Below are 71,700 nucleotides of genomic sequence, written 5' to 3'. Positions count from 1 at the left end.
AGTCTGAAGTCATGGGGCTGGAGGGGACAGGAAGGCAGGAGGCTGGCAACGCAGGGGTCTGTGCAGGTTCAGGTGTTCGTGGTGGAGAGCACAGACGTAGGAGTCCCACAGGCCAGAACTTAAACTTAGCCCTGCCACATCACACGTAATTCTTCTGCCCTGAACTCGAGTATCCCTGACCTCAACACGGAGTCACAACACCCCTGCTCAGAGAACGCCACGGAGGGTTAAATGAGTTAATACCAGAGAGCCCTTTGCTCAATGCATGGCAGATGGTAAGCTCATACGTCTGCTATAATAGCTCTCTTAGTCGTGAGGACCAGAGGCTATGCTCCTGCTGACTCCCACTTGGGAAGAGGGCAGCCCTACAGGGCTCAGGAAGAGGCAGGGTGAAAAGGGGCCACCCGATGGACTCCCAGTTCTAAGGGGTGGGGCGGAGGAAAGTGCAAAGCAGGGCTCGGTTAGGAGGGGCTGTGCCAGAGCGGCCATGACCTTGAGGAGGATGATCACCACCGTTGCGCCCCAGATGACAGCCCCAGGTCCAGACAGAGGCCAGAAACCAGGTTGGGATTCCCCCACGCCGGGCAGCAGGTCAAGGGCAAACACGTGAGAGACATTGTCAAGAATCTAGCAACAGCACTGAGCTGGGAGAAGATAGGTCCAGAGAAAGGGGCTGGGGGCTTGGCTGTCATATCCGAGCTGTGAGGGGCAAAGGTGAGAGTCCATGGATGGGGGTGGGGACAGGGGTAGGGTGTCCTCCCTGGGGGTAGTGGTGAGCTATGTGGGGTCCCAGCTGCACAACTTGCTAGCTGAATGAGCTTGGGCAAGTTACTCAACCTCTCTGGGCCCTGATGTCACCGTCTGTAAAATGGGGATGAGGACAGTAGCCCTAAGGAAGTTTTAGGGTCACGTGGAGATCCGAGGCGCGGGGAAGCATTTAAGTATCGGGCACATAGTCTGCGATCGGTAAGCGTTAGCTATTGCTAGTATTTGATTAGCTCTGGCTCTAGGATTTTTAAGATAGTATCGAAGGGGGCTCATCCCTGCTCACCAGGGTAGAAAAGCAGAGAGGCTGGGGAAAAGGAGCCCTAGCTGAGAGCCAAGAGCATGCTGGAGGTGGGGGGTTCCCAGAATGGTGGCAAGAAAGGCAGTCAGGAGCTAGGTGAGAAGCCAGGCTGAGCCGAGAAGAGGGGATCCCCACGTGTGCCATGGCCTGAATCTTGGGGACCGCACTGTAGAATTCAGGTGCCCTTCAACACGCACATACACAGTCTCCAGAGTTGTGCACTGATCTTACTTACGTTTGGAAATATTCAGTGTGGGTCTGCAGCGTGTCGGGCACTATGGGCTACGTACTGTCGGCCAAGACAGGCATCGTCCGTACCTCACGGAACTTACGGTCCCTTCGGAGGGGAAGATCTTGGCACTGAGTACAAATTAGCATATACGGAGAAGCCAGCGAGAGGAGGTGTGGGTGAGGAGGTTTGGAGCGTCTGGAGAGCAGAGCACGAAACAGGCAAAGGAAACGTCATGTGCAAAGGGCCTGTGGTGTGAGGAGCAGGGCACATTAACGAGGTGGGGGTACTCGTGCCAGAAAAAAAAGGAACTGGCTGCTGGGCTCCAAGAGCGAAAGTGCCCGTGATGCTTAGTTACTGATGAGGAAACTGAGGCTCAGAGGTTGTATGAATGTCAAGGGGAATCATCAGGGAAATGGCGAGGCTGCCCTTCAAACTCAGGTATTCCGAAATCCCTGTTCTTTTTCCCCTGCTGCCCGGTCCTGCCCAGGTGTACCCAGGGTAGGTAGCGACCGCCAGCCTCCCCAGACCAGCACAAGGCCTGGGTGTCCCCCAGCCGGCCACACGTTCTTCCTCCTGCCGAGGGACGGTGTTTGGGAGGGAGGTGGGCAGCCGTGGGAAACTTCTGCTTGATGGGTCCTTGCCAAAGCCTTTTACCTCCGTCGTGGAAAGAACAATATTGAAAATCAATGGGGAGAACGTGTCTGAAAGGGGAACTCAATCAAATACCCCAATACGGAGGAGTTAATCATCCGAAATTAACCTTATCACGTCTAGTATCAAACTGATCTATAAAGAAAATCAATGAGAGCGAGTCGAACCCCGAAGCCTCGCGCCCCATCCTGGCTGCTGCTGCGACCAGGCTGTGGCAATTGGGCTCTATTACCTGGAAACCGTCCCTCAGCGGTTGATAGATTTAGCCACGGGCTTTCGATGGGTAGTTTTCATATACGTTTCTCCTCCTGCATTTGCTTAACTGCCATTCTTAGAGCCTTAAATAAGATGCACTTAGCTGAAAATTGTCCTTCACCGAGGAGACACGCTGTTCCCACTGAGATGGATAATCCCGCATTGTGTGTGCTCGTGCTCGGAGGAAAACAAGACGTTCCCTCAGAGACACAGCTGCGTCTCCGTTCCCAAGCGGCCCAGAGGGGTGTGCGGGGCCGGGAGGGTGCCCTGACGGAGTGGGTTGGACAGAGGGGGACCCCTAGAGGCCGATCCGGGAAGAGTGTGGCCAAGCCAGACTGAGGGCTGGTGGGGGCCAGGGCCACGAGGTTTGGCCGGATGAGGGAGGCTGTCGGGCGTGGCTGGAATAAGGGGCTGGAATCTCCCCAAACGGAAAAACGGGAGTGATTCTTCTGGACCAAAGCATCGCTGTCGGGCTACTCATTGTCCCTCCTCCGCGCTAGCTCTAAGCCCCGTGAGAGCAGAGGCCTTGTCTGTTGCGCCCGCTATTAAAATTCGAGCGTGCAAAATGACACCTAGCCCAGGGGCGCCCGGGTGGCTCAGTCGGCTACGCGTTTGACTCTTGGTTTGGGCTCAGGTCACGATCTCACGGTGGGTGGGTCTGAGGCCCGCGCCGGGCTCTGCGTGAATGGGAATCGTCGGGGCGAACCTCGACACCTGATATCAAGCAAGATCCCATACGTCGCAATGGGGGGGAGCGGACGCTGAGGAGTGTAAAGTCAACAGGGTGGCTAAGCAGCTGGCCTGAGGTCACACAGCTTGGCACTGTTGGTGTTAGAATCTGAACTCGGGCCCCGGGCTCCCGTCGCGCTCTTAAGCCACTGCCCCAGTCTGCCCTTTTACGGCAAGCTTGATGAGCGCGGGCTGTGATGATGGCAGGGGTGAATAAAAATGTTCAGAGTGAAGAGTGACATCCGCAAGGGAGGGGCCCAGGCAGGACCAAGCCCCCGCCCTCCAGCGCAGACATCAAAAGTGTAGCAGAAGGCGTCAGACTCAGACCCGCCAGAACTCCGATGAACTGTCCGAAGTGGACAGCAACCGGGTGAAAGTCAGCCTCAAGAGGGTAGAAAAGCGTGGGGTGTTTTATTTGCTTGTGCCCCGGCCCCTGAAAATGACGGTGCCTTGGCCCTACGAGGGACTCGTAGCATCTGAACGTACCAACAGCCTCACATTCAAAGTGGGAGCAAAGGAAGGCTCCCTCTGCCTCCCCTCATGGGAGCAGTGGGCGGGCCTTTTCCCTCCAGGTGCTCTTTCTCGAAGACCTTGACCTTCACCTCCGCTCTGCGCCTCCAGGGAGCCTCGTTTCCCTTTTATCATGGCGGTCTCTGCGTGGCCCCTTCTGTGCACAGACCTTTCCCTGCAGAGCGGCTGGGGTCATGCTGAACTACGTCCCGTGGACGCGATGTTGACTTCCATCTGACCCATGGGTAAACTGAGGCGCAGAAGGTTCTGGAACGTTTCTGTGGTCCCACGGCTACTAAGTGTGGGCTCCAGGATACAAACGCAGGCCGATCTGACTCCGGAACCAATGTTCTTGACCACAAAGGTCAGCGGCTCCCTTATAAACATTGAGAAGTGGTGCTTTGTGCCAGTGAATTGTGTCTGAATATAAGTTGAGCATTTTCCAAGAAAATTGAAGCCCGCTTAATGGGAGAACATTTATTTATGGAGCCAGGAGTGAGACAGCAAATGTTTCCAGAGCAGCACTTCTCACTTTCCCTGTGTTCATCCTTTTGTTCTCTCTGGGATGTTAAAAGATGATTAAACTTCTACAGAAAAAAAAAAAAAAAAGTTTTCAAAAACTTTCCACAGAACCTGATTTTGTCAAAACAAGACCCATGTCGGGAATTCTCAGCCTGGTAGACATACAGGGTGGCTGTCTTGAGACCCGTCCAGGGCCGTGCACCAGACAGATCTGGGTTCCAACCCCAGCAGCAATATTTCTTTTTTTAGATATGTTTATAAGATTGAATGTTTATCTATGTATTTTGAAAGGGGAAGGGGCGGAGAGAGAGAGAGAGAGAGAGAGAGAGAGAGAGAGAGAGAATCCCAAGCAGGCTCCGCACCGTCAGCGCAGAGCCCCTCCCGGGGATCCGTTTCACGAATGGCAAGATCACGACCAGAGCCAAAATTAAGAGTTGGAAATCAAGAGTCGGACACTTACCTGACTTGGCCGCCCAGGCGCCCCTGAAGCTTTGGGGCCTGGGCTTTCTCATCTCACCCATTCTGTCACCAAACGCTGACTAGCACCAGCCCACTCTGTTAACTTTGCTGTCGCCTGTAGGGGCCTGGGCTGCAGGTACATTATATATATATATATATATATATATATATATATATATATATAATGTGTCCCCTATTTTATATAGAAGGAAGCTGAATCCTCAAGCAATAAAATCGAGGGCTGCAAGGTAGCGGTAAAGAACTTACCCAAAGCCACAGCACGGGTAAGTGGGGACACCAAGCTTCAGATCCCTGTGTGTCCATGTCTGAAGCCTCAGCCCCTTCCCCCACAGCCCAAAGCTTTGCCAAGAAAGGAATGGGGTGGGTGTTCTAGGATGCTTTACGGGAACCGTTGCTCTCCTTCGGAGGGTTCGCTCCCTGTGGTAACCTCATCCAGGGGCCTGCCCCTGAACCGTGTCAGTTTCCCAGACGGTAGTTTGCAAAATTCACTCCGTTCCCCTTTTGTGTTCATCTCCAGTTGGCTGGTGCCTCACTGAGCCCTCTTGAGACAAGTAGTGGCCGTGACTATGTGTTGGAATAGCCGTAATAGCAACCGAGGCCTCGAAGTCTCTTTCAACTCTCCCTCCTCCTCCCGCCTCTGTGTCCTGAGTGTCTTATCTCTCAAATATCTCCTTCTATCGCCCCCTCTCCCTTCCAAGCCCTTAGCAACCCTCGCCTACGGGTCAACAGCGGTCCTGACTGGTCTACCCCCTGCTTAATACCCGTCTCTGCCTTGCCATCACCTCTGACTATCTGATTCCTTCAAGTTCTGTCCTATAAGCCATGCCTGGGAATCTGACCTTTGCCCCTCTATCCAAGAATATCTCTTCCCATACCTACCCAGGGGCCCAACACACTGTTTGGCATCTCTGATTCTTAGACTTAATGGACAACTCCTTCCGCCCTGAACAGACAGTTCACTCCTATACCTTCACCCCGTTTGCTTCCTAGAATTTTAAGTGCTCAGCTGATGGTTCACCTCCTCCAGGATGTCTTCCCTGATTACACTGGTCTAGGTCCTCTGCCTTTGCTCCCCATAATGCTCTGTGCTACCTCTGTCCATCTGCTTCTCCCTCCCGTGATGGTCTGAAACATTTTCCAGCAAACATTCCCTCTCTTCTCTTCCTACTGTGTGCGTGGCGGGGCATAGATGCCTGCCCCACAGATGCTCACGTACTTTGGACAACGGGATACAGTAGGCATGTTGGAGGCAGAGGCTTGCATGGTGTGGCCTGCACCCTTGTGTTCCTGTGATCCATCGGGGGAAGAGAATGCCTTGAATTGCTGTGGACCCTTTGGTCTGGCTCTGAAAAGAGTACATGGGGAATAGCCCGGACCCAAGCACAGCTGACGGGCAGCCCACAGCATGGATGACCAACTGAGCCCAGCCCCAAGCAGCCGGCAAACACGAGAATAAATACTTGCGGTAAGCCAGTGGTTTATTTAACAACGTTTTGTGGCAGTAGATGATTTATTTTTTACTTGCTTTCTCCCTCTTCGAAGATTCCCTCTTCGAATCTGCAGGCAACTGAAGGGTAGAGACTGTCTCTTACATATAAATCTATATCCCCTGCACCCAATATAAGGTTTGGCACATTAAAGAATGCCCGCTATCAGAGAAATACAGATACCATATGTTTTCACTCATGTGTGGATCCTGAGAAACTTAACAGAAGACCATGGGGGAGGGGAAAGGAAAAAAAAAAGTGAGAGAGGGAGGGAGCCAAAGCATAAGAGACTCTTAAAAACTGAGAACAAACTGAGGGTGGATGGGGGGGTGGGGGAGATGGGAAAGTGGGTGATGGGCATTGAGGAGGTCACCTGTTGGGCTGAGCACTGGGTGTTGTATGGAAACCAATCTGACAATAAATTTCATATAAAAAAATATGAGGCTCGAATACAGACTTGTCTAAATAAATTACATTTCCCCTAAAATCTAAAAGAAAGAAAGAAAGAAAGAAAGAAAGAAAGAAAGAAAGAAAGCCCAATATATGTTTGAAGGGAAAAAGAAGAAAGACGGAAAGGAAAGCAAAGGAAGAAGGCAAAGGAAGAAATAAAGAAGGAAAAAAGGAAGGAATGTTGACATTCTCAGTAAAGCACAAAAATCTTTGTTAAAACTGCTTTTTGTTGGCACCTGAATTTAATGATTAAGCCCCATGCCAACGAAACCATCAGGAAAGATCTAGAAAGGAAGAAATGAAACGAAAACTTATCAAAATGGCCATCTATCAACCTGAATCCATCTCGGAAAGAATGGAAGGAGGATATTTCACCAGCTTTCAGGTTGCCCAACTTCCGGAGAGACAGCATTACTCCTGGCAATGACATTGATCTGTATAATAACATTTCCTTCTGAAGGAGGTGAAGGGGGTGCCAGAGAAGACCAGCCAAGAGCCACGGAGCTCACGGTAGCGACCACGGACGTGGCCTCCTGCTTCCCTCTTACCGTACCTGCTCATCTGGGACGGTAAGGACATTGAGTGCCATATGCAAACTTAAGAGGACGTCGGTGAAAGGAAATTGATGGCGGATAGGTCTCTGTGCTGCAAGTCAGGATTTCACTTACTGATGATTTGGCATGAACTATCTTCCCTAAGCCTTCCCATTTGTAGAAATAATTTTTACTTTTTATTTTCATCTTTTCTGGCACCTCAGAGAGCACCGGGGGAAGTTCAGATTTCAGATCCAAATGGTGTTCTGTTCCCAGAGCTATACTTTCTCTAGGCGGGGAAGATGAAAATTTTTTTAGCCTCCCTTAGAGGTTCCCTCACTACCACCAAGATTCCAATGATAATTACCCTGCCTTGAGCACATAGGTCAAGCACTTTACATCAGTTATCTCCTGTAGTTCCTCACGACAACACGGGGGAGTTGGGGAGGTGTGATGAGAGGAGGGAGAGGTACCCGTGTTTCACAGATGAGGAAACCGAGGCTCAGGGAGGTAAGTAACTTGCCTTGGATCCTCTGGTTGGGAACAGACAGAACCGACGTTCGAACGCGGGACTCGTGGAAGGCAGCAGTCGAGTCAAGTTCATTGCCTCCCATAACAAACACGGCCTCTCATCTCTGGCCTCCGTCCCTCCTTAGCAGGAGGAGATGCTCTTGCCAGTCTGAGATGCCACTCACTGACGGGGAAGGCTGTAGCAAACAGCGTGGGGAAATTTAGAATGTTCACTGTCTCACAAAAATTAGCATGTCAAAAAATCTTTCCTTGCCTGCGATAACTCTAGTCTCCAGGGAAACGGGGTTATAATACAATGCCAGTGGCGGGAGACAAAACCTTCATGCGGGTGGATTGCTAAATTCTCAAGCTGCGTTACAGGAGCAAACACAGCCCTGGGGAGGAGAATGGGAGGTTTTTAACCCCAGCGCCGCTGCATAACCCGAGCACCCGAGCAAGTCGCTTGCCCCTTCCCAGCCTCATTCTGGTTCCTCGTTTGGAAGATGGAAATGGGGGTTTTTGCTTTGCATCGTCTATAGTAGTAAAAAAAAAAAAAAAAAATTGGAAATAGCCTAAGTTCCCGAGAGTAGGGATTGGGCTACATTTTGACATACGCATATCGTGTCACGGCCATTAAGGAGTGATTGGGTGAAATGCGGTCTATTTCATGTTTCACGATGTTGCGGGCGCTGTGACGTAGACGCATCGGCCCTTTCATTTTCCCTCAAATCTACCAGGCTTTTGTCAAGTCCGTTTTGGAGATGAGGTGAAGTACTTTGCCCAAAGTCACAGTTGAGAAGAGAAATCAGAATTAAAACCAAGGCGATCTGATGCACAACTCACTGTACCCACAACATCATTACGTAGAAATATGGTCTCATTTTAAACTTCGAAATGCGAGTTATCAGATAGAATGGTGATCCGTTACTTAATTGCTATTGTAATAAGCCACCAGCCCCAAAACGTAATGGCTTCCAGTAACGACCAGTTTTTACCGCGGGTCGTAGCATTCTCGCGATAACCGAGGTTACCTTTGTTTTCAAGAATAAGAAAATAATTGCTTGTCTGTATGGTCCAACCAGAGTCACTGCTTAGGCAGCACTTACTACGTGCATACACATGTTAAGTCTTTTTCTTCTCCCAGAAACTATGAGGTGAGATAATAAGCGTATTATCCCCATTTTACAGATGCACAAACTGAGGCATGGTAGCCGCCAGAGCTGTGAATCAAGGCCCAGCAGTCGAGTTCCGGAGCAAAGCTCAGTGCTTGCGTTCCTTCGGGTCCTTTGGGTGCAAATACTGATACCTGGAGCTTCTTGTCCTGCGATGTTCCCTCTTCTTTTTGGGTACAGCACGGCTCACTGATCTATTCCAGGAAATTAAAACCCGGAAGTCCCCCCATCACCCTAGGACGTCACCCTAGGGGAACGGCCTGCCAGAGCAGACCTCAAGGTAGAAATCTCTGGACACTTCCTGATGGTCTTCCCCCATCTACTATGAACCACAGTAGCCAACACACAAACTGAGGACTCCCCTCCCTATGCCAACACACCCACAAAGGTGCACACGTGCATGTGTGGGCAAACACACGTGGAGAGGTATTCATGTATCCACATTCATACGTGTCTGCCTGGCGTGATCGGCACATCCAAGCACACGCAGATGCACAAACACCAAAAGTAAACTCACCACGCATCCGCATACAGCTGTTCGCAGGGCAAACGGATATGTGTGCGTATGCCTACGTTCCCACTCTGCATTTATACAAATCGTGCATTTACTTGCTGTGGGCTCCCACATGTGTGCAGCTATGGGCATCTAGACCCCCACACACAGCTATGCAAATTCCTACCCTTGCTCGTCTTTCAGATTGCTTAACTCCCAGAGAATCTCAAAAAGAGACGGGCTCCGAAATATTCCTTACCTTCACCGGGGAAAAAAAGCAGAACTTTGCATCTGTACCTCCAGAGATGGTTTTTATAGGTTGACTCATTCGTTCGTTCGTTCGTTCATTCATTCATTCATTCATTCATTCATTCAGCAAATATTTATTGAATGCTGGCTATGTGCCAGGCACAGTTCTGGGTGTTGGGAACTCAATATTGAATAAAACATACCCAGAATTCCTTCAGTCGTGGAGATTACGGCCTGGGTTCCCAGACAGAGAGGCGTCTGGAGCCCCAGAGACTCCCCTGAGTTTTCAGAACACAGTCCCGTGGGTATTACCAAAGGAAATTCTATTCTTTCGAGAGTGAGAGCGGCTGGCCAGGCTGTGTCAGTGCTGGATAAAGGCATCAGAAACCATGCAAACATGTCCCGCTTGGAATGCTCTCCCATAGCCCTGGTGTCATTGGTGGACATGTCCCTATCTGCGGGAGACATGTCCATCGGGCCACAGGATATAGCCTTAGGGAAGGTGAGAGTGGTGGGTAGAGCGGGGTTGAGACAGAGACCCAGGCTGACGGTGGAGGGCAGGTGGATAGAGGAAGAAAGTGAGGATCAATGTGGAAACTGCAGAGATCAGTAGCAGTGGGAACCATCATCTGTGACCAATTAATGGAACCAAGAAAGAGGCTCTGTTCCCTTCTTCCTCCTTCTAGTGTATGCTATGCACCAGGAAGGTGCCCCGTGAGTTCAGCGGCAGAATCTGAGAAACTCAGAGAGTCTAGTGGGTGCCAGGCATTGGCAAAGACAGTTGAATGAATGCATGAATGAAGGAAAGAATGAAGTGAATGGAACAGTTTAATGGCCCTAAACCCTTGTTTTGTACCAGGCGCTGTTGTATTATTTCATGTAATTTTCACGATTGCCCTTTGAAGGTAAAGAAAGGAAGGCACGGAAAGGTTAAGTAACTTTCCTAAGTTTCTACTAAATAGATGGATGGATAGATGAAGGGATCGTGCGTAAAAAATGATGGAGCTGAAAACTCTAAGGAGTTTTATCTGGTTGAGATTGCACATTCCTGCCCGCTCCAGAAATACTGCGCACCCGAGTTCTGAAATGCCATTTATTTTAAGATGTGCCACGGATTTATTAATAGCTTTTCAGGGGAAAACAAACAACGGATCAGCGCAGGTACACAAATCTAATCACATCAAATACATACATCAAGTGTTAGATAGGTCCCAACGCAGAAGTCTTAACTTGTGGGAAAACAAGTGCCTCTGAATCAAGGAGTCGGGGTGTTATATTAGCCATCGGACGCCTAATAATCAAGCAGCATTGGCAGGTTCCCAGCTGACCCTCCACTTCTCCGTTCCTGGTTCCTGCCTCAGCTCTCAGCCTGGGACCTGACTTGTGCGGTCTCTGCTCGCTTTTGCTGTCCCTTTTGCTGTCTCTGTTTCCAGCTCATTGCCCTAGAATGCCCTGCTGCTAGCTGGGGGCCTCTGTGACTTGGGGCAGACCAGGGCACGCACTTGGAAAGGGGGAGCAAGATCGCTTCCTTCATCCACTGAATAAACCCACCCCAGTTGGGATTTCTAAGGAGCAGCCTGGGTCTTCAGGCACCCCACCCCCACCCCCGGGGGTCCCAGCCCATTCATTTGTGATGCTAATCCAGGAGCATCGAAAAGAGGAGCACTTCTTCACACCTGACGCCCAAAGAATTGTCAGAAGCTTCTCCCAGCCTTTTTGTGCAGAAATGGGAGAGGGGAGGGTGTGTTCTAATTCCGGGATTTATAAAATCTTTGTGAGTCACTCTTGCATTGCAAAGTAGTCTTCTTTTCTTTACGTGGCACAGCCTTAGGGTTGAAGGAAACCGTTCCCCACCCCCACCCCCCCACCCCCCACCCCCCACCCCGCGTGTCTGAGAATCCGTCCGAATTGATTTACTCCCAAGGGCCCCAAAGGATGACGGTACTTGAAAATGAGGTATCAGCAGTGGAGACGCACTTGACAAAGATTCTCTCCCTGAGCGAGTTCTCTCCTCAACCAGTCCCTGGGCTTTGGGCTTGCTCCTCGTCTCTGCATTAATGCTGGCAAGACTCCTGCTAAGTCAAGTGCACCAGAATCCAGCCCCACCCCGTCCTGGATGCCTGAGGAGGCTGAGTCCCAGCCCCCTCCTCCCCACAGGGTGACCTCTGACCAGCCCGGGCTGCCTTCAGCAAGAACGTGTTACACCATTTAACCCCTGACCCTGGACGCATTCTGTTGGTAATTTGCCATCCACTGACCCCACCCCGCTCCGCTCCGCTCCTTGGCTCTCAATCTCGACTGTCCTTGTATTTGGGGTTGAGCCGGATCTCTGCCCCCACTGCAAAATCCCACGCAGCGGCCCCTGCGCCTATCGCGGTGGTACTGAATAAGGCCTTCTTTCACAAGCATCAAGAATAATTGAATAGTGGGTGATGGGTATAGAGGAGGGCACCTTTTGGGATGAGCACTGGGTGTTGTACGGAAACCAATTGGACAATAAATTTCATATATTGAAAAAAAAAAAGAATAATTGAATAGTTTTTTCTTTAATGCACGTGGCACATTCTAAAATTTTTTTTAATGCTTATTTTTGAGACAGAGAGAGAGAAAGAGAGAGAGAACAAGCAAGGGAGGGGCAGAGAGAGGGAGACACAGAATCGGAAGCAGGCTCCAGGCTCCGAGCCGTCAGCACAGAGCCCGACGCGGGGCTCGAACTCATGGACCGCGAGATCATGACATTGACACCAAGAGTCGGGAGCTTAACTGCCTGAGCTGCCCAGGCGCCCCGAGATATATGAATTTTTATTGAAAAGACTAAGAAGCTAATCACTTTGACATTCCTGCTCTTTTTACCCCCAAGCAACATCGTGTGATGAAGTGATTCCTAGTCCGTGTCAAACACTTGCTTGCACCCCTGGGAACTGTCCCAGGGTCACCCCGGATCCGCCCAGCACTGCGACAGAGGGTCGCACAGGTGTATATATGAGCAAGGTTCTGGTCGATGTCACAGCCTTGGTTCGTAGCAAGTGGGTCAGGTTGGGGGAAAGGGTTACAAGTGTCAGACAGAAAGGAGGACCAATCACTTACAGGATTGGCCAGGAAGGACAGTCCAGCAATGAAAAGGCAGGCAGGAACCTGGGACCCACAAATGTCCACAGGGCCACAGACTCCTTCCAACCACTCCCAAGAAGTTCTTTCCTATACCTGTCGAAGTAAGGTGTCCTTGTTTGGCTAGCAGCGAGGCAAGCTGGGGGCTGTGCCCCACTTTTTTGGGGAACCCGCCTTCAAGCACCCTGTATCCAGCGGTATAGGTGGGACTGACCAGACCCATTCTTCCTGAGGTCCTGGGAGAGCCGCGCAACTCAGAACGTGCCCAAGCAGCCGGTGTCACCCTCCACCCCACCCCTGGATGGAGTCCATCCAAGAGGAGGCAGCCTCTTGTGGGAACAGGGAGAGACACTCCATGGGAATGGCTAAAGCAGGTTGTCCCGTGAAAGCCTGAAGCTACCAGGGGCCAGTGCATGACGATAAACTAAGAGTGAAGCCAGTCGGAGGAAAACACAGTAGAAAATGGAGATACAGAAGGACCACGTCCACCCTGGATCCAAACTTGCGTGCAGCTGACCTTCATGATGGGTGTGCTCAACTGGGTGCTTGTTTGTGTGATGTTTCTCTGCTCTAGCAGACTAGGAAGCCCCTGCTGTCGGGGCTCTGATCATCGTGGTATCTCCAAGGCCAGTCATGTACAAGTTGACCGAAATAACCAATCGACAAATGAACGAAGGACCTGCCTGAGACTGTCCTGGAGAATCTGGGTGAAAACACCGCAGATCAGTGTCCCTTCCACGCCTTAGACGACACGTGTGAATGTTCAGGTGGGTGCAGAGTGTCGGTGGGGGGGATGTGTATTCAGCTTCTGCTCCGAAGTCAGGGAACCTTTTAATGGTCCGCGTCCCTGGGTGATCATTCTTTCCTCCCCCAAACAATGGAAGGCTGGGGCTCTCTGCACCCCCTTTAATCCATGTAGCTCATCCCCTAGGAGCTATTATGTCATCCCTCTGGGGGGACATAATGCCTTAATCCTGAGAAAATGCACCTGCCTATAAAAGCAATTAACTAGAAGTGCTCACGGTAGATTTCCAAGCAACGCAGCTCAAGGGGGCTTTCAGGAGCCCAGAGAGGACTCCACGAAAGAAGCTATTGAAACTGCTACAGCATAAAGCATTCCTGCTGTCCATGTGTGAGTATCTCGTCCCCCAAACCCCTCTCCCAGGTCTGCAGGGAATCACCACCTTCCCCCAGGCGGAGGCAGATGGAGGTTCCGCTCTACCCTTCCAGGCCAGCGCTCGTAGATTTCCAAGGGCGGGCGGAGGCTCCCTGTGACCCCAAGGATCAGCCCCTTCCAGTGCTGGGTCACCAAGCCAGGACCACCCATTCTTGCTAGCTCAGCCAGAACTTGGTAAAGATGGGTCAGTGGTTGGAGCCTGTTCGCTGGGAATACCTCCCCACCCCCCGCCCCCGCCTTCACTGCTGGTTCAGCCTCTAGTGAATGTTTCCATTAGAACTCGCCCTACAGGGTCGTAGCGATGCGGTAATCCTTTGGATGGGAGTAACGCGCACTTACCGACCCTTTGCCTTCTTCTGGGAACTCTTCTGAGCACCTTATGGCATGAATTCGTTTCCTCCTTACACCTGCCCCGTGAGACGGGGACAGTTATTAGCATTCTCACCCGCCCATCCAACGTGCCCAAGATAAAACGGAGACACAGAGAGGTTGAGCGGCTTGCATGAGATCACACAGCAAGGGGCTGGAGGAAGCGGGAGGTCGAATTGGCTTCAGGACTTGCCCTTCTAGCCGCGGGGCTGGCCTGCCTCCGGGAGATGATGGCCTTTGCTGTCAGCATGTGCCTCGAGGTAGTCCGTTTCTTACCTGCAATACTTTTGACGGTGCTCTCTCCACCCCATGTTGGCCCCTGCCTAGAACCCAGCCATTTTCCCTTCGCAAGTAGCTAATGAAGTTCACACTTTAGCACTTCCCTTATAAAGATGGTCACACTAGACCCCCCGTCCTGACTGCCCTGGGGCCAGGCATCAGACAGCTGGGGTTGCCCCTACCTCCCAGAGCCCACCGAAGGCATCAGCCAACCCACAAGGGAGCCCAGAAGTCTAGTTCGCCCCCCCCCTCCACCTGCCATACGTAAGCTGCCCCCTAAAGCTCCAGCTTGCTGCTACCCTGCCTCTGTGTGGCCCCGCAGCCTCGTGTCGAGACAGAGGAGGGAAAGAGAAGGGGGACGGGGCGGGGGGGGGGGGGGGGGAGAAAGAGAGAATGGCCGGCGCGGGGAGGGGGGCAGGAGTTGGGAAAGCAAACGATGTGGCTCCAGAAGACACAGCGGGCGACAGGCCGCGTGACTGTCGCCTGGCCACACCTTCCGAGACCGGGGTGCACAGAAGGGAACATTTAATACCGTCAAGGACACAAGGCGCTGAGTGGCACCAGCAGCAGCCGCTGGAACGTGCTCCCCTGTGGATCTTTCCGGAACAACAGAGAGGGAAGCGCTCCTGTTCCAGGCTCACACCCAGGAAGAGAGCAGAAGTGCTTTCAGGCTCTGTGTGCCCAGCGTGAGCCGGGGGTGGGCACGGATTTTTCCCTCCGTGCTCACCAGGACGTGTGAGTCCTTGACCAACGATCAGAGATGTTGAATGACTCCTTTAAAACAATCAGAAAGCTCTCGGGGCGCCACGGTGGCTCAGTCGGTGAAGCATCCGACTCTTGATCTCAGCTCAGGTCTGGATCTCGGGGTCGCGAGTTCAAGCCCCGGGTTGGGCTCAGAGCTGGGTGTGGAGCCTACTTAAAAAAAAAAAAACCAAAACAAAACCCAGAAAGCTATCATTAAGTGTGGATGCCAGGATTCGAAGCCCAGAGGTACCTCCCTCTGTACCCTTCTGTGAAGGGTGGTACGTCCTACCCACGGCTAAGCCTGTTGTCCCAGGGCCCGTGGGTGTGGTACCCTCGTGTCTCTGGGGTGAGTGGGTGAGAAGCAGAACCAAACGTTCCATCCACCCCTCTCACCAACGTTGTTCTTCGTAATCAGTCTCTCCGGAGGAGTGTTGATAACCCAAGAGACATTTGCCTCCTCGCTGGGCTCCAGCTCTCTGCCCGAGGAAGTCTGGTTCGTCCCCCACCCTGGACCCCCACTTTATTCTCAATCTACGTTCACTGGCCTCCTGAGCTCAATGGCTGCTGCTCATTTTGCGTAGCTGAAGGGACGACTGATGCTTCTTACCCGCCCCCCCCCCCAGGCGTCCCCACTCCTGGACCCCCTGTGGGCATCCTGCCAGGGAAAGGAGTAATAGGCAGGACTTCCGATGTCAATTTTCATCCCCTCTCAGGATGGAATCGAGAACGTCTGCGTCGCCTCTAGGCCCCCACCCCCTGCTACCTTCTGCTACCATTGGCTCTCTGTTGACTCAACCCATGAGAATTGGATTAAACCCCATCTCAATGTATCGTGCAGAGGCAGAATAGCATAGGAATAAAGGAGAATTTGGAACGAGCCAGATAGGTCTGGCCAAGATTCTTCTACCCACGCTAAACTCCTCTCAGCTTTATCGTCCTCTCCTGTAAAATGGTAACTGTAGGACTACCTATCTCAGAAGTTTGTCGTGAGGATCCAATGAGATCATGTATGTCTTTACACGTTGTGTTTATCGGACGCTACGGTGGCCTAACCAAGAGAGGTAGATTTTTCTCGTTAAATACGATACACAGAGGTAGTCGGGACATGACACCAATCACCGCCAAGGCTCAGATTCTTTTGTTTTCCTGGACTGCTATTCTCAGCATGACTGTCTTTTCCTCTTGATCGCAAGATGGCTGCTGCCACCTGACCATTATATCCACGTTCCGGGCAGATAGAGTAGCTTTCCTGGAAACACCGTCAAGCAGACTTCCATCCTGACCTCATTGGTCAGAGCTGTATCGCGTGGCCACCTTTGGCTGATGTCGGCGATATCGGTAGGATGTTAGACGGTTCCTGACACATGGTGATGCCTGATGAGGCTCAGTTAGCTCTTACGAAGGCGATAACAATGTATGATTTTTACACGATCCTGGCTCCTCTTGGAACTGGAACCTAACCCTGAAGCCACAGTCCCATTTATATCCAGGCCTTGTCATCTTCATGAGCTCCCGTCACCCAAGAATGGGGCTCTGAGTCACCTGCCCAAGATCGGCGTGTGCTGTGGGCTGAAGTGTCTACAAGGGCCACTGCACAGCCCCTGGGTCCCATCTCTTGCTGCCGTGCACTGCCCCCTTGTCTGATTGTCCCAGGGTGTCTCTTGGACCATCCAGCCACCAGCCAGGCTTGTGCATTCTCTTGGAAGTTCTAATAAAGCCTGGATGAAAAGCAGGGCCCCTACCAGTGGCTCTCGGCCTTTCTATCTCGGGAATCACACAGAAGCTGGCGTGTTCTCTTTATTCGGGCGCTGTCCAGTCTTGGTTCCAGCCACACTCAGCGAGAGCAATCCCTGTGCAAACATCATTGCAACAAACATCCATATCCCAGCTTCCCTGGGTAGGAGTTTCTTTAAAGTATAAACCTGGGAGCGAAAAGGCGTGGCCACTGGGTACCCCCCTCTTTAACCTCGCTGTATATATCCGAATTGCTTACCAAAGTCGACGTTCACGTTGACAGTTACACCGGCGACAGATAAGGTAATTGGTTTCTCAGCATCCTCGCCAGCACCTAATATTGTTGGACCTTTTATTTATTTTTTATTTGTTTTTGTTGGACTCTTCACTGTTTGGAAACACCAAGTCCTTAAGATGGGGCTCCTTCGACGTGGGACTCTACATCTTCATGATTACCGAGGGGAGGGACATCTTTTTACGTGTTTCCCAGCCACTCATGCCCTGTAAACTCTCCAAGGCGCTGTGCCTGTATAACCATGTTCTCCAGTGCAGAACTGTGGATTTTGATCTGTGGAGGAGAAAATTCCATTTGTCCGTGAGACCCAGCCCTACCTGGGTGCAGTAAAAACATAGTTTGCTAACCAGAGCCTGTGAACCTGCACTGGGGTCCTCTGAGCTAGGACTCAGGAATCGAGGTCCAGGGAAGGAGTGTCAGGGGTGAGCCAGGTACAGAGGCAACGAAGCAACCAGAATTCCAAACCCGGAGCCGTCAGTAGAACAGGACTCAGTTTATAAATACTGGACCGTAGCCAGGGTCCAAACAGCGTTCTAGGAGACCAAAGCTGAACGGGAAATGAAAGGTGAATTATAAATCAGGCTCCAGGCAAAAGAGAAAACTGGAGAGGGAGGGCACGAGGCAGCCGGGAGCCAAAGATTCTGTCTCCGTCCAAACAGGGAAGCACCCCCCTGAACCACGGTGTGATAATTCACAAGGGAAAGGTTGTCGGAGCAGGAGAACGGCACTTACGGGGTAGGGATGGGGGGTGGGGAGAAACCTGCCTGGGGCAGGTCTTGTGGGCCGTACCTGGAGGAGCAGGAGCCTGGAAGGACCAGGATGGCGAGGATCTGCTGGTTTGTCTCCTCTTGCTCACTGTGAGCCCCTACTGCATTTGGGGTGATCATGCACGGGTGAAAATACTCCTTTTCGAACGCTCGCTTTGCATCTAGGCTTGGCCAATGAGTTGCTGGCAGAAATCACCAAGTGGAACTTCTGGGAAATCTGTTTAACAGGGGCTTACTCGGGAGGGATACATGTTTGCCTCTTGCTTTTTCTCTTCTTGCTTGGAACGGGCCACGAAGGCTGGAGCTCTGGCAGCCATGACATGACTTTGAGGATAGCGGACTGAAAAACAGAAGATCCCTAATGACGCTGGAAACCAGCAAACCAACCCCAAACTACTTATGTCTGGAGTTCTTTTGTGTGAAGGAATACGCTCTGGGTTTAAAGCCCTGTAAATGGGTCTCTGTTAGTAGCAAGGGCAGAGATTTGCCGGGACGTCTGCATACTTGACTATTTGGGGGAAGGGGGGGTGTTAATGACAGAGCAGGATAGATACAAAGTTTCATTAAGTAACCAAACAATGCATCAGCAAAGCTTGCAATTCTTTTCCCAGTCTGCAACTTTATTTTTCTTCTTCTTTTATTTGAGAGCGAGAGAATGAGCACAGGAGAAGGGAAGAGAGAGAGGGGGACAGAGAATCCCAGCAGATCCCATGCTCAGCCCAGAGCCCGATGCAGGGCTCGATACCACGACGCTGGGATCACGACCTGAGCCAGTATCCAGAGTCAGACGCTCAACCGACTGAGACACCCAGGCGCCCCAGGCTCTGCACCTTTAAATGTAACGCCACACTGGGTCAGGTCACTAGCAGTCGAGGATTTCTAAGCAGACATGATCACATGGCTTTAGAAATCTCTCCAGCCTTCCGAGTCCAATTCGGGGGTGTTCCCATCTTTTCCTTTCGCAGGTGGAGAAACTGAGTTGTGGGTAGAGGACATTATTTGCACAAAGTTACAGAGCAACGTATCAAAGCTAGGTTTCCAGTGTCCGTGCCGACATCCCGTCCCTTGTGCCATCTCTCCCTACCTCTAAAATAAGAATATTGCAGTGGAGTGCCTTCCAAATACCATTGCTTTATTATCCTAAAGGAACCAGCCTCCAGAGTATCAGGCAAGCCCCGCCTGCGTATTGGGCACTGTTTCCATAGACATAACCCTCCCGTTGCTACAGGAATTCTGGCATCCCTTCAAGTTCATTAAAACGGGATTTTTGCTGCATTTACCTTGTGCCAGAGCAATAACCATTTCACTCTGGGAAAATTTGCTCTCAAGGAATTTCCACGTCTTATTGTTGGTTGGATGTAATGATCTGCCCCAAAATGTGGCGCTAAGAGCTTTCTTACGTTTAAAATGAAAAGCCAGCCAAGCATTTGTCCCGAACATCTTTGGCCAGTACCCATGCTCTCCGGTCCTGGTTGGCTTTGATGTCCCGCCCTGCTCCTGACCCACCCCCATCCTGGGATGGTTCGGGTCACCCTGGAGTACGACCTTCTGTGACCGGCCTCGAAGTGAAATTCCCCGGCCTTGTGGGGGGAGGGAACAGGGGCCGGGTGGTTTGGACTGTGCTAATTTAGGTGGACACTGTGTGGTCTGAGAACCGAGTCCCAAGGGAAAAATCGTCCCTGTGTTTATTTTGAAAGATCTCCTTCCCGAGCCCTCTGGGACTGTGACATGTGCGCCTCGGGAGGAAATCGGATATTCACCCTGGAAGCCACTTTCCACAGTTCTGGGAGGTCGGCTCTTTTGGAAGAATCCGAGACGAGGTCAAGAGTGAAGGAAGAGGAAGAGACCCCTGGATGCCCACCAGCTGGAGGAAAGGTAGAGGAAGGACGGGAGGACAGTGGGACAAAACCGGAAGGGATACGGGGGGCTTGGACTCTGGTCAAACAGCCTGAGATCCACGAGGGTACCAGGGTCAGGCTCCGGGGCCTGGATTCTAGGTAGCTCAGTCTGTTGGGACCTGCTTATAGGCGAGGGGGTCTTGTCCTATCACAGATCCCAGCCCAGATGCCTGGAGCCTGCAGGCGGGAAGCGTAACTGATTGGGGGCGGAGCTCTATGGTGATGGAGATTATTGCAAACCGAAGCATGTGAGCCCAATGACCCGTTTGTTAACACAACAGTCTGGCTGGATACAACACAGTCCCGTGCAGACTGACGAACGGCGACCTCCGATGAAGTGAGGAGTTTGGGGGGAAAGGCAGGGGACCTGGCGACGTGGAGCCCGCCTGGCTCCCCAGGCTTAGTACTTGGGGTCCTAGACCCAGCATCCGATGGGCATCGCGAGGTCAGAAGGGCGAGATTCGGCACCCGTTCAGTCGCGGGTTCATTTAACACTTCCCGATGGGCTACTCTGTGTCAGGTCATGTGCCGGGCGCTGGAGACACCGAGGTGGACAAGGGGACCCAGTGGATGTGGGGTCGGGGAGGGCGGCTTCATCCCAGCACCGCCGGGCAGGGACTGAGGCCACTGACCAAGTCGGCTCGGGGTGGGAAAAACAGGCAAACCCATCGGTGGAGTCGGGCTCCGGGATTTGAGCAAGGCTGATAACAGGAGTCTCTGGTCGGGAATTCTGCTCCCCGGACAAAACCAGGGCGGGGCTGTGCAGCCGGGTTTGGCCAAGTGAGGGAGGCGGGTCCAATTAAAGTAGCCGCCGCAGGAATTTAATAACCACGGGAACGTTTACAGAGACAGCTCCCTATTGGAGAACATGGCCTCGTTTCTGAGCTTTGAAACGTTTGATGTTGTTCTGACTCTGTTCCGAGTTCCCAGCCAGCTCTGCAGAGGGCCCACATCCCAAGGAGCCTCCTTTGAAGGAGCCAGGCTGTCAATGGAGTTATACTAATTAGGCAACCAGAGTGGCCTCAAATGCCTGTCCTCATTTGCAATTCAGTGTGTCTATAATTTGCCAGAAAAAGAAAAAAAAGTCCTCTCTGTAAAATGATTTCCAGGTTGGCGAGGGAGGTTGCGTCGGTCACCATTTATGAAGCGCTTAAAGTACCAGGCTAAAACGTCCTCGTGGGTGATGAAGGGGGGCATTATAGTTTTGATCCCATTTTACAGATGGGGAAACTAGAGTTCAGGAAGGTGAAATATTCACCCCACAGCCACCCAGCTCGTAAGGGACAAAGCCCGGGTTTCCGTCCACCAGTCATTTATAACGGTGGTTCTCAGCCAGGGTGACTGTCCCTCAGGAGGCATGCGACATTTTTCATTGTCACCGCGTGGGGTGGGGGATGTTCTTGGCATCTCGTGAGTAGGGCTTAGAGCTGCTCCTGGACCCCCTGCAGTGCACAGGGCAACCCCCCCCCCCCCCCCGACACCACAGAATTATCTGGCCCCAAAGGTCAATTGTGGTGAGTCAAGATTGAGAAAGCCTGATATCGCCCGAAAGAGCAGGTTTTAAATCTGCTGGCCTGATGGCAATTGCATGGTTTGGGGGAACTTTTCTGAGCCTCATTTAACATCTTTTTTTTTTTTTTTTTTTTTAATTTTTTTTTTTTTTTCAATGTTTTTTTATTTATTTTTGGGACAGAGAGAGACAGAGCATGAACGGGGGAGGGGCAGAGAGAGGGAGACACAGAATCAGAAACAGGCTCCAGGCTCTGAGCCATCAGCCCAGAGCCTGACGCGGGGCTCGAACTCACGGAACGCGAGATCGTGACCTGGCTGAAGTCGGACGCTTAACCGACTGCGCCACCCAGGCGCCCCTCATTTAACATCTTTAAAACGGAAGGTGTGACGAATATAAAAGATAGCATGTGAAAGTAACGCTCTTTGCTCTCTCTCTAGGTGGTTAGATAGATAGATAGATAGATGATGGGTGGATAGATGGATATATAGACAGATGATGGATGGATGGATGGATGGATGGATACATGCATAGATAGAGAGATAGATAGATAGATAGATAGATAGATAGATATACATAGATGATGCATAGATAGACAAATGATGGGTGGATAGATGGATATATAGACAGATAGATGTCGGATGGATGGATAGATGATGGATGGATGGATGGATAGATGATGGATGGATGGATAGATGGATAGATGATGGATGGATGGATAGATAGATAGATAGATAGATAACATATTTCTTTTTGCCTTTCTCTCTGGAACTAATGAAGTGCATGTACATTACAGGAAGTCAAAGATTGGGATAAGTCTGAACTGCATTGCTCGGTTCCATAAACCACAGCCCTGGCAGCCAGTGCCTTGCACCAAGAAAGCCTTCAGCCTCAAGGTGGAAATCATGCAACCTTAGTGTCCGGGGAGGGTCTTAGAGATCAGCATTCAACCCCGTTTGCAGATGGAGGTACCAAGGCTCAGAATGTACGTCCCAGATACCTGTTTGTTTGCCTTTCCAGCTTGCAGCCCCCCTTTTGGGAACAATACCTTCACTTCCCTTGGGGAAACATCCTTCCCTGGTCACAGTGATGTGATTAGGGTGAGAGTGACCCCTGATTCCAGGAATAGACACAATGACACTGGCTTGGCCAATCAGAATGTTCCATCTCCCCGGCCTTAACGATTGGTTCAGGAATGTGCACACGACCCACTCTGGGCCAATGAGAATAGATAATGACTTCTTCTGGACTTGTTGCCTCTGAGCTATGAGAATGGAAAATCCATAGAGAAAGTCCGCTCAGACTCACGACATCCCAGACTGAGCAGTACCAGGAAACAGAAAAAGGGAATACAAGAGCTCTAGCCCTGGGCATCTTGTTTGAGCCTCTGGATCCAGCCACGCCTGAGGCTCCATCTTTCCATTTACGGGAGTGTCCAAGAAATCCTTTTTTGCTTGAGACAGTTGCAACTGAACTTCTGTTTCGTGGTAACACATGACCCGAGGTGAAATCAAGAGTCAGACACTCAACCGATCGAGCCACCCCGGCGTCCCTACCGCTGTCCTCGTTTCTAACATCACAGGGTAGTTTTACCCATGGTTTGTTTGCTTTATTTTATTTTTTCACAAATGTGCATTCTGGGCAGGGTGGGGGCAACTTGTCTCTGCTCTACTGAGTCTCAGTGGGGGCAGCTCAGAGGGGAGGGGGTGCTGGAGTCATCTAGAGACTCATACGCCTGGCGTCGGGCCTGGGAAGCCTCGGACAGCTGGGCCCCCTGACATCTCTTAGGGTGGTTGCCCCAGCCCAGCACCTTCAGGCTCGCCGACTCCTGGCATAGCGGTTCAGGACTCCAGAGGCGTGTGTCCGTCCCATGAGCGAGTGCCAGGCTCAGCGGTCACTGCTCCTCTCGCACCCAAGCCCGCCCCGATTCAGGGAGCCCAGCGGGACCTCACCTGTCAGTGGAGACCTGACAGGTGAATAATGGTGCCAGGAGATGTTTTCTGCTTGATCTTGACATTCATAATAAATGAGATACAGCATATGCCCTCTTCTGCGGCCACCTTCTTTCGCACAACACTTTATTTACGAGATGTACTGTATCTGCGTTTCATCCATCCCTGGATGGATATTTGTTACGGGCTGAAGGTTTGTGTCCCCCACAAATTCATGTGTTGAAATTCTGAGCCCCAAGGCGACGGCATTTAGAAGGAGAGGCTTTGGGAGAGGACTGGGTCATGAGGCTGGAACGCTGCTGAATGGGATTGGCTCCACAATGAAAGGGACCCCAGACACTTCTCCTATCGTCTTTCTTGTCCTGCAAGGACACAGCAGGAACACGGAAGCGAACCAGGAAATGAGCTGTCACCTGATGTTGAATCTGCTGGTGCCCTACCCTTGAACTTCCCAGCCTCCAGAGGTGGGAGAAGTAAACGCTTGCTGTTCAAGCCCTCGGTCGAGGGTGTTTTGTTATCGCAGCCTGAACGGACCGAGACGGCATTGCTATACGGCATCCTACCGTGTGACCGCACCACAGAACCTTATCCCTCGCAGTGTGGTAGACATTTGGAACCTTGTCGGGTGGGGCGGTCACGAGTGGTGCCCCTACGTGTATTCTCGTGTGTGTCTTTTGGTGTTCTTGGGTACACGTTTCTATGAAAACGCCACGTCCTGGGGTATACGTACACTCACCTTAGGGGATTCTGACACGTAGTTTTCTTTGGTGGTGGTTGTGCAAAGGCACACGCTTTCCCAGCAGTGCAGGAGGGTCCCGGCTGCCCCAGGTCCTCGCCGACATTGGTCTTTTCTGTCTTGTTTCAACTGCTCTGGTGGCTGTGACCATCTGGCATGCTTCCAACAGTATCAGTCCTTTCTGACCCGAGGCCATGCCGCACGTTCACGTAGATGTTCAAAAAAGTTTGCAGACGAAAGGATGTTTGCTTGGCTCTGAATTAGCCACCCTGGACTCCTGCAGGAACTGTCAACATGAACTTCTAGAGCCCGACTGTGGAGTCAGATTGATGGATGTCCCCCCGTGGGGTTAGTATGGTGACGCATCTATCAACATCTTTTCTGCCCCTGCTGCTTATTTTTCATCCCGTGGCCTGTCATTCTGTTCAACTCAGACCACGAGACTTTCATAGCCTCAGGGAAGGGTTTTAGAGCAGGAAAAGCAGAGAAAAGTGCTTTTGGAGTTTCAAAAGCCAGAGCCCTGGAGCTTTTGGAAGACTACAAGATCGGAATAATCTTTCCCACCCCGCCCCCTCACACTTCTGGGAGCAGGGGTGTGGTCAGCAAAACCAGAGCCCCCACCAAGATGTCCGTGTTCTAATCCCCGGAGCCTGTGAATGTGTTACCTTCCGTGGCCAAAGGGACTTTGCGGCTGTGATCCAGCTAAGGATCTTGCGATGGGCAATTACTCCAGATGGTCCAGGTGGGCTCAGTGCCATCACAGGGGACCGTGAGGGAGACGGGAGACTCAGACTCTGAGAAGAAGAGGGGACGATGCGAAGAGGCAGAGGTCAGAGCGACGGTTGCCGGCCCGAATGTGGAGGAGAGGCCATGAGCCGAGGAAGGAGACGGCTTCTCCAAGTCAGGAAAGGCCAGGAAACCAATTCTTGCCTGACATCTTCAGGAGGAATACGATCCTGTCACCTTTTGATTTTAGCCCAGTGAGGACCCTTTTGGACGCCTGACCTCCCACCAAACTGTCCGATAATGTGTTTGTGTTCTTCTAAGCCAGGGAATTTGTGCTGATGTGTCGTACAAGGGATAGGACGCTGACCCTGGGGTCGAGGTAAGTAGAGCTCAGGGGAAAACAAGGCAAAACTGGAGGGTTCCTCCTTGAGGGGAAGAGCTGTCGAGGCCCAAGGGCCAAGTAGGGCTGAGTCCGTATCTACAAACCCAATGTCCACCTCACCCAGAGCGAAGGTCAGGGCAGCACTGAACGACCTACCGACTGTCCAGAAAATTGGCATCCATCCATTATTCAATCTACACACCGTTTGGCTCTGTCTGGACAATCGTCTCCCTTTCCCCAACCGAGGGGCCCATCTGCTTCATTTCTGAGGAGATACGAAAGCTAGCCCTGACCCTGACATCTGTGGGGTGCCCCTCTGCCCCCCGCACCGTGTGGGCATAGACAGGCCACGGTCAACGTATTGCCCATTGCAACGGAAAAGCATCGGGACCAAAGGAGGTACAAGTCAGGTGGTCTTGTCTCGCTTTCAGCTGGCCCCATGCGTCATTTCAGCATTCAAGAGAGAAAACCCGGTGGGACCTTCTCAACAACCAAACAAGAATGGAAACAAACCAAAAACACGTCAAGCTGGGGTGGTCTCCAGCCTGAGTCTGGCCCCACACCGTCATCGTGCGTTGACGGGAAGGGGTAGGACCAAGGCTTTGCAGAGACGTGACCCTCAGCACGGAGCAGGGTGGGTACAGGCTGGAATGTGGCCACCTCGTTTCTGGTGGAGACTTTTTTACACTTCACCACACCTGCCCAGAGTCATATTTTAAACTCACACGCTTATTTTTGTTGTTGTTTTTACCGAACTACAAGCAATGAAACATGATTATAAACCTCAGAGGCACGGACTGGCATTTCTTCGAAGCTTTGGTTTTTTTGTTTTTTGGGTTTTTTTCCCCCCATCTAACGGATTTAGCAAGCCCGCAGTGTTTTAATATGTATTGCACCTTTATTTGATTTCATGGACAATTGGTTCTTTCACAGAGCAAAAGAAAATTAAGGAAAGAGCGTTTCCTCCTTCTTCCCAGCATGCAAGTTTCCTGGGGAAAGGAAGTCCGTTAGGGTATAGGAGGCCAGCCTACGGGGCCCAGCTCCCCATGTACTGACATGCTGGTCACATAAGCTAGGGCTCTCAGCGGGGCTCTTGGGGGTGCATCCCTGACGACGAACACTGAAAATCTGGGCACCATAGGGGAGACCAGCAGGTCACTGCTACCTGGCCTCCAGAGGGCAAGAGAAGCCAGGCGTTCCAGCTGGAAGGATATTTCTCGACAACATGGGAGAGTTAAGAGCAAGGGGAAATCAGTTTGTTGAGAAAGGCAGTAATGGGATGGAAGAAGGAGGGCAAATCAGCATCACCATTGTCTCCCGTGACTGGAGATCAGAAATTCATACCGGGTACGGGTACCATTTTTAGGAGAGCGGAGAGGAGTTTCTTCCAGCGTAGCTGCACAGATCGTCCCTCTGAAAACTCGAAAGGAAAGGCCTCCTCCCAGCTGAACAGAACTGAAGCATGAAGAATGATAACAATGCCAAAGCATCCATTAACATCGATCAAACACTTACTGGGTTGCAGATGGTCTGCTAAGAATTCTCATGCATTATTTTACCTACCTTACGAGGTAGGTGCCCTTACCATCCCGACCCTACAGGTCTGAAAAGGGAGGCCTGGAGGGATTAAGACACAGCCAAGGTCACCAGTCTGCAGGTGGATGGCCTGGGATTTAAGTTGAAGCAGTGTGGCCCCAAAGTCCATGACCTTGACCATCATGCTACCCTCCTTCTTTCCACATGGGGTTAGCCCATTCCCATTTTAAAGGCTCAGAAACTGAGGCTCAGAATACTCTAAGTGAAGGTCATTGGAAGTAGGACCCAGCTCACCTCAATCTGGATTATTGCCGGGATTTCTTGGAAAGACACCTCCCTCCTCTCCCCGCTTGGGTTGCTAAGCTGGTTGGTTGTAGGTTGGCCCCAAGGTATTGGACCACCTTACACCGTCTGAAAGTTTAACCATCCCCTAGGAAAGCCGGGTTCTGAGGTGCTTTGGGGTCAGGAATGTAATTCAATGTGAGTTGGCAGGTGCCTGTATTCTGTCTGCCATCTGGATTCCTAGACGTACCCCCTCCAGCGCGGTCCCTGCCCCAAGAGGCTGAGCTGCGTGAACTTCATTGCCAGCTCCCAAGGCTTTCGGCTTCCAGTAGAATCTGGCTGACGGAGCACACCGGCCGGAGGTCGGAGGAAGGGGGAGGCTGAGGCCGGAGGTTCATTCCCTGACTGTGGCTTCACAGAGTGGGCTGGATGGCGTCAACCAAAGGTAGCAGGTGGCCCCTCCTCCCCTCCCCTTCTCTTTCTCTGTCTCTCCCCCGCCTGCCCGGGATCCCGGCACCTGCCCCGGGATCTGATGACAGCTCCTTTCTCTTGCCCCTCCAGGCCCAGCTGCTTTGCACTTTTGTAAATAGTTCCTCTGTTAAACGCTATTCATATCTCCCCAACTGAGCGTCGCATCTGCTTCCAGCTGGGACCATGACCGACACAGATGGCTTTCTGTCACTTACAACCAATAATCTCAATTATTCCAGGAAATAAAATACTTCAAGCACTACTGTCAGGCAAAAGTGGTATTAAGCCCCTCATTTGCCTGACGTCGTTCATGGCTCACGGTAAACCGGCTTGGCTCATCATGCAAGTTGTCCCAAAGTGCCTCAGTTGACCTCCCTGGCCAATGGCTATTACACCTGCCAACACGGAATTACTCTGTGGCCTCTTCCCATGGGTGATTGCTTCCAGGTGCCTTTCCGAGGCACGTTGCCTTTCTTGATGCCTTCCTAGTCCGCAAAAGCCACCTCCTCCTTGAAGCCCTCTTGGCTACATTACTCCCCCAAGCAGTGTATGTCTTTGTTCTCAGTTGAATCACCCTGGCCATCCTCAAGCAGAGAGCTTAGTGAACTGTAAACCGACTTCCTGGTCCTTCCTCTATCCCTGATGCTTAGAACAGTGCCTGACAGGTAGCAAGCAGCTACTTGGTGACAAGCATTTGAGGCAGCCTCACAATCAGGAAGAGGGAAGGGAAGAAGGAAGGGAGGGAGAGATTGAAGTTACTGATCGGAACCCAGCGTTAATCTTCAATTATGGCATCATTTGTATTAGGAAACTCTCAGGGCTTCTGAACACAAAAACTTACCTGTGGGGAGCGGAGCCCATTTCTACCACCTCAATTGAAATGAATTTTCTTTCTTTCTTCTTTTTGAGGGGGAGGGAGGGGCAGAAGGAGAGGGAGAGAGAGAGAGAATCTGAAGCAGGTTCCACACTCAGCATGGAACCCGATCTCACAACCTCGAGGCCATGACCTGAGATGCAATCAAGAGTTGGATGCTTTGGGTGCCCAGGTGGCTCAGTCGGTTGAACGTCTGACCTCGGCTCAGGTCACGGGCTCGCAGTTCAGAGGTTCGAGCCCCGCGTCGGGCTCTGTGCTGGCAGCTTAGATTCTGTGCTTCTCTGTCTCTCTGCCCCTCCTCTGCTCACACTCTGCCTCTCTCAAAAATAAACATTTAAAAAATTAATTAAAAAAAGAGTTGGACCCTTAAGCAACTGAGCCACCAGGTGCCCCCTTGAATTTTTTCTTTCCTTTTCTTTTCTTTTCTTTTCTTGCATGCTAATTCTACATCAAGACGTCATTCCCATAGACTCTGACCAGTGTCCTTGTTGACAATTGTTTCCTCTCCTATCGACACGCAGAGCCTGGCCCCCTCTGGGGGGAGCAGAGGCCCCCCCAAGATCACCAGACCACAGATTCCCCAGTCCTGGCCCAGCCTCCTGGATTCCACCCTGCCCTTTAAGCCAACCAGGAGAAGCAGACGGAAGAAAGACGCCCTCCCCAGCACCCTCCCTGCATCCGTCAGCCCGGCCTCGTGCGGAGGACAACGCCTTCTCTCTGCACCACCAAATGCCAAGCCATTGATTGACTGCAACACTCGATTTCAACCCAGCAGAGGACCTGGCAGGCCTTTGATCAATATTTTCCACAACAGACCACTTCCCTATGATAAATGCACTAGTTGAGAAGAGGAACAGATTAACTTTTCAGTGCGGATGGCAGGCAGCAAGGAGGAAAAAGATGGCTCAATTCTTTCGGGAAAAGAGGATGGGGTCTATTTTCCGAGCTCCCTGCGACCATATTTCAGCCGCGAGAGAACCGTGAATGAGAAAGCTCGTTCCTAAAGGGTCTGGGGAATGTCCACCGTCAAAGCAAACCGGAGGCCGCCACCCCCTACCTGTGTCGGACTCAGAGGAAGCAAGCGAGATGCAAAGGTAACAGAGAGAGAACGGGAAAGATTATATATATTCTCTGGATTCTCGGGGCAGCTGAAGGATGAGGGCCGGGAGGAGCGGTGGCGTGGAAAGTGCACGCAAAGGGAAGATGGAAGTCCGGGGAAGTGTTCTGTCCCCTCCCCGTAAATCCTTCTCCCTGACACACAGCGCGGGGAACGAGGTGATTCTCCACGGCGATGGAACTGCGATCGCATCAGAGATCCTCCAGCCCCACAGATGGCGGGAGGGGCCCTCGAGCAACAGCAGGAAAGGTGCTCAGGGATGAAGCGGTCAGACCAGGAGCCCAGGGAGCCCCGGGGGCCTGGAGTGCACACCCCGCGGCTGAGCTGAGCTGCTCCGCTCCGGTGAGATCCAGCACAGAGAAATCACAGTGGCCACATCCCTCCATCCGTTTAAAAGTATTTGGCCGTGTGCCAAGTATGTGCTTGCTAGGCACTGTGGGTCAGGAGGGAACCAGCAAGACTCAGACTCTGTGGTCAAGTTGCTTAATGAACGACGCTTGTGGTAATGACTGACAAGGAGTAAGCATCCCCTCCCTGTAGGCTGGGTGCTCAGCTCTACGCATTGTATCATTTTGTGCTCCTCATGTCCTTACCCTCCTTGTGCAGATGAGGAAAGCGACACTTAGAGATGCGAGCTGACTTTCCCGAGGGCACACAGCTCGTACGTGACAGGGCTGGAAGTCAGCGCCCGGCATTGTGACTCTGGCACATTACGTAACAGTTGCATAAAGTGGGCGGGTGCAGACTGGTTCCCAGGGGCAGACAGGTCACACCGTCCGAGGAGAGTCAGGAAAGCTTCCCAGAGGAGGTGGCAGCTCCTTTGGTTATTGAAGGACAGGTTGGGTTTGAACAGGTGACGATGGAGATGAGCGTCCAGAGTCCAGCAAGTATGAGACGATCACCTTCCCTCCGACCACCCTCCAAGAACCCGGGCATGATGGTTGATTTCACGTCAGTTTGACTGAGCCAAGGGGTGCCCAGATTAAACGTTATTTCCGAGTGAGCGTGTTTGCGGACGAGATTAACATTTGAATGGTGGGCTCAGTACTTTGTTCTCCCCTCTCCAGCCGGGCACCAGTCCATCGAGGGCCCGAAGTCGCCAAAAGGCAACAAAAGTTCGCTCCTTCTGCCTCCCGCCTGTCAGTTCCAGCTCCATCAGTCGTCTCCTGCCTTTGACTAGGATTTATACCATCGGCTCCCCCGGTTCTCGGGCCTTCAGACTTGGACTGGAATTATGCCACCAGCTTTTTGGGGCCTCCAGCTTACGGACGGCAGAGTTTAGCCTCCAGAATCATGAGCCAATTTCTGTTTCTGGAGAGCACTGACCGGTTCACGGGGCATGGTAAGGGGGGCAGGAGGCTCCCGACGTGACCCCCAGAGGCCTGGCCGGTGCAATCCATTGCCCTGAGTGCAAATGTTCCTAGAGCAACTTCCTTCTAAGGAACAGAATATGGGGAATTCGATGGCATGCCACGCCCAAGACTGGGAAGTCACAACATCCATGACTTCCATCTTGTCTGTTTGTGTTTACTCTCTCGGGTTCTTCCTGGCTTCATTGGATGAACCAAACGGCCAGGTGGTGACCTGTCCCACAGAGACTCCCACATAGCAAGGAAATGAGAGCATCCTATAGGTCACAGGCTGTGAGGAACTGATGTCCTCACTACAGAAGCTACCAAGGACCTGGATCCTGCTGACGACCGTGCTAGTGCGACATTGGGAGAGAATCCTTTCCCAGTGGAGTCTTCCGATGACTGCAGCCCTGTCAGACCTGGGTGACGGCCTCGTAAGGATCCCAGAGCCAGAAGACCCAGCTAAGCCAGACCCATATAAAGTGAAAGATAATTTACATTGTTGTTTTCAAGCCACTAAGTTTTGGAGTAATTTGTTATGCAGCAATAAGAAACTGATACATCGGGTCACAAAAAGTGTTTACCTTCTTACCATCATCCTTACAGATCAATACAGTAGCCTTGTTATCTCTTCGTCTCCCAGCTTTCTCTCCATATTCCACGGTCCCTCAGTATCCAGCCAAACCCAAGTCCACAGGGCTCCCGTGACGTCCGGTATCTTTGTTCACGGGAAGGCATGGAGGACCCGAATGGACAGGTAAGCCAGCACTACCCCAGGCTCTTTGACACTAAGGTGGCTCCTCCATTAGCTGGTGGACCAGGAAAGAGTGAGGCTGTCTTAGGGCTGAGACGAGGGCTCGGCGGAATTAAGATAATATTGAGACCGATGCCTCAACTCCGTCCCAAACTATAAATACCTCGCTGGCGAGATCCCCGAGGCAATTGTAAATACAAAGGTTAAAGGGAATTATGAAATTCCAGCACGATTTCAGTATAATTTGGACGTGAGCCCCAAATGCCAGAGTGGACCATGTGGACATGCCACCTGGAGGGTACAGGTGGAGCCTGTCATCTTCAGGGTCCTCTGTCTCCCCCTCAGCCTAAGCCCAAATGACGCCACCAGCTGGCCATCCATATGGGACAAGGCATCGAAGGAATGAGAGCACATATACGCAGAAGGACAGAGAGACAGAGAGAGAGCTGGGCAGACGTTTTCCCTCGTGGGACTGCATTTTGGACCCTGCCTTCCATGAGAGGTAGAAAGTGGAAGCGAGACTTCAGAGATCTGTACTGATTACCTTCGGTTGCGTCGTGGACACTGTCCTGGTCTAGCACCTGATCGGATTAGAAACATCCCCTTTCAAGAGCCGGGACTGTGTGAAAAGCAAACTCCAATGTGGCGACTCTAGAGCACTGCAGGAAAGAGGTTGCCTCTCTTCGTCTCCTGGGCACAAATTACCAAACACTTGGTGGCTTAAGAAAACCACAGACTTGTTAGTTACAGTTCTGGAAGTCAGAAGTGCCACCGTGGCCTCACCGGGTATCAGCAGGGCTCTGTTCTCTCTGGAGGCCCTGGGAGAGAACCTGTTTCCTTGCCTCTTCCAGCTTCTAGAGGCTTCCACATCCCTCGGCTCGTGGCCCCGTCCCCTATCTTCAGAGCAAAGGCCCTTCTTGTGCTGTCAGCTCTCCGTTCTCGGTCTTCTGCCTCCTTCCTCCGCTTGCAGAACTTGCGTAATTACGCCGGGCCCCCTACAGGATGGAGATCATCTCCCCGTCTCAAGGTCAGCTCACTGGCAATCTTAATTTCATCTTTGACTTGCTCCCCCTTTGCCATGTAAACCTGACCTATTCACAAGAATTAGGAAGCAGGCGTCTTTGGGAGGCCATTATCCTGCCTCTCGCGTTGCCCAACCCACAGAATGGCCATTTTGGCACTTCTGACCCCACCCTTTTCCCTGGGATGACAAAAGGCAAACCAGAGGAACCTTTCCGGGGACCAAGGTCAACGATTTGGATGCACCAAATTAAAGGGACTGACGCCCTGGAAAGCAGGCACCCAAGAGTGGTCTCAAAGCAAACGTCTTAGCATCCCTGATTCAGTATTTATTGCCTCCTGTACGAAGTGGGGTCAGCCACCAACGGACCCCACAGAATGGGTGTGAGGTTTGCCCGATTCAAAAGTCTGTGTGGCTAAGTATGAATGCCGGGGCAAGCTCTCCCTCTGGACCTGCCCTCACCATTGTGTTTCCTGTGTTAGACTCTCCGTACCACATTTCCCAGGCTTTCTGTTTCACAAGCTGCTGGAAGCAAATAATCACTTCTGTCTTCAGTTCCAGAACATTCATCGCCTTGTGTACTCCATGCAATTTTCCAAATCACAAGCTAATTAAATACTCCAGCAAAGGGCTAAGAGTAGATTAAACATTGATGTGGGCATCCATCGATTGGCGCATTTCCTTGACTCCTGGCACAGTGTATCAATAATATTAAATAATCTCTTAATAAAACGTCCTCCTCGTGATACCTCCCCCCCCCTTCGCTCTCTCTGAAAATGCAATTGCATAGGAAATAAACACTCTTTGTAAATGGCCATCAAGAAACGCCAAATAGGGTGGAAGGGATGGGGTAAGCGGAGTTCTGGTACACGCGCTTGATTGTATTACAGTCGAAATAAATCCGGACAAACTACCCCGGACAGCACTAATTCGGGATGCGTGGATGCCTGTGGGTTATATTTTTCCCCTTTATTTCTTAACAGGACCTGCCTGTTCGGTTCAGCAGGGATTCAAAAACATTTACTCGATGCCTCATTGCAAGAGCAAACATTGTACTCAGCAACGTTCTACGTCAGGTGCTGGTGCTAAGCTATGCTGACCCCCGATGTCCCAGGTAGTTCCTTCCAAGCATCTTAGGATCCAGGCCCTAGCGTCATGCTGTCACACCAAAGACATTGGGGCTTGGAGACGCCAGGAAATCTGCTCTTTCTCGGCCATACAGAGAGTAGTCATTGGTAGCAGCAGGATTTTTTTTCCGGGTCTGTCTGATTCAGGAGCTGCATTTCTTTTCTTAATGTTTATTTTTGAGAGAGAGAGACAGAGCGTGAGTGGGGAAGGGACAGAGAGAGAGAGGGAGACACAGAATGTGAAGCCGGCTCCAGGCTCCGAGCTGTCGGCACAGACCCCGACGCGGGGCTCGAACTCACGGACCGCGAGATCACGACCTGAGCCGGGGTAGGACGCTTAACCGACTGAGCCACCCAGGCGCCCCCACGGGAGATGCATTTCTAACCACTGCACAACGTTACCTACTTCATGCCAGACCCTCGCCTGGGAGTCTGAGATGCAGTTGTGAATCGCAGGAGGTCCTTGTCGCGGAAAAAGCTGTAACCCTACTGGGTTGACATCCTATTGGTACTTCAAAAAAAAAAAAAATGTGTTTATTTGAATGAGTTGCATGGTCCCGAATTGCAAAAAAAAAAATATGAAAGGGTACACAGCGAAAAGTGAGTGTCCCTTTCATCCTGTTCTAGAGCCCCTAGCTATTTACCTTCTCATTAAATAGCAGAAAACGGGGCGCCTGGGTGGCGCAGTCGGTTAAGCGTCCGACTTCAGCCAGGTCACGATCTCGCGGTCCGTGAGTTCGAGCCCCGCGTCAGGCTCTGGGCTGATGGCTCAGAGCCTGGAGCCTGTTTCCGATTCTGTGTCTCCCTCTCTCTCTCTGCCCCTCCCCCGTTCATGCTCTGTCTCTCTCTGTCCCAAAAATAAATAAAAAACGTTGAAAAAAAAATTAAATAGCAGAAAACGAGTACTCCCCTCCTCCTTTCGCAACCAGGAAACACTGTTGAAGCGAATGGAACGTGTAAACGAGATTGAAAGGTGACGCCGAGCGTCCCGTGTTCATCACGCGCTACGGACGCTGAGCAGGGCAGGGCCAAGTTGAACCACAAGGTCAGGCCACCAAGACGCGGCGGGAGCCTCAAACCCAGGCTCAAAGGAAAAGAAGGCGAGGCCCACCGGCCGCGGGGGGTCAAACGGTTCTACCATCGCGGTGGCTCAATGGCGGCAGTTTGTTTCCCGGGCGACGAGGGTCTGTGCCCCACATTCAGGGGCTCAGGTTGCTTCCGTCCTGGGGAGGCGTAGCAGGTGGTTTCCCTGGCGGGGTGGATGATTATGCGGGAGGGTGTTATGGGCACGCGGAAGAATGCCACGTATCACTTCTGCCCACATCCCCTGGGGCCGAGTTTAGCTACATGGTGCTCACTGCACAGAGGTCTGGAAATTGGAACCCAGGTGTGCTTCCCGGAGGAAGAGGAAACAGGGGGACCTCAGAACCAGCCCTCTACTTTCTGGATCCTGCTCAAGCCCAGATGCCGTGAGTGCAAATAGGCGATGAAAAGTCTGGATGTGGTCTCTTGGGAGACCGTGGGGGGTGGGGGGGGGCGCAATACAAGTCCCCAGCTGAACAGGGAGTCGGGAGCGGGACCCCTGTGCAGGAAGGGAGATGGAGACAGGTACAGCCTGAGGAATGTCTTTCGGCAGGATAACTCTTATTTCTTTGAGCCCAGAATGCCTCAGTGATGGACATTTCTTGAGAGGACGAAGCTTTCTAATGCTTGGCTTTAGAGCACGTAAGAGATCAAACTGTTCCTAAAAATAATTGGGAAGTGTTTTGTGTACTTAAGATAAGGGAATGCTATAGATGAGAGAGAGAGAGAGAGAGAGAGAGGTTGATAGTGATGTATATTTATACAAAGTTTGTATGTAAGATATTGCGTATATATAAAACTCAGAATACAGCGAAACCTTGGTTTGTGAGCACGATTCGTTCTGGAAACGGGCTTGTAATCCAAAGCGCTTGTGCAGCAAAACCAGCTTCAAGAACCATTGGCTCAGTTGTGATCATGTGACGCTGGGCGTCACGTAGGACTCGCGTTGCAAGACAGGCTCGTTTATCAAGTTAAAATTTATTAGAAATGCTCATTTTGTGGAAAGCTTGCAGAACAGGCTACTCACAGTCCAAGGTTTTATATTCTGATAGGGGTATTGAGATGTCCAGGAGGTGTAAGGGGACGAATCTACACAGTACATGTGATTGGACTCCCAGGACAGACAAGGATAAGGGCGCCTCCTGGTTTCTCTGCTCGCTGCATGTGCCGCCTTGGGCCAGTGTCTCGATGTCTCTGCGTGCTAACCGCCTGTGGAATCGCTTCATCCATCACCTCCCGCGAGCAAATTCCGGAGATGTGCCACTGTCCTCATTCTCTGTCCATCCCCTACCCAGCAGCTGCATTGATATTTTTTAAATTTTATCTTAAAGGGAAGGGGGTGCTGGGACAGGGGCCGAGGGAGGAGAGAGAATCCCCAGCAGGCTCCATGCTCAGCCCTGAGCCTGATGTGGGGCTCGATTGAACCCTGGGATCACGATCTGAGTCGTAATCGAGAGTCAGACGCTCAACCAACCGAGCCACCTCGGCGCCACGCCCCCCCCTTTTTTTTTTTTACTTGCCGTGGTATTTTTAACGGTAAATTTGACCATGTATTTCTCCCAGGCCAGCACTTTGCTCAGTACTCTCTTGTGTTTACCCTCTGCTGGTCCAAGCACTTTGGAAAACAGTTGGCGATTCCTTATAAATTAAACCTACACTGGCCATATGGCCCAACCCCCCCCCCCCCCACTCCTAGGTGTGCGCGTAAACAGAAATGAAAACATATGTTCATTTAAAGACCCGTATGTTGGGGTGCCTGGGTGGCGCAGTCGGTTAAGCGTCCGACTTCAGCCAGGTCACGATCTCGCGGTCTGTGAGTTCGAGCCCCGCGTCAGGCTCTGGGCTGATGGCTCGGAGCCTGGAGCCTGTTTCTGATTCTGTGTCTCCCTCTCTCTCTGCCCCTCCCCCGTTCATGCTCTGTCTCTCTCTGTCCCAAAAATAAATAAAAAATGTTGAAAAAATAAAGACCCGTATGTGAAAGCTTATAGCGGCGTTATTCAAGACAGCGCAAAGCTGGAAACGACCAAAATATGTATCTACCCGCAGATAAATAGAAAAACAAATTATGGTATATCCATATAATGAAATATTCCTTAGTAATGAAACACACACACACACACACACACACGCGCAAAGCAGTGATAGTCACAGCGCGGATGAATCTCAAAAACATCCTGCTGAGCGAAGGTAGCCAGATCCAAAAAATGACACATTGTATCATTCGTTTATCTGAGGATCTAGAAAGCGCAAGCTCATCTAAGGTGACAGAAGGCGGACCCGAGGTTGCCTGGAGCGGAGGGAGGGGGTTGACCACAAAGGCAGCACAAGGGAACCTTCCCGGGGGATGGGAATATTCTGTATCTCAACCGGAGAGACAGTTACGGAGGTGTGGAGAGCTGGCAGAATGTACTGGACTGTGTACTTGAACTGGGAATATTTGATGGTATGGAGATTACACTTCAATAAGTTGACATTAAAGTAACCAGATTGAATCTCCCCGTGTGGTTTTTCCCTCTCATTCGGAATGACTTCCAAAGTCCTTACCACAGCTGCAAGGCTCGGAATTTATTCCTGTCCTGCACAGCATCTCGCCCCCAGTGCCCGGCACGCCGGCCTCCCTGCTGATTCTCAAACACCCACCTCCATGCCCTTGCCTTTCCAGAGCCTTCCACTTGGACAGCACCTTCCCTGGCTGCTGTCATGGCTGCTGTCTTCACCTCTCCAGGCACCTGCTCGCATGTCACGTCCTCAGAGCACCCTCTGATTCCCACTCCCATTTTTTTTTTTAATTTTAGAGTGAGAGCACAAGCTGGGGAAGGGGCAGAGGGAGAGAGAGACAGAGAGAGAGCATCTTAAGCAGGTCCCATATTCAGTCTGGAGCCCGACGCGAGGCTCGATCCTGCAACCCTGGGATGGTCATCTGAGCCGAAATCAAGAGTTGGATGCTCAACCAACTGCACCGCTCAGGTGCCCCTGATTCCCCCTTTCTGTCACTCACAATACCTGGAGTCTATTTTAAGCTGGCCTCATGCAGCTTATCGCAACCTGAAAATATGCCTAATGAATTTGGCGTCTGTTTTCCGGAGCTGGAATGAATGTTTTGTGAGGGCAGGCATGGTTTTTCATCTCCATAATCTCGACACCTGTTATAGTGCCTGGTGCATCATAGGGTCTCAACAAACATGTGCTCGATTTAGTAAAATATGAGTGTGCCCATACACATAAATACACATGCACATAGACACATGTATGTATATGCACGTATACGTATAATGTAAAGCACTAAGGGCTATGAAGAAAGACAGTGTGTGCATACGTGTGTATACGGGGGACATATTGGATGATGTACTCAATGAAAACATCTCTGAGGAGGTGACTTTTAAACAAAAACTCAAACGTAACAGGGGAGTGAATCGTGCAGATAGCTGGATGAGAACATTCCGGGCAGAGGAACCACAAGTGCAAAGGCCCTGAGGTTGGCATTCAGTAACGGTGAGGTCAGTGTATCTGAAACAGAACGAGTGCGCCCCCCACTCCCTGGCCCCCCCCATATGTCCTATCGGCGTGTAAGTTTCCTTTACATTGTTGCTCCTTTGATCATTTGAAGCCGTATATTCATGTAGTCGTCTGTCTCTTCTACCGGACTGTGAGTTCCACAAAGGGAAGACCGTGTCTGTTTTATTCAACAGGATGTATCTGCACCGACGGAGTGCCTGGCACAGGGTGGGGGGACGTTCGAGCACGTGGTGAAAGGTATGAACTGTTTCATGAAGGAGTGAGAGCGGGAGGAGAGGAGAGAGCGTCGCATTGGCCTGGACAAGGGACTCTTGGCTTCATGGCTTCAAATGGGAGCACCGGTGATCAGCTGGAGCGCGGGCCGCCTCGCGGTCCTGTGCAGAGTTGGGGGGGAAGGAATCGAGGAACCTCCTGGCTTTGATTACATGGTTTGGCCAGATGGCAAGCAAGGGCTTTCCCACTCAACTGAGACCCATGGGTGGTGCGGGCACAGCGGATTCTGCCACTCCGCCTGTCTCACTTGGTTACACGGGCACGTCGGGGGAGGCGTTTGAAGTAATGCACGGACCCCTGAGGCATTTTTCAGGGGGAGAAATATCCCACCCTATTCTGTCACCTCTCCTTTCAGCACAAGACCTTTCTTACTTGGAGAGTTATTTTTCCTGATAGCCAAAAAGTAAGAACGTATTACAATTAAACACCTGCGGGCACAGATAGACCCCCCCCCACACACACACGCACACACACACACACACACACACACACACACACCATTCATAAGTTACCACGTAAGAGATAAGCCCTGGTGATATTCTGTTGTACTGAATGCCACTCTTTTGGTGTGTGAGGATGAATCCTTTAAAACATATGAACATCACGGGGCGTCTGGGTGGCTCAGTCAGTTAAGTTACTGACTCTTGATTTTGGCTCAGGTCGTGATCTCGCAGTCGTGGGGTCGAGCCCCGCGTCAGGCTCCTTACTGCCTCACTGACAGCGTGGAGTCTGTTTGGGATTCTCTCTCTCCCTCTCTCCCTGCCCCTTCCCTGCTCCTCCTTTCTCTCTCTCCCTCTCTCTCTCTCTCTCTCAAAATAAACATTTACAAAAGAAATACGAACACCATACAAGAAATGCTATTCTGTAACATTTTTAAATGTTTATTTATTTTTGAGAGAGAGAGAGAGAGAGAGAGAGAGAGAGAGACAGAGTGTGAGCAGGGGAGGGGCAGACAGAGAGAGGGAGACACAGAATCCAAAGGAGGCTCCAGGCTCCGAGCTGTCAGCACAGAGCCCGACGCGGGGCTCGAACTCACGAACCCCGAGATCGTGGCCTGAGCCGAGGTCCGGACGCTCAACCGACTGAGCCACCCAGGCGCCCCTATTTGGTAACAAATTTAAGTAAAGAGCTTATCTTGATGACTTCTCTCACTGTTGAATAGCCTGCTAAACTCAAATTTCAAGGCTACTTCACAGAGGTGCTGTGAGTTTATTTAAGTCAATGCCCTGGTATTGAGTGTTTAGATTTGCTGTCACCGTGTTTATCCACAGCTGCCAGGGAAATCGCTGCCCACATCTTTTCTTCGCCATCTGTGTCCCTCACCTGGGGACAAAGTCGGAGAGGCCTGCTGGTGGGGAGAGGTTACGTCTGCCGTGTCGTTCTCCAGAGATGCCGAACCCTCTGTCCACCAAGCCTGCATTTCTCTTTTCCCCCAGGTCTCCCCAAATGTGTTACCTTTTTATTTTCGAATCACTTCTCCCGGAGCCAGTGATGGAACCATTCGTCCTCTGCTTGCTCACCAATACCGTAATTTTTATCAACAGGATGCATGCATGAGTGAGAAAACAGATCCAAAGAATTAATGATAACGTAGCAAAGAGCTCCCACCCCCTCTCCCCTGCATCTTACGTGTAGCGACCCATGGATTCCCTCCTAAGTTGTTGGGCTTATATTTCTCCTGATGGTTACCTCCTTATCTCATACGATAGAGACACTTACATTTGTTAATATCCCATATTTAGAAAATACTCGTTTCCTTGATATTAACACTTATACAACACTGTCTCCTTCTTCCCCAGCTTCCTGTTTCATCGTTACTTATAATTCCTTATTATTTCATTATTCCTTTTTGTTCTTCTGTTGGTTATTCTTTTTTTAAGGTTGTTGCTTAAAAGCTGAAACCTCTTAAGGTGTAAGGTGTTTTTTTTTTTTTAATTTTTTTTTTTAACGTTTATTTTTGAGACAGAGAGAGACAGAGCATGAACAGGGGAGGGGCAGAGAGAGAGAGGGAGATACAGAATCGGAAGCAGGCTCCAGGCTCCGAGCCGTCAGCACAGAGCCCGACGCGGGGCTCGAACTCACGGACCGCGAGATCGCGACCTGAGCTGAAGTCGGACGCTTAACCGACTGAGCCACCCAGGCACCCCTTAAGGTGTAAGGTTTTTTAAGCAATATAAACTGAATACAAATTGAGTTCAATTCATATGAATTGAATATATCCGTTTCATACGACAATATGAAATTCTGTCATAATTTCAAATGACAGAAAAGTTGTAAAAGTTTTGAAAAGATTCTCTGCATACCTTTCACCCAGATTCCACAAATAATATTCTTATTGGCTCTAAATATACTGACATCACCATACACATATGTAGATAAGCATACATATTACTGTTATTTAGTAGAAGCTTCTGAGCTGTTTGAAAGTTGCAAATGTGTTATACTTTTTGTTTCAATTATTTTTTTTTAGTTTTTATTTTTGAGAGAGAGAGAGAGAGAGCATGCACGAGGGCAGGGCAGAGACAGAGAGAGAGGGAGAGAATCCCAAGCAGGCTCCTCACTGTCAGTGCAGAGCCTGATGTGGGGGTCGATCCCATGAACCATGAGATCATGACCTGAGCCAAAACCAAGAGTCGGACACTTAACCGACTGAGCCACCCAGGTGCCCCTTCACTTCCACTTTAGATCGAATGTTTGTGTTCCCTCCAGCAGGCGAGGACACAAGAGTTTCCAGGTCACCACAACCTGACCACGCTGGCCCCCTGACTGTGGACTTCCAGCCTCCAGAACCGTGAGCTAGAAATTTCTGCCCTTCACAATCCCCCCCGTCTGTGATGTCGTGTTATGGCGGCCTCAACAGACAGCTTCTGAATACTTCAGTGTGAATTTCCCGAAAACCAGGCCATTCTCTTCCATAACCACGGTGCGGTGATCAAAATCAGGAAATGACACTGAATCATCACTATTATCTCATCTACAGATCTTACTCAAATTTCACCAATTGCCTGCTAATGTCCTTTATAGCACAACCAAGGAAAATTGGCTGCCTTTTTAACTGCAAATAATAAATACAGATCTCTGTTTCTTGTTTCATTTGCTTTATTCATCCTGTGCAACCTTTAATGAATGCCGTGGTTTCCTTCTGGTAGGACCCGGGCAACGCGAGTTAAGTCTATTCCTAGGTATTTTCTTGTCTTTTTTTATTCCTCGGTATTTCCATTTGTTTTGGCTGGTATTATTGTGAATGGGATCTATTAATCTTTTATATCGTACCTTGCTGAACCCTTGCATTAGTTCGAAGCGTGTGTTACCCAATTTTCTAAGGAGACAGCATATTACCTGCAGATAACGATAATTGCATCTCATCCCCACCGCCCTGAAATTTTAACTCGTTTCTTCGTCTCGTTCCTTTGGCATCGGCCACGAAATTAAGACACGCGTCATTCCAGGGGCGCCTGGGTGGCTTGGTCGGTTAAGCGTCCGACTTCAGCTCAGGTCACGATCTCACGGTCCGTGAGTTCGAGCCCTGCGTCGGGCTCTGTGCTGACAGCTCAGAGGCTGGAGCCTGTTTCAGATTCTGTGTCTCCCTCTCTCTCTGCTCCTCCCCTGTTCACGCTCTGTCTGTCTCTGTCTCAAAAATAAATAAACGTTAAAAAAAAATTAAAAAAAAAAAAAGACACGCATCATTCCAGTCAATTGTCTGAATGTTTTATTCGGAGAAGTTATAGATTCATAAGAAGTTGCAAAACATGGTACCAGGAGGCCCCCTGCGCCCTGCAATCTACCCCCCCGTCGTGTGGCCGTCTTTCCTGCCTGTAAGACACCAGCACACTCAGGAAGCTGGCATCGTTGATACAATCCACGAAGCGTTCAGATTCCGCTGTTTATAAACGCGCTCGTGTGTTCGCGTTTGTTCTAGGCCGCCCCCATCCTCTGTGTAGCTTCCTGTACCACCAGCGTCGTGCATTGACTTTTTTACATGAGCGAAAGGAAGCATATGTTCGGCCTGAGACCCTCCCAAAGATGTGTCAAGACATTGCACGGAGGTGTTCAAACCGCCCGAGAAACACAGGCACGTGCGTCGAACACGCGCAGATTTCGACGGGTAAATTCTTTCCGGGGTAATCCTCTGGTCAGCTCATCCAGCTACACCGGCGACGGTCTAAGACGAGAAAATGAAATGACCTAACCTTCCCAGACATACAAATTAACATTTCGCATTGGGTTAACTTTGTCGAGGGGGGGTTCGAGGAAAGAGAGACAAGATGCGAGAGGCTTGGGAAGAGCCTCTCCTGAACTGGGGAGAGATGAAGACCACGGCCACTGCCTCCACAGGCTTCTCATCTCTGCCCGTCGGTCCTTTCCGTCCTCCCCCTTCACCGATGCGAGGCCGTCTCCCGAGGATGCAGCCTCACCTACGAACTAGTCCAGGCAACAGGATTTCGTCTGGGTGTAATTGTGCCTCTAATTCTAATTTCTAGCGTTTGGCACAGCAAGAGATACCGCAACAAGCCAAAGGTCACCAAAGGAAACGCGCAGACACAGCTAAAGTGTGGGGCATTCTCCGAGGTCCTATGGGAGGTGCTCTTCCGAAAATGATGCGGAGAAAGGGGAACGCTTCGCGCTGCCGGTGGGAACACAAACTGGTGCGGCCACTCTGGAAAACAGTACGGAGGTTCCTCGAAAAACTAAAAATAGAACGACCCTACGATCCAGCCATGGCGCTACGAGGCATTTCTCCAAGGGATACAGGTGTGCTGTTTCCAAGGGACACATGCACCCCCATGTTTATGGCAGCACGATCGACAGTAGCCAAAGGATGGAAAGAGCCCACATGTCCATCAACAGATGAATGAATAAAGAAGATGGGGCATATACATGCAATGGAATACTACTCAGAGATGAAAAAAATGAAATCTTGCCATTGGCAACGACGTGGATGGAACTAGAGGGTATTATGCCAAGTGAATAAGTCGTTCAGAGAAAGACGTATGACTTCACTCGTAAGTGGAATTTGAGAAACTGAACAGGTGAACACAGGGGGAGGGAAGGAAAAATAAGACAAAAACAGAGAGGAAGGCAAACCATAGGAGACTCTTAAGTGCAGAGAATAAACTGAGGGCTGCTGGAGGGGAGGCGGGTGGGGGGATGGGTTAAATGGGCGACGGGCACGAAGGAGGGCACTTTTTGGGATGAGCACTGGGTGTCGTATGTAAGAGATGAATCACCGGGTTCTATTACTGAAGCCAAGACTACACTGTTAACTAACTTGAATTTACATTAAAAATAAATAAATGGGGGGGGGCGCCTGGGTGGCTCAGCATCGGACTTCGGTTCAGGTCATGATCTCGCGGTTTGTGGGTTTGAGCCCCGCGTCGGGCTCTGTGCTGACAGCTCAGAGCCCGGAGCCTGCTTCGGATTCTGCGCCTCCCTCTCTCTCCGCCCCTCGCCCGCTCATGCTCTGTCTCCCTCTGTCTCAAAGATAAATATAAACATTAAAAAAAATTTTTTTAATAAATAAAAACCAAATGGGACCTGTCACGACCACAAGGACCCTAATGAGAACTGATGGACCTAATGAGTCCCCCAGTGAGGACTAAGTATAATGTGGTCTTCGGGATAACTCAGGACAGAAAAAAGTTTCAAGGGAAAATCAGAAAATCTGAATAAAGTACAGACCTCAGTTGATAATAACGTACCCAGACTGGTTCACTCATTGTAAAACAAAGGACGATACTAAGTCAAGAAGGTGTGGGGGGTAAGAAAGCTCTCTGCTCTACCTTTTCTATTTCTCTGTAAATCTTAAACTATTCTCAAATTTAAAAACCATCAGAAGACAAACGGGCACGATTGGGAGACTTTTAAACAGGAGCTAAATATTGGACAGAGAGTAGTTATCAGTTTTATTGGGTTGGGTGATGGTGTTGAGTTATGAGGGAGACAGAATCCCAATAATTTTGGCAATGTGTGCCATAAGCTGTTAAGTATTTAAAGATAAAGTGGCTTGGGGTGGGAACTTACGTCAAAATGATTGAGCCTAAGTCTTACAGAATGATTGCCAATAGGTTAAACCTATTAGGTGAAAAGCCACTGGAGACTTTCTAATGGGTAGATTATAGAAATTAACTCCAGAATCTACTTAACATCATCAAAGGAGATGGACCGGGCATATGGGCTTCCCGATGATGAACCACATCAACACTGCTTACAGAATACTCTTGCCAGAAATCTAACCCGAATTCCATCAAGCCTCCCTAGCTCACTCCCAGTTTACAGGAGGTAAAAGTGAGGGAAGAATGTGTGAAATGGTATCACAGAATGGATTTAGCAAAATCCAGAATGTGGCAAGTTGCACAAGAGAAGTGACCTGGGCTTTTGAAACAAAGAAACACAGTGGAGAACCAAAAAGCAGGACAAACCAAAACAGGAAGAGAAAACCCAGAGCAAGGATTAGTCAAATACACTGTGGGGACCCCGGATGAATCCCAATTCAATGATAAGAACTGTAAAAACAGACAGGAGGAAGCAGGCGGGGGGGGGGGGGGGGGGGGGGGGGGGAGGGGGGGAGGGGTGGTGGGAGGGTAGAGCTCCGGTGATCTGAGCACAGACTATTTGGTACTATTTAGAAAATGTTCACTATTTTAGGTATGATAGTGACATCGTGTTTGTATTTTTATTTATTTGTTTTGAGAGAGACAGACATGCCAAGTGGGGGAGGGACAGAGAAAGAGGGAGACAGAATCCCAAGCAGGCTTCACAGTCAGCACAGAGCCCGATGTGGGGCTTGAACTCCCGAGACTGGGAGATCATGACCTGAGCCGAAACCAAGAGTCAGACGTTCAACCGATAGAGCCACCCAGGGGCCCCATATCTCGCAGAGACACGGACTGAACTACTTATAGGTGAAATCACACAACGTCTGGGATTTGCCTCAAAGCAATCCAGGACTGGGGCGAAAGAGGCATGGAGTGATTGGGGGAACAGGTGGATTGAGATTGTCCCCAGAATTGTCTGTGCTGAAGCTGGTGGGGTCCATCACGCCAGCGTCTCTGTTTTTATATACAGTAGGTACTTTACAAAATGAAATCCTTAAATAATGGCTCAGCCAATGGAAAGATGAGGCAAAGGCAAAAAAAAAAAAAAAAAAAAAGGCAAAAAAAAAAAAGACACACACAAAAAGCCAAATGTTAAAAAGCTGTTGGAATCCAGCTGCAGGTGAATCATATTCAATTATGAAATGTAGTACGCCTTCTAATTTTCTGCATATTTGATCATTTTCATAATCAAAAATTAAAAATGAATGACCGAGTAGAATAATAACACAAAAGTCAGGGAAACGACTGCCTTGCAGGGGGAGAAGGGGGGAGATGGGATCAGATAGGCATGTGGAGCTGCTAAGGTCCAGAAAATTTTCCATTTCCTAAAAAAGGAAGTGCACAGACATGTGTTTATTTTATCAATGTCTTATAAACTGTGAAGGTATGGTCTGTTCACCCTTCACTTTCATGTATGGCACGAAAAATTACAAAAATACATTTTCTCTTCCTTCTTTCCTTTCTTCCTTCCCTCCTTCCTTCCTTTTCTTCTATCCCCCTCTTCCTTCCTTCTTTTCTTCCTTTCCTTTCCTGTCCTGTCCCGTCATTTCCCTTTCCTTCCTTCCTTCCTCCCTTCCTCCCTCCCTCCCTCCCCTCTCTCTCTCTTCTTTCTTTCTTTTTTCTTTCTTCTTTCTTTCTTTCTCTCCTTTCTTTCTTTTCTTTCTTTCTTCTTTCTTTCTTTCCTTTCTTTCTTTTATTTCTTTCTTCTTTCCTTTCTTTCTTTTCTTTCTTTCTTTCTTTCTTTGTTTCTTTCTCTCCTTTCTTTCTTTTCTTTCTTTCTTTCTTTGTTTCTTTCTCTCCTTTCTTTCTTTTCTTTCTTTCTTTCTTTCTTTCTTTCTTTCTTTCTTTCTTTCTTTCTTCTTACAGAGGGTTTGAGATCCCCTGGCACCTCACCATGACATCAAGCTCCCGGGGAGTCTCTTACGTGTCCTGCTGTAAATCGGGGCTGGCTTAGGAACTGGACGGGGAAGGTGATCTCACACTTCTGCTTCCTTTTCTTGGAGAAGATGAGGGAGGGTTATTGGTGGTGGGAATTCAGTCAGGACTAACCAAGGCAAGGAATATCCATCATAGATGTGACACTGTTAGATTTGTGACCCACCCTTCCACCTGTCCTTCCGTCCTTCCTTCTTTCCGTTCTTCCTCACCCTCTCCTTCCCTCCCTCTCTCCTTCTCTTTCTTTCTTTTTAAATGAAGTTGAGTTTCAAAAAACTCCAACTAGCTTTCCATCTTCCTGAGAGGACGGGTTTAACCCTTATTAATTTTGTGAGAATAAGAACGAGGCTTTTTTGTGAATTGTGAAAATACCATGAGAGCAGGCAGCCTCCCTTGGTCTGATTAAAGGGGAAAGACGTCACACGGAGAATGTGGCCAACAGGAGGCTGGGATAGGGTCAGTCACAGAGGAGACACAGGACAGCCAGCCAGCCAAGGGACAGAGACCTGGGCCCCGGGCTGGACCCCTGATTCTAACATGAGGGAGGACCTACCAGAATGTTCACTTTTTCTTGCTGTGCGACCCCTGATCCTACTCTGAATGGCACTTTTCTCTCCCATAGATGTAAATCAAGTCCTGCCAACTATAGGGGACAGACCAAGAAACCAGAGGAGTGAAATAGTTAACTGAAGAGTGTGTGCCTCATCTACCTGGGCAGGTAGGACTCAGCTGCAACAGCCACAGAGACCCAGCCTTTGTTTTTCATCTCAGGAAACTCGGAATCTGACGTTTGAAAGTGAAATATCCCTATTTCGCATGTTGGCACATAATTCGATTTAAAAAGAAAACAACAGCAACAACAACAAAACCAAAAAGCAAAAAGCAAACACAGTAAAGCCACTTAAAAAAAATCACCTTTGATTAAAGATGGGCTTCCGTTGGGGCGCCTGGGTGGCTCAGGTCATGATCTCATGGTTCATGAGTTCGAGCCCCGCGTCAGGCTCCGTGCTGACAGCTCGGAGCCCGGAGCCCGCTTCGGATTCTGTGTCTCCCCCTCTCTCTGCCCCTCCCCTGCTCATGCTCTGTCTCTCCCTGTCTCAAAAGTAAATAAATAGAAACATTAAAAAAAATTTTTAAAAAGGATGTACTGGATAATACCTGAAGAACCTCCCCAATGTTAACAACCTGCATGAAAACAATTTGGCTTCGAGGTTAAGGAGACATGCTGGGGACCCAGAAAGACGTCGGTTCAAATGGTAGCTCTTCCCCTTCTGGCTGTGTGACATCGGAAAAGGCCCTCAACTTCTCTGAGCTTCTGTTTCCTCCCCTGAGACCGTGTAGCTGCCAGAATGAAAGGAGGACGTGTGCACACAGGTGCCTGGCACACAGGACGTGCTTGGCACACAGGACGTGCTCGATAAATGGCACTGATTATAACTCTTGACTTTCACCCAGATATGTTAGCTGCATACTTTTGAATCTGGAGGACTTTACGCAAACAGATAATTGGAGGAACTTTTGCTTGCATGATGAGTTCCTCAGGAAAGCATAGCAGAAAATTCCATGGGGGGAGGCTCAGCCATTGTGTGGACGATGCAGAGCGGTGTCCCGGAATCTGCTGCGGGCTATGTTCCGCTCTGGAGTTCATCTCTTGATCCCAAAGACTGAGGATCTGAAGACTTGAGGTCCTGTGGGTAACAAAAAAATGGAGCAGATGCCTACGACGAAGCTAAGACCAACTCGATCTTCGATTTAAAAATATATTAAGTACTTTCTTTCTTTCTTTTTTTTTTTTTTTGGTAGCTTTAGATTTGCAGAATCGTCTTCAAGACCCTACAGAAACTTCCCGTATATACTCATCCAGTGTCCCCTATTGTTAACATGTTACATCACCACGGTGCATTTGTCACGACGGAAAACCAACATCGGTGCATTAGTATTAACTAAATTCCAGATTCCATTTCGATGTCACTGGTTATTTTTTTTTTCCTGTTAATAATACCTCTTGCTGTTCCAGGAGGCAATCAGAGGTACTCCATCGCTTTTCACCATCCCCTTTCCCCCTACCTTCTCTGATCTGTCCCAATTTCTTAGTCTTTCCTTGCTTTTCGTGACCTGACAACCTTGAGGGTACTGGCCAGGCGTCTTGTAGAATGTCCTCCAGTCGGGGCGTGTCTGGTGAATTTCCCATGATTAGACTGGAGCCTGGGGTTTGGGGGAAGAAGTCCACGGAGGTGAGGTGCCCCCAGCATCACATCATATCTGGGGGCACACAGAACATTAGCCTTCATCACTTGGTCACGGTGCTGTTTCCCAAGCTTCTCCCCTCTCTGGTTACCATTTTTCCTCTTTCCAGACTTTATTCTTCGGGAGCAAGCCATTAAGTCAAGCCCACCCTCAGTGGGGAATCCCAGGAAAGGAGGAAGGTTAACCCCCACCTTCCGAAGTGGAACATCTCCATATATTAAACAGAACTCTTCTGTGAGCAACTAACTTTCACCTTGTGTGACACGTTAGCCCCATTTTACAGGAGTGAAAATGGAGGCCCAAGAAAGTCAAGCAACTTGCCCGAAGGGGCTACATTTATAGGGAACAGAGCCTGGGTTCAAACCGCCAAGTCTTTGACCCCAAGGCCTCTCTTCTTTCCAACGCTCAGTGCCGGACTCCAGCAGCACTGCCCTTGACCCTTGCCCTGTTTCTGGTTCCTCCTCTGCGTGTCGTGAGGGCTCCTTGGCAACATTGTCTCTGCCGTCTCCTTCAGACTGAGAATGCTTGGCTTCTGTCATCCACGAAATGAGTTAAATCACTGACACAGAGAACAATCTGGTGAGTCTTTCTCAGAATTGCTGTGTCCTTGTGGTCACCGAACCCAGGTAAGGACTGAGTCATGCTTGTTTCCAGGTTCTGGTGAATTCCTGTGGGGGCAGCTCTCCTCGCTGCCTCTGCAATTCGGGGAGGTGCCAAACGTACTCACCAAGTCCCCGGCACCCTAGAAAGTAAAAGGCACAAAGAAGGGTAGAAAACGCTGTTTCTGTTACCCCCTGGAACTTCGTGGGAACAACAATGTTTTCCCGGTGTCTGTCTTTCTAGCTGAAGCACATTCGCAACTCAGTGATTCCCCCAGTACTCTAAATTTTTTATACTTCCCTGATCAGGACTCTCTTTCCTGCAAAATAAACTCCAACCCAAGTGGAGTCAAAATTCCAACTTAAGTTCATTCTAGCCAAAAAAAAAAAAAAAAAAGAATAAGAAGTTATCATTCCATTGAACTGAAAAGTCTACTTATGGCTGTTTCAGGTATGGCTGGATCCAGGAGCTCTAAAGACACGGTCAGGATTCTTCCTTTCCATTTTAAATCTCAGTTCTCCTGTGTTGGCTTCAGTCTCAGGCAGGCTTTCCCTAAGTTGACCTGGTATTTTCCAGCTTTCTGGGCTTCCAGAAAAATAAATGCCTCTGTGTTAATTGTTCCAGCCAGTCTCCATCCCGATTCTGATTGGCCGAAATACGTTCACCTGCCTTAGCTGCTGCCACAAAGTAGTGCGCAATAAACAGCTACAAAGCCTCACTGGCATATAAAAACATTTATTTACCATGGATCCAGAGTCGTTTGAGGGTCAGCTGGTGGTTCTGCTGATGGTCTCGCCCCCTTACCTGGTGGGTCAGTTGTGCGACGGGGGTGATCCTGCTCTGTTCCGCATGCCTCTCCTCCCCCAGCAGGCTGGCGCAGGCATGTTCTCCTGACGATGGCAGAGGCGAGGGGACGCACACCCGTCGGCAAGGGCACAGCGACTTGCCGTCACTTCCGTCCCAGCCACTTGGCCACGACACACGGCAAGCCGGCCCCCGTGTCAAGGGTGGAGAATTCGACGGCTTCTAGAAGGCGGTCACGTTGTGTCTGGAGCCCAGACCTGTCTTCAACCGAAGTCAACTCATTGTATGTCTCATCTCACATCCTCTTCGTGCTTTGACATTGTTTTCACCCCGTTTTAGCGCCCTCATAAAGGGAATGCTCTTAGGCACCTTTCGCGGATTATTCCTTATCGTCGTTTTTTAGCCACAGGTGACGCACAGGCAGAGTCTTGCCCCTTTTGGAAAGGATGCTGTCGGGGCGCCTGGGTGGCGCAGTCGGTTAAGCGTCCGACTTCAGCCAGGTCACGATCTCGCGGTCCGTGAGTTCGAGCCCCGCGTCGGGCTCTGGGCTGATGGCTCGGAGCCTGGAGCCTGTTTCCGACTCTGTGTCTCCCTCTCTCTCTGCCCCTCCCCCGTTCATGCTCTGTCTCTCTCTGTCCCAAAAATAAATAAAAAACGTGGAAAAAAAAAATTAAAAAAAAAAAAAAAAGAAAGGATGCTGTCTGGCTGAATTCGGCTCATCACGCTAGCACTGTAGAAGACCCTCTTGATTTCATCTTATTTGTTTTAAGTGTATGCATTTCTGTCGAGAGAGACGGAGACAGTGCGAGTGGGGGGAGGGGCGGGGAGAGAGGGAGACGGAGCATCTCAAGCAGGTTCCGCGCTGCCAGCACAGAGCCCGACGCGGGGCTTGAACCCACGAACGCGTGAGATCCTGACCTGAGCCGAAATCAAGGGGCGGATGCTTAACCGACCGAGCCACCCAGGCACCCAGAAGACCCTCTGGACTTTAAGCGGGAGCGAGGAAATTCTCGGTTACCAGGGGGGTTTGGAGATGAGGACCCACAATCTATAAACAGGAGTGATAGTATCTCCTTCTTGGCAAATGTTGGGCGATTTGGAGACACCGGCGAAGACGTTGCCGAACGCCCAGGCTTCCTCGCCGTCCTCCTGCGAGTCAGTCCTCCGGGACAGATGATGGCTCTTGGAAGCTGGCAAACGCCTTCCGAAGAGATAACGTGACTTCCATTCCTGTGTTTCGACAGGAGCCGATGCCAAAGGGCTTGACAGCATCTAATGTCTGCGACAATTCTCCTAAGAGCTAAAGTCTCTCCTCTCGCAGGGAGCCGGGGTCTCATGAGTGGCCTATGATGTGGCCGCTGGGAGGAGGGGTGGACACCGCAGGGAAGACGGGAGGAACCGTCTCCCGGGCTCAGGAACGTGAATGTCACCGGTTGCCGAGAGGGGCAGTGACGCCCTGGGAAAACTTCGACCCCGCAGGGCACTTCCATGAGTGGAGCCGGGAGGCCACGAACAGCTCTGTCCATACACACGGAGCCGCAGGAAGTGTAGGCTCCTGCTTGGCACGCCGTGTGGACCCTGGGCTCTTCTGGGAATGGCGCTGAGGTCTTCGCTCACCCCACAACCGTTTAGGGAGCCCCTACGAAGCGCCAAGCCCTAGAATGCCACAGTGGGCCGGACAGAGAAGACCCTGCCCGTGTGGGAGGGCCGTTCCCTCCAGGAAGAATCCACGCGGCGTGCCCGGAAGGTCAGCAACGGGAGCGCAAAAGCAAATTGCTGAACTTGCAGGTCACGGATGAGGTCTGCAGCCAGACGAAGGAATGATGGGTAGCGGGCGCACCAGCTGAGGAGGGGGCCTGCCAGTCACTGGATGGGGCCCAGGGCACGTGACTCTCAGTTACGCGTTCAGCAAATCCCTGCGGAGCATCTTTGTCGCAGGAGGCATTAGGTGTTGCGGATACGAAAGGGAGCAAGATGCCCACGGATCGCTACCCTCACAGAGATTAGGGTTCAGAGGGGGCAGCAGATGAGGAGAGGAGGCAGGGTCCCCCGGGGAGCGACTGGGAAAGCCCACAGGCCTCTGGGAGCAGAGGAGGGGCGAGAAGGTTCCTAATGGGGCCGAAGAGCTTCGGGGTCCCAGCGAGCGATGACAGCTGAGGCCAGTGAAGGTGCAGGGAGGGAGGGTGGGGAGGGCCCGTCCTCAGCGGAGCCTGGCACCAGGGCAGGCGTGGCACGCGTGAGGTCCGGCTCAAGGTCCCGTCCAACTGGGTGGGGGGGCATATGGCAAAAAAAAATGAGGCCGGAGAATAAAACAGTAGCTCGGGCAGGGAGGGTAAACTCGCACCTTTGCAAGGGAGTCTGGACTCCAACCCCAGGTCGGCGAGACATGATGGCGGCGGGGAGGGGTCGGGGGGAGGTGGTTCAACAGGTGCGCGGCATGGCCAGAGGTCCGTGCAGAAGGATCCCTACGGGGGCGCCTGGGTGGCGCAGTCGGTTAAGCGTCCGACTTCAGCCAGGTCACGATCTCGCGGTCCGTGAGTTTGAGCCCCGCGTCGGGCTCTGGGCTGATGGCTCGGAGCCTGGAGCCTGTTTCCGATTCTGTGTCTCCCTCTCTCTCTGCACCTCCCCCGTTCATGCTCTGTCTCTCTCTGTCCCAAAAATAAATAAAAAAACATTGAAAAAAAAAAAAAAAAAAAAAAAAAAAAGAAGGATCCCTACGCCCTTGGCCCGCCCAGTGGATAAGAGAAGGCAAGACCGGGGCCGGGGAGCCAAAAGCTGCACCGGCGGGCGTGAGCTGCGGTCCCCGTAGAGGCGTCCAGAAAATGTGGCCAGTGACACGCGGGCCCTGGGCAATCCTGTCAGGGCCCTGGCCTGTTCTCCACCTCCGCACGATGATAGAAAAGAAAAAAAAAAAAAAAAAAAAAAATTCACAGGCAAGAGCCAGGACCCTCCAAGCAATTGCTTACCAGGCAAAACCTCCCAAGGCAGCAACACACGCCAACAGCCCGGCATCTGGCACCGAGAGGCACGCGCTCATAGGAGCAAACGGGGCAATTGGAGTTTCCCAGAAACAGTTACCTAAGCTCGAGGGTTTCTTCGGAGTTGCTCGGAGGTGGGGTGAGAAGGAAGAAGAGGCGCAGAGGAAGAAAACTCATCGCCTGCTTCCGGCTGTCAGATTCAGCTGCTACAGACGGGGGGCACCTGCGGGGAAGCACAGGCAGATTCCTGTCTGCGTCTCCCTCCCTGAGTCCGCCCGGAAATACTGGGAAGGGTGCTGGCCATCCTGGGGAGCTGCAGTCCCTAGGCCCCCGGATGTTGGAAGGAGGGACCCCCCCAGCCCTCCTAGGCAGTAGAAGATAGCATTTAAGCCCATGTTCATCGATTTTGTTGGCAAACTAGCCTCGGTTTCTTTGGGTGCAAAATGGGCTTCTTTTTTTTTTTTTTTTTTTAAGTTTATTTATTTGTTTTGAGAGAGAGAGAGAGAGAGAGAGAGAGAATGAGCTGGGGAGGGGCAGTGACAGAGAATCCCAAGCCGGCCCCTCACCGACAGCAGACAGCCCGACGCGGGGCTCAGAGTCACGAACCGTGAGATCGTGACCTGAGCTGAGGTCGGCCACTTAACCGACCGACCCACCCGGGCGCCCCACCGAATGGGTTTCTAACAACAGAGCCTATCTGATGGGGTCGCCGCGGGATCGAACGAGTCCTCACAACGTACCACGGTCAGGCGGGCGCCCGGCGCCGGGGGCTAATCATTTTGGTTGCTACCGCGTGGGATATGCTCCCACAGCTACGGATTTCGAGCAGTGGCGCTCTTTCCGGTGTGCAGTGGGGGTGTCTGAGTCCCGGAAGGGAAGGAAGCCACATCCTCCGCTCTCCAAACAAAAGGGCCGTTAGGCCAAAAGAGTCTGGCACGTGCCAGGGTTTCCGGCAGCTTCCCGTGGCCGTGTGGCCACGCCAGGCTGCTTCCCCAAACGCAATACGCCTCCAGTTAAGTTACTTGACGTACCTAACCCACAGGCACCTGTTTGCGTTCCTCTCTGTCTGCAAAAAGAAGATTCTCATTGTCTGGAAGGGAAAAACAACAACCACAAAAACAAACCAAACACAAAACCCGTAATAATCTGCCAGGCATACGGACAAACCCTTTCACAGACAACAAAACCCCCAACAGCTTCTCATCAAGGGCTCTTCAGCCTGTTTCTAAACACTCACAGGAAGGCCAGGCTGACATTTTACACATGATTGACCGGGAGAGCCAGGCCTGTCAGGGGTAGAAACCACTCGTATCTACAAAGTCCTCACTCTGAGAGTAGCGTTCTGACCACCGAACTCTCACCGAGCTGATGGGTGCAAAGCACCCAGCCTGCCTGGTACTTAGGTCCTCTGACCCCAAGGTCAAAATAAAGTTGAGGGTCTCTTTAAAAAAAAATTTTTTTAATTAAAAGTTTCTTTAATGTTTATTTTGGAAGGAGAGAGAGACAGAGCGTGCGGGGGGGAGGGGCAGAGAGTGAGGGAGACACAGAATCCGAGGGAGCTGAGCTGTCAGCACAGAGCCCGACGCGGGGCTCGAACCCACAAACCACGAGCTCATGACCTGAGCCGAAGTCGGACACTGAACTGACTGAACCACCCAGGCGCCCCTAATTTATTATTAAAAAAATTTTTTTAATGTTTATTTATTTTTGAGAAAGGGAGAGAGAGAAAGAGAGAGGGGAGGAGGGGCAGAGAGAGAGAGGGAGACAGAATCCGAAGCAGGCTCCGGGCTCCGAGCCGTCAGCCCAGAGCCCGATGCGGGGCTCGAACTCACGGACCGCGAGATCGTGCCCTGAGCCGAAGTCGGCCGCTCAACCGACTGAGCCCCCCAGGCGCCCCAATTACTCTTAAAGTTTATCATCTTTGTCTCCTCAGCAGTCCATGCGGGAAAGGCTTTGTTGGCAGCCACCGTTGTACCTTAGCACGTAGAACAGCTCCTGGCGCTTAGTAGGTACTCAATAAACACGTTTGGAATTCACGAGAGCACTGATCTCGGAGGAACCGTGACCCCCCGGCCGGCTTCAGGCACAGCCCTCTGCTTCGCCCCTCCTTATGAATCAGACCGCCGTGCACGTCAAGCTTTATCTTCCTTTGTTTCTTCTTTGGCTCTGTCTCCACGGACTTCATTCCTGAGCTCATCATTCTGCTCCTTCCCTTTGGATGGGCATCCCTGTTTTCCCTGATTCATCTGCAAATGCGGAAATCCAGTTGAAACTGCCTTAATCGTACATAAGTAATGTATCGCCTCAGATGACACAGACCAATAGTAGATCTCGATTTATCCGGGTAATGAATGGAGTCCAGTAGATTTAGCTTCGGATAATGAATATCTGTCAACTGAATTAAAAAGTGAGGGAGGGCGTGAATGCACGAGTCTCCCTACCTCCGGTGAGCTCTAATGTCTCAGGGCTCAGTGCAGGGGTCGAGAAAGAGGCAAAGTGGAGAGACGGGGTCCTGCAAGCCCTTGTTTCGGCTGGATCGACACATCTCCTCTCTGTCTTGCGTTTTAGGGGGATCTTCCTAAGACTTCATTTGATTAAAAGGGTTCTGCTACTTTGCCAACAGATCTTTGAAAACCATCGCTGTAGTGGGAAAAAATCAAGTCTTCGAAATCTCGAGGACCTGAGGCGGAATCCCACACCTTAATGGGTTTCGTGCCAAAGAAAACGCGACCTCACGATGGTCTGCAAGGACCTACGGTCTGTCCCCTGCCGTCTTCCAGCCTCATCCGTCGCTTCCTTCCTTTGACCACATGGGCCTTCTTCCAGGCCCTTGGGCTTCTCCGGGCTTTGCTCCCTCACAGCCCGCGCACATGCGCACCCTGCTGGAATGTTCTCCCCATCCCCATCCCCACGCTTTTTTTATCACAGCCTTCACTGGTCTGCTCAGTGATTTCTCAGAGAGGCCATCCGGGGACCTGCTGCCTAAAGTAAACTTCTATCTGTCCTCTTCCTCCGCCCCACGACGGTCTGCTTCTCAGCGTGAATTACTTCAGTAAGCCGTGTCATCGCGTGTTTGGCCTCCTCAACCGTGACCCTGCAAGACAGAGATGGTGCCTGGCTTGGGGGCTACCTTGTGCCCAAGGCCCAGAACGTTCCCCTGCGTGAGGCGGTTTCTCATCAATATTTGCTGAATGGAAGAGAATAGTTGTAGGACATTGACTGCAGTGTACCCGGACCTCAGTGTTCTCATCTCTGTGTTGGACATAGTACGATCCACCCCTCCGAAAGTGACAGGCATGCCGCACAGAGCACGTCTGACGCTGGTGGGGGCGGGGGACACCTTCAAGCCGGCCGCCTCCCTGCTGTCCTGCCCGCTGTTTGCGGAGGACGCAGCCAGGTGAGCCTCGCCGGAACTCAAGCGTCTTCTAAATCCAGAGCCACCCTTCAGCTCTGAGGCTGACGGGGGCCAGTGATGCAGCCTGTCAGCCTCACGCTGCCACACGTCCGAATACACAAACTGAAAAATTAATGTCCCTGGAAGGCATCGCCTCCCTTCCTGCACACACCGCTGACCTCCTTGCCTGTCTGCGGCTGCAGCGAAACCGAGGGCACCTGCTTTGCTCGGTCTTGGTGCAGCTACAGGGACAAAGGGCAGCCCGGAGGAGAAAGCATCCGGCGGGAATCTCATTAGCTGGGAGAGAGGACCGGAGAGAGCGTCTGGGGTGAGAGCAAAAGCCCGTGTGATCTCTGCCTCCAGCTTTACAGCCCGTCCCGAAACCCATTCACGTGGACCCTCAGAGGGCCGGCTCCAAAACGGGGCCCAGGTAGGGCGAGGGAGGGGTGTGCGGGGCGAGGAAGAAGAGAGAAGCGTTAGGCCGTGACCCTGAACCTCATAGATTCTCAGGCACAGCAGCGCCCTCCAAGGACCTTGCGCGACACCCACAGGTAATTCCGCTGCAATTCTTTAAGCCTGACGGCCCCGGGCCGGCTCAGCCTTTCAGGATGACGCCTACCTCGGCCGAGACCATTCTCAGGGCCCCAGACTCGTCATCAGGGCCCTCCTCTCCTTGTGGTCTGAGACTGGGTCCCCAACCTGGTCTCCCAAAGTGGGGAGACCAGTGGCATCATCTGGGAGCTGGTTAAAGCTGGTTACCTGGGAGCATTCAGGCTCCACCCAGACCTCCTGACTCCGAGCCTGCCTTTGAACAGAGGACTCCCGTGTACCTGGGCATTGGAGGAGCCCCCGCCCCAGAAGACGTGATGGTTAATTTTAGGTGTCAGCCTGACGGGGCCACGGGATGCCCAGATGGCTACTTAGACACTGTTTCTGAGTACATCTGTGAGGCTCTTTCTGGGAGAGCTTGGCATTCGATTGGTGGATTGAGTAAAACAGATGGTCCTCCCCTGGGTGGGTGGGCATCGTCCAATCCGCTGAGGGTCTGGGTATCACGAAAAGGCAGAGGAAGGCTGAATCTGCTCTCTGCCTGATCGCATGAGCTGGAACATCAATCTCCTCCTGCCCTCGGCTCGCCCAGTTCTCGGACCTCACACTCAGGCCCGAGTCTGCCCCACGGGCTCCCCTGGCCCGCAGGCCTTTGAACTTTGCACCACCAGCATTGCTGGGTCTTTAGGCGGCAACTGGCAGAATGTGGGGTTTTCTCAGCCTCCGTAATTGTGTGAGTCGATATCTTATAATAAATCTCTTTCTAGAGAGAAAGATAGATCGATAGGGATATGTTTTTATGTCTAAAAATATATCTGTAACTATAGCTGTATATCTGTGTAAAGATTATATGTATATATGTATTATCTGTCTATATATCATGTATATTATATATATATATATATACATATATATATATATATATATATGTCTATCTGTCTACCTATCATCTATCTATCCATCTATCTACCTCCTATTGGTTCATTTTCTCTGAAGAGCCCTGACTAATATGGGTGCAGTGTCATAACACATGGGTGCTGTCCATCCTGATGTGTGATGTGACACAGTCTGGCATTTAGCGTTAGGCAATGAGCGTGTGTGTCTGCCCTGTTCGTCTGCGAGACTCTGATCTCTCTGAACCGCAGCTGACTCCTCCGCACACATGGCGGGCAGGAGCACCCCTTCCTGGGGCTGTTGGGGGACGCGATGAGCCCTCACGATGAACAAAGCGTTCCTCACGGTGCCTGCCACAAGCTGAATGCCCGGGACAGATCAGCTTGGACTGTTACAGCTAGCAAATTGTTTCTAGTAACAAAACATCCAGATTTGTGAATTCTCTACCTCCCTTTCTTGCCCCTCCCAGAAATAGATACGCTTGCAGATTTAAGGTAACCTTAGAATAGGTGCACCCGCAGGGCACCTGGGTGGCTCAGTCGGTTAAAGGTCCGACCTCTGCTCAGGTCACGATCTCATGGTTCGGGAGTTTGAGCCCTGGGTGGGCTCTCTGTTGTCAGAGCAGAGCCTGCTAGGGATCCTCTGTCTCCCTCTCTCTCTGCCCCTCCCCTGCTCGTGCTCGTGCCATCTCTCTCTTTCTCTCTCTCTCTCTAAGATTAAAAAAACATTAAAAAAAATAATAAAGCAGTGGTGCTCAGCCTGGGTTATAGTACCCTCATCTGGGGAGAATTTCTAAACCCGCAGAGACTGTGAGTTCAGTGGTGGGGGCCTGGAGTGAGTATTTTGTAAAAGCATCAGGGGCTGGGAACCCATGAAGGAAGGGAGGAGAGATAAGAGGCCTGAGCACCAGATGCCCCACAATCGGCCATCAATAGCCATGCGTGAGTGGTCACCTTCAGTCTCCTGTCACCTGAGAGGCCGAGCTGGGTCCCAAAGAGGACAGGGGAGAGCGATATGTGCTCAAACTAGGGAACCTAAATCCCCTGATTTCTCCTAATCAGGTCAAGGAAAGGGGCAGGGCTGGAAAGCGGCTTTAATCCTAAAATCCTTGCAGGCAACTCCAGGATGCAGCCAGGACACAGGCCTGTCTGGTATCTGACTTGGATGGGAAATTGATTTCTCTCTTTGTGCCTCTTTCTCTCATGGAGGGCTGATGCCAGGACGGGCTGGTGTCCTTAGAGAGTGTCCTCCATTTTCAGGAGGAAAGTGGCCTTTGGAGAGACAGAGTTCCTCTCTTAAAGAAGATTTTTAGCCCCCAAATTATGTAAACAGACCAAAATTATCATATAATATACAGAGATGCATAAAATATTTAAGTGTATAATATTTAAAAATCTATAAATATAAAATATTTAATACATCATTTAACATTTATATTACATCTTCAATATATTATATGATTGTTAATATAGTGTATTAATATATCACATACGATTACATTAATATAATAAATATATGCGTTTATATGTAAGTTAATAAATTTAGGTACTTTAATAAAATATGTTTATTACTATTATTAATATATTGCTTATATTATTATCAATATAAATATTATAAATGTGTATTTATATAAATATCATAAATATTTAAAAACTGTAAAATTTTTTAATGTTTTCATTTTGATGGGAATCCTTGGCAGTGAATGTCTTTAAAAAAAAACCTCTTCTGGTAAGGGTCTGACTATGTCGACCACCCTCTTCCTCTACAAATAAAGATAGCTCCCATCCCATGAAACCCGAAACGTAAAGTTAAAAAAAAAACAAGCAATATCAGGGTCCGTGCGCCCTGGACAAATATTACACTATAACCCATCGCCGTTTCAATAAGAACTCTTAGAAGGCGACAAGGAACAAATGATCCCTCTTTACAGATGAGCACATTAAGGTGCCAGAGGGGAGCTGACTCATTTCAAGGTTCCACTGATCTCCAAGACCATAGGGTCTTGCCTCTTGCTTGGAGACAAGGTTCATTTCAATTCCAGAAAGCAGGTCGACTTTCGGGGTGCCGTAAGAAGAGCGCCACCGCGTCTCAGGAAGCATTCCTGCCCTTCCTGCTCTCCTGTGTCAGCCTCGCTCCTGATGGGCACGGACGGTGAGCAGGCTGGCGTGAGGTCAAGGTCACAGAAGCAGAAACGTGAAGTTGCCTGCCCCCAGCCCCCGACATGGTCCCCAAGCAGCCAGGGGTCTGCATTCTTGCCCCTACCCCATTTCTTTCTTTTTTTTTTTAATTTTTAAATATTTATTTATTTTTTTTGAGTGACAGAGACAGACTGTGAGCGGGGGAGGGGCAGAGAGAGAGGGAGACACAGAATTCGAAGCAGGTTCCAGACTCCGAGCCGTCAGCACAGAACCCGACGCGGGGCTCGAACTCACGGACCGCGAGATCGTGACCTGAGCGGAAGTCATTCATTCGCTCATTCATTCATCCAACAAATATTTATCTACCAGCTGTCAGGAGCTTTTTGTGGGTTCTTCCATGGAATTCTCATTTTGGAAATGCCCTAGGGTAGGGAGTGTTATTAGGGAGACACGCGCTCATACGCCTTGCTCTTTGCATATGGTAGTACCAGCAGGAAGCAGGATTCACACTCAGGTCCCCTGTGCCTTGAGCCCCCAGACGCAACCAGTCCCCTGGAGGTCTTGCCTGTGCCTCCCACCAAGGCCAAGCCTGCCTCCCCAATCCACGGGACCACCTCAGCCCAGCCCAAGGGACGCCCCCGGCCCCGGTCAGAGGAAATCCTGAGGCTCCCGGCATTTTGAGGGAGAAACAGACCTGATCAGAACTGTCTAATGGGAAACCACTACCATGCTATGGAGACAGACCATGACAGAGAGGGGGGACGATGAGAAGGCCTGAAGACGGGAACAGAAATGGACAAGAAGGGAGGAGAGAGGTGAAGAATGGAACAGGAAGGACAGGAGACGAGTGGCAAAAGGGAACAAAGAGAAAAGGAAGAGCAGGGAGACCAACACGCGGGGGACGGAAAGAGAAAGAAACCGAGATAAGACAGAGGGGAAAATGGAGACCCAGACAGACCCTGTTAGAAAACTGGAGGAGACAAGGGAGGGGAGAAGCCAAAGGAAAAATAGAGAAGGAGGCAGACGGCAAGAGACAAGAGAGGCAGAAAGATACAAGACGCGCCCCCTCTCCCCCCCCCCCACAGGCACACCAACCCTCCCGGGGTGTGTTTGCTTTCGTGTCGTGTTCTTCTGAAAAGATCCCGGGAACGCCTTCCCCCGAAGCACCCCGCGAGCTGGGCCAGGGCGCGGAGGACAGACAATCAGCCGCCCTGGAAAGGAGCCAACTCCCAAGGTAAAATTGATGCTGCGTTTGTTCGTTCTGACCTGGAATGTTCCCCATTGCGACGCCCGAGAAGCAGCCTCCGATACACCAGGACGTGTGGATGGGTCGGCGTGGCGCCCGGATGAAGCAGCGCCACGCACGGAGCGCCCATGGCCGTGAGCCCCGGTGGGCCTGCGTGCCTCATGGCGGGGGTGGGGCTCTGATGCACCTGCGGCCAGTAGGGTCACAAAGCCACACTCGGAGTGAGGAATAAGGGTCCAAGGAGGAGAGGACGAGCATCAGAACAGATAGAAGAACACGGGCAGATGGACAAGGCTGAGAAGCTCCCGCCGGCGGGGGTAATGGCCAAAGGAGACGGGCCAGCACTGACGTCAGCTTCCCCTCGCCCTCCTCCTCCTCATCTTCACCAGCACCTCCTCATTTTGACGTCTTGCTCCGCGCTGGACACTGTAATACGTATTTCGCATCATTTGATCGTGACCCCAGACCTATGTGATGGCACAGATGTTGTCCTCGTTCTCCACGTGAGGCTCAGAGAGCTTTCCCAAGGCCACAGAGCTGGTAACTACCTCTAAGGCCTTGAACCCGGACCTTCCTGACTCCCACATCCACCCGTGCAATATCTTCCCCTTGGCTCCCTCGGGCTCCCCCAAATAGTCTGGGGCAGCTAGGCCGCTTGGCTCAGAGGTGACGGGCATCTGAGGCCACCAGGAGGCAGCGGTGGGGGCAGGCCTGAGGGGAGTCCTAAAATCCGGAAGGCAGAAGGGATGAGGTTTGGGGTGATCTGTTCATTCTCGGGAGGACTCCAGATCCTGGTTTCGGAATAGGCCCGGGGGCAGAGCTGAAGTCGCAAGGAGGGTGGCTCCTTCCAGCCAGGTGTCGGGGTGGCAGACGTGACGGGGAGCCAGGAGCCAACTGTGCAAATGGGGCACAGCGGTAGACAGCGGCTGTGACGCTGGGGACACCGAAGCCCTGGGCTCTCGTGGAGGCAGCTCTGTGGTAGCAAGACGCCATCTGATGGCCCGTCTCCGGACGGGACCCTTTGCCTGGCTCTGGAACTGGGCAGCGTGTGTCTGTAGGAGAATGTCATGGGGATTGCAGGTGGCAAAGCTGGGGAACACAGGAAACAAGAGATCAGAGCCTGCCAGCCCGTAAGGGAAATGGCTCCTCTCTGTCCCACATCAAAACCTCTAGGGCCGTACCCCCCTGTGGAGTAACAGCCCGTGTAAATAGGCCGTTAAAATCCAGTGCACTTGAGTACCATATGGGATGGCCTTGCTAAGAACTGGGGATACCCAGGGGAAGGGCCCTGGGCTGTCTCCACAGGGCTGGGCCCTTACAGATGAGTCTGCGAGACTTGGGCTGGAGGAAGGGCCCCGTGTGCACAGGGAGACCTGCGTGGACGTTCCGTGTTCAGGGAAGTTGAGGGTAGCTGCTTCCCAGGAAGGGTGAAACGAAGAGAATAAAACCGGAAGTGAAGGCCGGGGCATGGATTGCAGAGGCCCACTTATATCACGCGTGGGAACTTCAGGGCACGTTCAAGATGCTTGGCGCTCACACAGACAGAAGTGTGTGGCTTATGGAATGCTAAAGGTCGCATCCTCACACCCCTTTGACCATGGAAATGGCCATGATGTTTACCCCAGGAGATGGTGAAATTGAAAAGGATAGGGATTTACTGTCCCCCTAACTTATCCCATTGTCTCTAATCTCAAATTCCCGTCCTCCATGTTTATTTGTGACTGAGGTTACCCCTCTGCCCTACGGTCCTGTTAAACGGTCTGCATTTATCCCATCCAGGTCAAAGAGCCAGGACTTAGGAGCCATACGCTGGGGGACAGGGTCTAAAATCTTGAAGGTTGGAGATGATTTTAAAAGGATTTTGGAGGGGCGCCTGGGTGGCGCAGTCGGTTAAGCGTCCGACTTCAGCCAGGTCACGATCTCGCGGTCCGTGATTTCGAGCCCCGCGTCAGGCTCTGGGCTGATGGCTCGGAGCCTGGAGCCTGTTTCCGATTCTGTGTCTCCCTCTCTCTCTGCCCCTTCCCCGTTCATGCTCTGTCTCTCTCTCTGTCCCAAAAATAAATAAAAAACGTTGAAAAAAAAAAAATTAAAAAAAAAAAAAAAAAAAAGGATTTTGGAACCTCCCAGCGCCACCAGTGTATCCAAAGAGCCAGAGACGAGGTACTGGAGAGGAAAGGGCGTCTTCCTTCATACCTGGGCAACAGCCAAGACCCTGCCCGGCATTATGTGCCCCCAAAAGAAGCTTTCCACAGATCCCAGGGCATTCTCTGAATGCACTAGGACAAGAAGGTGATGCAGGGGAATTCTTGAACTTGTTGTTGCAAACTTTCTCTCCTTGGGGACCTTGAGAACACTTGACGTTGTACGGGAGGAACGAGGAAGGTGTTAGAGGCATTGCCCGCCGCATCATCTCTCGCGGCACTTGGACCTGAGGCACTAGATCTAATCCGAAGAAATGCACAAACTAGATAGAGATAAATAACAGACCAGGATGGCACCCGCCCAAGTGTTTTGAAAGAACTCAAGGGTGAAATTGGGCAAGGGTTGACCAAACTGGGGAACCGACCTTTGCAAATGGCCGCTCTGCTGAGAACTGGAGCACCCCTGACCCACAGAGCAGCACCTGCGAAGTCCCAGGTCAGTGAGGGGAGTCTCGCTCCCCTACCGGGTCATGGGGCACTCTAGGATGGAGAGAGAAATCAACAGAGAAAAAGTTACGTGACCTCCTCCTTTCTCCAAGGGCAACGTAGTCTGATTCATTTGCTCACGTGAAGTGGGTTTTCCAAAGGAGAGTTGGCTACGTTCCACCCCTGAAGACTCTGGAATGAAGAGAAATTAGTTTGGGGAATGAGGGAGAAGTTTTAATAAGGCTTTGGGACTGGCTTATGGATAAGGCAGAATCTCCATGTTTTTATCTCTATAAGTGGGAAATGTGTTTTTAAGTTAATTGTGAACAGCAAGGTCCCTTCAGCCCGTCGGCGGCCACCATGACAACCCAACCTAGACCTTCTCTGGGTCACCTTTCCAGAGCCTGCTGTAGACCCCTTCAAAAGAAATCTGTCTTCTGTCCTTCCCCTGTCAGGATCCCTCAGCCAACTATCCAGTCCTGAAATACGTGTACTGCTTCTGGGTGCACATTCTAATACGTAACATTGACAAAATTGGGTCTTCCAGGAAGGTACAATCCAAGGGAAGAAGAGTGGTAGGGCATGGGACGTTGAAGGAAACAGAGATTCTTGGCAGCTACAAAGGAAAATATCTCTATTTGCACAGGAGATAGTATAGAAATGGTCCATATGGGAGGAACCCAAGACCATTCAGCCACCAACGCTTCATTTCAATAAAGTTTTATTGAACGCCTGTTGTGTGCCAACACTCTTTCGAGTGTTAAGGACACAGCACGGAATGGGACGTAACAGACCCTGACCGCATCGAATTTATATTCCAGTGAAGCCAAGTCATGCAAATAAACGAATTAATAAAAACCAAAAGTATGCACGGTTGCAAAATTAATAAAATAAAATAGGGCAATGTGATCCAAAGCGGCAGTGTGGGGGCCACTCTAGGTTGGGTGACTAGAGAAGGCTCCTGGCAATTTGTACCTCTTCACCCCCTTCCCCTGTTTTGCCCATCCCTCCACACCCCCTGCAACAAATAGTTTGTTTTCCAATTTGAGTGTGTTTTCATGTGTTAGCTCGTTCACCTGTTCTGTGTTTTAAATTCCACACATAAGCGATCTCATATGGAACTTGTCTTTCTCTGCTGTGTTCACTCAGTGTAGTGCCCTCTGGATGCCTCCATGCTGTCACAAATGACAAGATTTCATTCTTTTTTACAGCTGGGTAATATTCGGCCACATCATCTTCTCCCATTCAACCTAAGCAACGCTTCGGTTGCTTCCCTATCTTGGCCGTTGTAAACAGTGTGGCAATAAACAGAGGGGGGCCTGTACCTTTTTGAGTTAGAGGTTTCACCTCCTTTGGGTAAATACTCAGCAGTGGATATGCTGGATCATGGATTAGGCCTATTTTTAACTTTTGGAGGGACCTCCATACTGTTTTCTGCCGTGGCTGCACCGACTTACATTCTCACCAACAGTGCGTGGAGGTTCCCTTTTCTTCACATCCTCCACACTTCCTATTTCTTACCTGTCTGAGGGCAGCCATTCTGACTGGTGTGAGGCGATACCTCGTTGTGGTTTTGATCTGCATTCCTCTGATGATGAGTGATGTTGGGCGTCTTTTCACGTGTCTGTCGGCCATCTGGGTGTCTTCTTTGGGAACACGTGTATTCAGGTCTTTTGTTTGCTTTTTTGCAAATTTCCAATTATACATATAAATAAGCCATGGGGATGAAAAGCACAGCATAGGGAATGCAGTCAATAATTTTGTAATGGTTTCGTATGGTGACAGATGATCACGACACTTACACTAGTGAGGATTGTGTAACGTGTAGAATTGTTGAGTCTCCATGTTGTACTCCCGAAGTTAGTATTACATTGTATGTCAATTACATTTCAATTACAAAAAAAAAAAAAAAAAAGGCGGCTTCTGTAGGGAGAAATCTTTTTCTCAAGAACCAAACTTCTCAAGGAATTAAATGAAGGCAAGAGGAGATTCCTGAGCCTTAAGGTGCAGAAAGTCTTCAAAAATAGGTGTTTGGCCAAAGAAAGGTCCTGAAGTTCAGTGCTTCTGTGACCCATGTGACTATCGACCTGTCCAAGAAAGGCCCAGAGGCAAATCCAGTCTTGATATGAACATAAAACCATGGCTAGTGAAAAGCTAAAGAGATGTGGTCATGGGGTTTGGGGGAACAATATCCCACGTGGGTTTGGGACCCGAGGACACCACTGTGCAACACTTTTCTTCTTTATGGGAAATAAATGATGCTAACAGTTGTTATTATTACCTACTGTTCCTAAGCAAGCTACACTACTCTCTCTGTTTCCCTTCCAAAATATAGCCTGAATATCTAACAAAGGGAAGACAACTCAATCATCTCTCCATTTCCTGTTAACAGTTACTTTTTCTGTTGTTTCAACCAGACCTTCCAGACCGTTCCATTAAAAGAATCATCACAAACATGCCTTGGGTGTTCCAAATAAATAAAGAAGGATGTGATTGGATGCCAGCGTGGCACCACAATTCCTGCCTGAGGGAAGTGAAGAAAGGACTCAAAAATACGTCTGCTCACGCTACAGGTATGGTGAACTGGTCACGCTCAGTAGACAGGCTCAGCTGGAGGACAGGGGTTATACCACTGACATTTGCCCCGTTGACCAAGTAAGTAATGGAATTTAGGAATCACCATGTAGCCGAAGAACCCACCGTCAAGCAGGAACAGTGCAAAGAATAACGTGATACTACACTTAATAAAGAACAGAGGTAAAATGAAACTCTTGGACCAGTCTTTGTCTTTCAATATCCTGCCATTCCCTGTTACTCTAATCCCAAAGGGCCCAACTCTGGTCTGGTATAGGTGATGGAGAAAGCCCAACCTTGACAGACTTGAAGGTAACACCACGGACCGTCTCGGTGACAATCTTATCAACAACTTATACAGAGTGAGATGAATTTTTAAAAATTCTCCTGATGTCCTTAACACCTCAGCAGGCCAAATCTTCCAACTAGAAGGTCATTAAAATTGCATCTTCTGTGACCCAATGCAAAGAAATCTTCTCCAAGGCGAGCTGGAGTTGGGGCCCATTGAACAAGAGTCTCTGGGTGCCGAGAGCTGCTGTTGGAAATACAGAATATACTGGAGGGTATCAGGCAGGTGCAGGAACCCCCAAACATTAATTTGAGTCACAGTTGGCTGCACCATATCAACCTATAAACACCTCTCCACTTTCAATTAACATTGCTCTGTCTCCTGTCTCGCTGAATATTATATTTAACTAATTTAAGAGGATTGGTAAAGAGAGTTTTCACACTTCACAGGAAAACATAATGAAATAATTATACGTCTACCTCCAAAAGGCATGAGAGTATTACCTAAGCAGCCTTCAAGCCTTTTCAACCAAAGCCTCTTTCCTGTGTCTCCTGACTGAGGGTTCATGCCTGAACCTTCACTTAGATGTACTTTGTTTTTACACTTTTGTGCTCATACTTATGCTATAGAATGTTGGCTTACTTCTGGGGATTACACTGCAGGTCTCTTTTTTGGTCACCAAGTATACTGGCTGAGGTGGGATTAGACACATGGCAGGCTGAGACACTGGCCACGCGTGCCCATGGGTAGGAATGGAGTTGAGGTCGGGATCTCAAAAAAGTAATAACACAAGGTTTATCATAGGCGTGGCGTGTGGGACAAAGTCAACTCATTAGCATCCAAGTCCAGTGTATTAATCAGCTATCGACACAAGCATGCCGCGTAACAAACTACCTCAAAGTTCAGTGTTTTACAACCACGAGCATTTATCTTCATGGAGAGGGGGTCTGCCCACAAGCGATGCCTCAGATAACTCCATCAGGCTGCTGGTTGGCTGGCCTTAGTTCCAGGCTGTACCTTGGGGTCAAGTCTGCCCCATGTTCTTGGACCTAAGCTAAAGGGGCAGTGGCTACTCAGTGAATGTTCTTCTCATGGTAATCACAGGAGATCCGGAGCCAAGCCAAACCGTGCTAACATCATACCTGGCAATATCCCTTTGGCCAAAGAAGTCAAATCAGGGGCTGAGAAGTATATACCTCCTTCACTGGGAGAGGTAAAGTACTACATACGTACCTGCTGAACAATAACCTGATCCTTCACGGCCACGAAGGGCCATTCCAGCGGGCATTGCAAATAGTGAGTGAAAAGAGAAAGACTGACCAAAAGCAGGCTGGAATTTAAGGAGGAAGGCCATGTATCCGTGAAATAGAGTGCCGTGATCCCGGCCAATCTAGGGGGCATCTGAGTATGCCTTGAGAACTGGAGAAGTAGGCAAACAAGAAGGAGCCCAGACTTCAAGGTGTGATGTAATGAGCAGACTTGTCGGGTCCACAGGAAGACTGATACTCAGCTGGTTGAGCTGAGCCGAGAGGTGCTCCTGCCCTCACAGCGCCACCCCAGGGACTCGGCTGGGGGAGCCTCAATGGCACCACCTGAGCGGTACCCGCAGCCGCCTCCGAGAGCCTCTATGGAACAAAGCTAAACTCTAAGATCGGCCATTTCCTGCCCCACCCCACGCTCCTAAGGCCAGTTTTAAAAACTAAAATCAGTCTATATTTAAGGTATATAGCATGATGGCTTGGTACGTGCAGACATAACAAAAGGAAAACTGCAGTCAAGCTAATTAGTGTCTTGAATCCGTGTTCAGAACGAAGAAATCACAGAAGGCCAGAAGGGGACAATGAACAGGCAGAGAAGGGACAATCCCACGTAAACGCCGGAGCCTAGAATAATGACCGACCATTGCTGAGGGTGTGTCGAAGTTATAGCAGGAGGCCGATGGCTCTGTCCCACAATGCAGCCCGCTCCACCGAGGCCGGAAGGGACTCCGCTCTGCCCACGTTTTGCACCACTGCCATAAGGATACTATGGCCCTGGGGGGTCTTTCTTTTTTTAATGTCTATTTATTTATCTTGAGAGAGAGGAATCGTGAGTTTGAGCAGGGGAAGGGGAGGGACAGAGAGAGAGGGAATCCCAAGCAGGCTCCACGTTGACGACGCGGAGCCTGACACGGGGCTCGAACTCACAAACCGCGAGATCATCACCTGAGACGAAACCGAGAGCCGGACGCTCAGCCACCTGAGCTAGCTACCCAGGTGCCCCTGTGGGAGATCCTTCTGGATGGACAATCAGTGCTCAGGGTTCCAGTGACGCGAAGCTGGGAAAACAGGAGGCACTCGCACACACTATGTACAAGAACGTGCTCTACATTTGCGTGTGTTCATTCGCCTCACCCTTCACCAGGCCCTGGAAATCCGGGCACGTGAAGCTCAGAGGAGTCAGTAATTTGCCAAGGGTGTCACCACTCCGGAGTCGTGAGCTGGGATTAGAATCCAGGTAATCCACGGGGCGCCTGGGTGGCTCAGTCTGTTGAGCGGCCGTCTTCGGCTCAGGTCATGATCTCGCGGTTCGTGAGTTCGAGCCCCACGTCAGGCTCTGTGCTGACAGCTCGGAGCCTGGAGCCTGCTTCAGATTCTTTGTCTCCTTCTCTCTCTGCCCCTCCCCTGCTCACACTCTGTCTCTCTCTCTTTCAAAAATAAATGAACATTAAAAAAAAGAAAGAATCCAGGTAATCCAGGCCCTGTTTTTGACCACCACTCCCTCCTGCCCCCAGGTAGAAAATTCAGGTGCAGCAGGTGGCCTGGAATTAGCAGGGAACTGGAGAGAATAACCACAGTGGAGGAGAAGCATAGATTATTCTATACCAGATACATTTCGCAGCCTAAAGGAGCATGGAAACATACATATGTCAACAAAGGATAGACTGTATCTTCTCAATTCCATTTCCAGGTTCCAAGTTCAGTCTTTTATTTTTATTTTTTTGATTTAAATTCACGTTCGTTAACCTACAGTGTAGTCTTGGCTTCAGGAGCAGAGCCCAGTGATTCGTCTCTTACCTATGACACCCAGTGCCCATCCAGAAAAGTGCCCTCCTTAGCGCCCGTCACCCATTTAACCCATCCCTCCCCTGACCTCCCCTCCAGCAACCCTCAGTTTGTTCTCTGTATTCAACGGTCTCTTACGGTTTCCTTAAAAGAAATTCTTTCAGGGGTGCGTGGGTGGCTCAGACGGTTGAGCATCTGACTCTCGGTTTTGGCTCAGGTCGTGATCTCACGGTTCGTGGGTTTGAGCCCTGCATTGGGCTCTGGGCTGACAGTGCAGAACCCGCTTGGGATTCTCTTTCTCTCTCTTTCTCAAAATAATTAACTTTAAAAAATAAGATAATAAATTAAAGTTTTAAAACCTCCTTCATAAAGTCTTATTCATTTGTTTGATTGGTTGGTTGATTACACCAGGATATTCTACTTTATTCAGAACAGCCCCAAATTGGAAACAACTGAAATGTATCCCTCCGTAGGAGAGTGACTAAGGATGTCAAAGTAGTATATTTTTATAATAGAATATCACTCAGTAACCAAAGGATCAAACTTCTGATCAATGCCATACAATATGAGAATCTCAAAAACACCATGTTATCGAGGAAAAAAAGAATCAGACCCAAATTAGTACATTAAGTATAATTTCCCCCCTCCTGCCTTTGGATTATCTCTGTGGTTTTGTCACAAAGCGTGTGTCTATTTCTGGACTCTATTCTGTTATATTTATTATTCTTTTTTTTAGGGTTATTTATTTTCTAGGGAGGAGAGAGAGGGAGAGAGGGAGAGAGCAAAGCAGGGAGAGGACACAGAGGGAGACAGAGAATCCCAAGCAGGCTTCACATTGTCAGCCTGGAGCCTGATGTGGGGCTCAAACTCACGAACCCATGAGATCATAAGCTGAGCTGAAAACAAGAGTTGGATGTTTAACTGACTGAGTTACCCAGGTGCCCCAATTTATTACTGTTAAGTCAATAACACCACCTTGTCTTGATTACTATAGTTTTCTGGTAAGTCCAGAAATCAAGTAGTGTGATCTTCTAATTATGTCCTTCTATTTAAGAATATTTTGACTTTTCTAGGACTTCCAGCCATGCATTTTTAACTACTCTCAGCTTTGATCACCTTTTACTTGAAATATAAAATCCTTACTAAAGGATCTTCTGGATAAAGAGGAAAGAATAAAACTATCACAGAATCTCTCTCCCTCAATACTAATGGAATAAATAAACAACAGTTAAAATTACCAAAAAGGCAATTAGCGATAATAACGATAATAACAGGAAGAACCAAGGGAAGGAGGATCACATGACGCCGTAATCTACAAAATGCTTCACCAAGTAAAGAAACGACGTTTAGGGGCGCCTGGCTGGCTCGGTCGGAACAGCACATGACTCTTGATCTCGGGGTCACGAGTTTAAGCCGCATGTTGGGTGTAGAGGTTACTTAAAATAAATTAATTAAAGGAAAAAGAAACAAAACTTTTAGAGCAGTATGACTCCTGACTTCTCACCTTCGCCCCGCGCCCCAGCGGGGTCCTGATGGGATAACGGAAAGCCATGTATTTCAAGAATATCTCCAAGCAATCAAATGAGTGGACAGAGGTGGGGGAAGGCGTTTCCTGCTCTGACTGCCGGGGTAGGGGGAGAGGCGGGGAGAGGCGAGTGAAGACAGAAGAAGCAAACAACGAACAGCGATACTTTTGGTGGGGACAAAGACTCACGTCGCCACTTTGAACAGGGGAGCAGTTTGAGGGCAGGGGGCATCCTCTGGGACACCTCCCGGGTGGGTGGACACCGACACCGGGCGAAGGACAACCTCTGGGAAGAGAGCGGAGTGTGGTTGTTCTGACACGGCATCTGCCCTCCACCCG

The 71,700-nt window shown here is 50.5% G+C and overlaps 1 long non-coding RNA gene across 1 annotated transcript; it reads left to right on the top strand.

The window, feature by feature from the left end:
- Positions 1-13,391: 13,391 nt before the first annotated feature.
- Positions 13,392-41,510, top strand: LOC131501021 (uncharacterized). Its single transcript, XR_009256580.1, has 2 exons — positions 13,392-13,579; positions 41,132-41,510. It is a non-coding gene; the product is annotated as an uncharacterized LOC131501021 (long non-coding RNA).
- Positions 41,511-71,700: the final 30,190 nt, after the last annotated feature.

The sequence above is a fragment of the Neofelis nebulosa genome, chromosome 18 (genome assembly GCF_028018385.1).
Source record: "Neofelis nebulosa isolate mNeoNeb1 chromosome 18, mNeoNeb1.pri, whole genome shotgun sequence".
NCBI lineage: Eukaryota > Metazoa > Chordata > Mammalia > Carnivora > Felidae > Neofelis > Neofelis nebulosa.
This window is presented reverse-complemented; position numbering and strand designations above follow the sequence as displayed.